This window comes from Neofelis nebulosa, chromosome 15, assembly GCF_028018385.1.
Source record: "Neofelis nebulosa isolate mNeoNeb1 chromosome 15, mNeoNeb1.pri, whole genome shotgun sequence".
Classification (NCBI taxonomy): domain Eukaryota; kingdom Metazoa; phylum Chordata; class Mammalia; order Carnivora; family Felidae; genus Neofelis; species Neofelis nebulosa.
The window spans coordinates 55,568,649-55,640,737 of NC_080796.1; positions in this window are offsets into that span (position 1 = coordinate 55,568,649).

A 72,089-nucleotide genomic window follows, 5' to 3' on the forward strand; every position below is an offset into this window, starting at 1 on the left:
AAGATATAGAGGTATGTTGGATTTGTAGATAGTTAAAATCTATGAAGAATTTCAGTTCCTAATGAGCCAAAAATGTACACTAGGAAAATAGATAGTAAAATCCACTTTAAATTTCATAATCCATCTGGTTTCCTGCCTCCCTAGACCTTTTCTTCTGAAGGCTGTGATCAGATGATTAATATACACCCTCCAAGCCCAATCTGATTACTGGATTTGAAAACAATCTTGACTTTACCAGGGATCATTTTTTAAGGGAGTTTTTGCAGTCGGCTATCCAGCATAGTTCTGTGTTAACTTGCTCTGCCCTTTAGTTCTTCTAGATAGAGGCTTCTGCTTTATTCCAAGGGCCAGAATTTATCCCACATTTCTCTTCCAGTTTTATTCCTTGATGCCTGAATGCCTTTTCTGATTATTACCTTAGTGCACAGGTTCCTATAGGTCCGAAGCTTTGTTGGTTTTTTTATTCCCCATCATCTAGTGTTTATTAGAACACAGCTATCTTAAAACAGACACTTTAGGGGCTCCTGGGTCGCTCAGTCGGTTGAGCATCTGACTTTGGCTCAGGTCATGATCTTAAGGTTTGTGAGTTTGAGCCTGCATCAGGCTCTGTGCTGACAGCCCAGAGCCTGGAGCCTGCTTTGGATTCTGTGTCTCCCTTTCTGTCTTCCCCTCCTTGACTTACACTTTCTCTCTCTCTCAAAAATAAACATTAAAAAAAATAAAAAACACAGACACTTTAAGAGTGGGGTTTAATTTTTCAGAACTGAAAGGTGTATTACTTATCACTTAATAAATGATGTGAGAGAGTAAATGTGATTTTTCAAATTTTTCTATGCTCAGTCCTAGATTTTTCAGAATAGACATTTCTGAAGCCTAATGTGAGTCTGTTTCTTTATATTTGGCTACACCTAGGTTTCCTATTTTTTGGCTCTGATATTTTGCCTGTTGTGAATCCTAGTTAATTGTTTTTAGACCTTCCTAACAACTGCTTATTTATCACTGATCCCTGTAATCTCCAGATTCAGAACCCATGATAGTTTCTCCTTTCTGTTGCACTCTCCCTTGCTGTTGGATTTTCTTGTTCCCCTTCCACACCCTGACACAAAGGGCTTAAAACAACCGAACAAACAGGCTTTTTTTACGTAGTCAAATTCTAGCATTTTCTGGTCACCCTCATCATTTTGTGTGTAATTTTTAAATGAATATCTGTGTCCTGAGATAGAATATAAATTTGATAACAAAGCAGGACTATCTATTGAAACAAGATTTCCTATTTTGTGTCTGAGAATATTTTCTTTTTTACCCTTAATGGCAAGTATGAGACTGCAGTGAAATCTAGTCCTAACTTAAACTGTAGCTGAAACACTCAAACTAGAAGAATATATATATATATATATTTAAATTTTTTATGTGTATTTTTGAGAAAGAGTGTTAGTGGGGGAGAGGCAGAGAGAGAGAGAGAGGGAGACAGAGAATCTCAAGCAGGCTATGCATTGTCAGCACAGAGCCCGATGCAGGACTCAAACCAACAAACAGATCATGACCTGAGCCAACATTGGACACTCACGTGACTGATACACCCAGACACCCCTAGAAGAATATTTTAAGCATTTGTTTAATTCCTTTAATCTCACTGGCCCAACCAAAAAGGTAAAAAAACAAACAAACATGCTAGCTCCAGAAACTGACATAGACTTTTCAATCCAGAATACAGTGATTTATATGAGAATGTTTATAATACTTAAAACCATTTCAGTATTATTTTATAAAATTCTAGTTTACTTTATTAATCCAAATATATTCTTGTGATTGAGATGAAATTTTACACATAATTCTGAGTAATTGAATATATAAGCCAATGGCTAGGTTTGAAATATTTTATATATTTAAACACACCCACACACAATTTAAATCACTACCAGTGACTTACTGATCTTCACACACACACACACACGATGGAAAAATAAAGCTTGACATAAACTCTAAGATCTTTAAAAGTGATATTTGGAATTGACCTTAACTGACTTATTCATAGCAGTTTGCTGTTCTCTATTCATCTTCTAAAATTTGCTCATTATATTTCAAGTTAACATCCATTATACAACCCCATGTTTTCAGATTACTATCAATTAAGTCATAGTAAATTAGAAGTAGGTATTTCAAAAACTTACTTTTAAAAAAGTCTTCATTTATTTATTTTGAGAAAGAGAGAGAAAGACTGTGGGCAGGGGAGGGGCAGAGAGAAAGGTAGAGAGAATCCAAAGCAGCCTCCATGCTGCCAGCCCAGAGCCCTACATGGTGCTTGATCCCATGACCATGAGATCATGAACTGAGCTGAAACCAAGAGTCACATGCTTAACCGACTGAACCACCGAGGCACCCTATATATTTCAAAAACTTCTAATTTGGTAATTGATATTTTCTTATCTCTTTAAACCTTTTAGGACTAGAAATTAGATTTCAGTAGCTTATTGAGAATAGGCCACTAACCCACTACTAAATTACTCTTAATAGCAAATAATTTGGGTAATCTTTTTCAAAAGAAAGTTGAAAGACAACAATCCAAAGTTTCTCTGTCCACAGATCACTCTCAAGAATAAATACTGTGAGGAGGGAGATTTACTTCCTCTCCATTCCTAAGTTCTGACTTGGGAACAAAAGCTTCACAAATGAGCATTGATTTGAATGAGTTAATTTTTCCTCAGAGCTGCTTGTTTATTGCCTGGCTTCTTATTCCTGGAAAAAGTTAACAACTGTCTTGTACTTCACACTTTGCTAAGATTGAAAAAAATTCTAAGAAAATTATATTTAGTAACCAGTTGTCCTAAGAAAATAACTGCAAAGAACCTGTTCTAGTGTGATAGATTATATGTAATTTTAATTATTTTCACAAACAGAAGACACTTCTTTCATGAGGTCACAAAGAGTGAAAAATAAGATGACCAGATCAAGCCCTATAAATGGACTTAATTCAGTAGGGAACCAAGTCTTTAATAGTAATGTATCATAACTGAAAGCATCATGGAATAAAATTAGGATACTATAACCTTCAAACTCCCACCATAAATATTTCATCTGAACAACAATATATAAAGAGACCCTAGTTTTTAAACATATGATTAAATGAACTTTTGAATAAATGAATGAAAAAAGAACTATGTAGGAATGATTTTGCTCCCAAATTCAACATGCATCTCCCTGTGATACTCTCTTGATGTTTACTTGATAAATCTCAGGGGTGTAGCCATAAAAAAAGAAAAGTTGATCTAATGTAAATCCAGATTTCCCACACCCACAGATACTTGAACATTTCAGGTGGGTTTGGATACCAATGCCTCGAGGCATTGGTATCTTATATAGTGAAACACCTGGCAATACTTTTCATCAAGCTAAAATAGAATAATCCCTCACATCATCTCAGTCTTTGATCTGGATTATTTAGTGATACACTCTTAAGGCTAAGGTACCCATTCTCCAAGGACCAAAGAGCAAGATATGTGTGAATGTTTTTCCATCGTTTAACATGTAGTTCTATTATGCTATTAATATCTCATTCCTCCCACCCCACCCCCCAAAGAAGTTAGGGTTTGGCTGCAGTCCCCAACAGAAGAGGAAATTTGAAAGTTTCTTATGATGTTGTTGACTTTCTGAATATATTTATGATACTAGTAAATCAGGGAATTACATGGGTACACCGATCCAGAGTTTGGCAAGGTATTTGATAGTATTTCATGCTCTCTTTGGGATAAATACAGGATGATAATGGAGTTAGGCTCTTGTGTAACTGAATTGCTATTCCCAAATTGTGAGATTTAGCATATGTGTATTATTCTAGTAAGAGCTCCCTACCAGTAAGTTGCTAACTTGCTTAATAATTCATTTTTTCTAAAGCATTGACTTAAAAAAGTTGAAGTACTAATCAATTGTTTGGAGAGTTGACAAACACTTCAGAAGTTGAAGTTAACGTCTGAGATGATCTCTGATTGGCAATTACAGTACTTCTTGATCTGTATTGAAATGAAAATTCATAACACACAGCTCTTAGGCTTCACAACAAAAAAACAAAATATATCAGTTGGGGAAGTACTAGTTAGGGCATTAAGAACTTTTAAGGATTTCATGTAGTTTTGTAAATAGAATAAGAGAGATGTTTTTGAAGCTTGACAAAGATCTGACATTGATGACCAACTGGTTTGTATGACCGAAAGTTTGTGGAAATTTTATGTTCCTCAGCTTTCTCTGAGATTCCTCTTTATGGGTTATTAACCTAGATCTTCAGCTGAGGGCCACTTTTGTAAGTTCTTAAGTGAGAAACGAGTTTTTAATTTTTTTATACTTGTCAGCTCTTTCAGGCTCTGGTGATATTTCTCTGAGGCTGAGACTTTGTTTTGTTGTTGTTGTTGGAAATGTTTTATATATCCTTTTACTGAGTGCATGCAAGATTACTTTTATTTATTTTTCTGTATTTTAGTTTTTATTTTTAAATGAGGTTTAGGGTATGGTAAATGAAAAGAAGTTATGAGAAAGTCCAAAGTCAGAACAGGCTGGATGCTTTCTTTTCATAGGTTATATCTCTAAAAAATTTTCATTTATTTCTAAGATTAAAAAAATTCTTTGATTCTAAGGTCATTCTGTAAAAGTATGGAGGTTCCACAGTATATCAGGCACTATGTACAGAAGAAATAGTAACTGTATGCTAAAACAACTCAAATTGAGAAATGCAAAGCTACATACCTATCACAAAACATGAGGAAGATTTTGAGGTTCAATACAATTTAATGGTGGTGTCGTGGGCCTGCCAAAATGTCTAGCGAAATTGTTGTCCAGATAAATAAATGTATGGTGTTCGTCACAAAGCAAGTGCTATATATGTTACCATACATGCTAGTCAGACATCACCTGTAGCTTTGGGTAGAAAATTAGAACCTATGCTTTGAAACACAGGTCAACAAATATCTATTCCATTTTGCACAGGCATTTTTCAAGTAAAATCACTGTGTTCCTTCCATCTAGAAATTGATAAACAAGTTTCACATACTTGTTATGTGAATGATGAGATAAGAATTTAGCAACTAGAGAGCAGAGTTTAAATCTACACAAGGGGGGAGAAGCATTTAAACTGTGTTAAATGAGATGCCTCGTGAATTATGTGAATGAAAGTTCATATGATTATCCATGTAGAATGTATATTAGTAATGTTACAGAGGACAATGAATATACATAGCACTTGATGTATGAGTTAAATAATCTTTATGTTCCTTCTTCTTCCAGGATTTTTTTACGAAAAATACATGAAGAAAATAATGTACTATAGGATTGAGGAAATGAAAGTAAGAAATGTAAAGGCATTACAGAGTAAAGTGAACTTCTGTTTATCCTAAGGATAGGAAACATTGAAATAGGGAAAAAAGGAAGGCATTCTATGAGGGCAAGGACCCTGTGCACCTGGGTATAGAGACAGAGGAGGCTAGAGAGAGAAGCGGTACACACTAGAGATGATTTTGAAACTTCAATATTTACTGCAAAGAAAAGATAGTTGTTTTTTGATAAAACAAACATAATTTATTATGTAGTTTGAGGTTTTAAATTTCATTTACCTTTCTAATATATCCATCCATGTGTTTTTTTTTCTTTAATTTTGCTTTTTTTTTTTTTTTAACATTTCAGGAATATATTGTTTCTCATAAATTAGAATGGTGGTTTGTCCATAAGAGACTCTTAAGTACAGAGAACAAACTGAGGGTTGATGGAATGTGGGCAAGAGGAGAGGGGAAAATGGATGATGGGTACTGAGGAGGGCACTTGTAGGGATGAGCGCTGGGTGTTGTATGTAAGCAGTGAATCATGGGAGTCTATCCCCGAAGCCAAGAGCACACTGTATACACTGTATGTTAGCTAACTTGACAATAAATTATATTTAAAAATTTTTTTATTAAAAAAACCCTAAATGTATGGACTTCAGTCCTTTAACAACAACAAAAGAATGGTGGTTTGTATGTGTAATACAATATCAGATTGATCTATTTCGTCAAAATCGGGTAAAAGTGCATAAGATAAGCCTACCTCTCCCACTTAATTAGCCTATTAAAAGTTCTAAATATGGTAATGTCTAGAAGAGTCTTAAAATATTCAATACAATAGTATTTTATTTCTAACAGTATGCATGAAAAACACATTCATAACCAGGGTGTGTGTATATATTCATAATATCTGTTGTCTTTCTCCAGTTTCCTTTGATTTTTGTCCCACTTTGACATTCTAATCATGGGATTGTATGATATTGCTTGTGGCAGTTAGACAAACCCCTATCAAAGCAGGTGCACATCTAAAAGTATACGGCCCACTAAAGCAGAAGCTAATAAATAACACCTTGACAGAGAAATTATTTGTTATTCGACAATTTTGATTAAGTGCCTAATCTGAAGAGGGGGCAGGAAGTCATTTTATACATTTAAGAACATTTAATGAAGTCCTTTAAGGTTTAGTAACACATGGGAAAAAAGAAAGATGAGCATATTGGCTTTATTTAAAATCTTGTACACGGTACTCTGAATGCTAAGATAGATGAGGTTGGAAGATACGTGTTATTCTTGTCTCTAGGGAAATTGTTTCACTTACAAGATGTATTGGTGTTTTCTACTTTTGTGTGTTTTTTTTTTTTTTTTAGTTTATTCCAACGCTCACAATCAAATATAATTGGATTTTAGACCCCGAAGCAAAATAGAAGTTTTGTGTTGTGGTGTTGTCATTTATACTAAGCTTTTATCATATTTAAAAGAGTAAAACCTCTAGCAAAACCTCCCCCCCAAAAAAAACCTCAGAGAAAAACATAAATATTTGTCCCAAACGAAGAGTTTCAAACAAGATATTTGATTATTAAAGATTTAGAACATGCATTAATTAACATAGTTTCGGAGTTTACAAATGGTCTGTTTGAAAAAAGTAGTTTAGACATACATTAGCATAATTTCACTATGCTTAGAGAAATAGTTTTAAGTTATTCTAGAAAATAATTTGACAACAAATGATTTAGATTTTAATCCTATTATTAACAGTAAGGAAAAAAAACGCTAACGGTCTAAATATTAGGAATTGTAAACAAAGATAAGATTTTCCACATGCATATTTGGAGGAGTGAGGAACAGTCTTTCATTCAACGTATTTATTGATCTTCAGCTATGTGCAAGGCATTGATCTAGTCAGTGGGGATGGAGTAGCAAATATTTACAGCAGGTACAGTTTTGCATTCATCTTAGTTCCAGATGCCTACAATTGCCCACTTACATCTCCACTAGGATGTTTAATAGACGTTTCAAACATGATGTATACTAAACATAATTCTTGAATTTTTCCCTAAAGGGGGTACTAAAATTCAGAGTTGCTCCAGCCTAAAAATTGAACATTTATTATTTATCTGCCTCTTTCCTTTATTCCCATACAATCCATCAGCAAGTACTGTAGACTCTACTTCTAAAATGTATCTCAAATGTATACGCTTTTCTTAGTTTCCACTACCACCACCTTAGTCTTCAAAACTGGCATCCATAGCCTTAAATAAGAGCATTGCCTCCTAGTCACCTTCCGGCTACCACTTCTGTTCTACTACAATTCATTTTCCATGAGACACACTGAATGAACTTTTAAAATATCCAAATTTATCACTTTCCTGCCTAAACCCTTTCTGCTTTTCCCTTGGTCCTGAAGGTCTTTTTACACTCAATTCCTTTGGTTCCTAGATCTATGCTGCCCTGCCCTGTGGTTCTATTTTGTTCTTGTGTTATCCTTGGTAAATAATGACATTTACACACCTTGCCTCGGCTGCCTCATTTATATCCTTTCAGTCTCCGTTTAAATACATTTCTTGAAGTAGTGAAGAGGCTATCTAACACAGCTTCTGATAGCCAAACCTCATTCTAACACAGAATTCTGTGTAATCTTTTTCATAGTAATTACTACCATTTGAACAGATTTAAGAAAACATTTACTTGTTGCCTTTTTGACCTTTTCTCTGACTAAATTGTAACCCCATGAAGAGCTTGGGCTTTGTCAGCTCCTACACTACTTTAGCTTTACAATGAATATATCACAGTGTAGGGGTTCAATACATACTTGTTGAATGAATAAACATATCGAAAATGTTTTTCTTTCCATTGTTACCTTTTGATTTCTTTCAACAAATATGTTAAGTATTATACTCTAATGAATATTTCAGTTGTTGTGATTGAACAGTATAAAGGAGATAAGCATGTTTGTGCCAATGGAGAGTACTTTCTAGTAGATGGAGACAGAATAAACAAGATAAATGAGCAAAAAAAAAAAAATACTACGTTAGTGATATGCGTTAAGAAAAATCAAAGAGAGATAAAAAGAGATTATTATTTTAGGATAGCAATTTATTAAAGAGTGGCCTGGGAAGATTTCATAAGGAAGAGATCAGCACAGACTTGAAGTAGGGGGGAGCAAGATGAGAGAGTAAGTATTTAAGTATTTTCAAAGGAAAAACAAGTGACAAGGTCCTGAGGCAGGGGTGTGCTTGGCATGTTTGAGGAAGGGCATGGAAGCCAGCCAGCATGGCTACAACCTAGAGGGAAAGGAGTTCAGTAGAAGGAGATGAGGTCATAGGGGAAAAGGACATAAAAAGTTGTTAAGATAATTAGGCTATTAAATTTTTCTTTTACCATTTATGAACTGTGAAGCCAGAGAAAACTTCTGAATAGAGGAGTAACACAATCTAACTTGTATTTTCACAACTCTAGCAACTGAATAGGAAAGAGAATAAAGGTTGTAAAAGTAAATGTAGGAAGATCAGGAGGTGACTATTTTAACAGCTCAAGTGATCTATGCTGGTAACTAGGAGCACAGAGATAGCAGTAGATGAAATGAGAACTGTTCTAATTTTGGATACATTCTGAAGATAGAGCTAACAGGATTACCCAATAGATTGATAAAATGTTTGAAAGAAAAATGAATAACAAAGATGAACCCAAGATTTTCATCGTGAACAACTGGAAGAATTTCCACTAGTAGTGATGGGAATAATTGTAACAAAAACAAAAACCTGTTTTTTACTTCCCTCATCTCCTTGTGACAATTTTATTTTTTTTAACGGTTATTTATTATTGAGAGACAGAGAGAGACAGAGCATGAGCATGGGAGGGGCAGAGAGAGGAGAGGACACAGAATCCGAAGCAGACTCCAGGCTCCGAGCTGTCAGCACAGAGCCCAATGCATGGCTCGAACTCACAAACCACGAGTTCATGACCTGAGCCGAAGTCGGATGCTTAACTAAGCCACCCAGGCGCCCCTCCTTGTGACAGTTTTAAATTTGACATGAGAAGTATACATCTCAGTGGTAATGTAGGTACTGGAATATGAGGCTGTGTTTCGTAGGAGTCCAGATTAGACACACAAGTTTAATTCATCATCATATTTAGGGAATTTAAATTTTTTTTTTAACGTTTATTTATTTTTGAGACAGAGAGAGACAGAGCATGAACCGGGGAGGGTCAGAGAGAGAGGGAGACACAGAAACTGAAACAGGCTCCAGGCTCTGAGCAGTCAGCACAGAGCCCGACATGGGGCTCGAACTCACGGACCGCGAGATCATGACCTGAGCGGAAGTCGGCCGCCCAACCGACTGAGCCACCCAGGTGCCCCAATATTTAGGGAATTTAATGAGACTGAATGAATTAGAAAGTGACTACAATTAGTGAAGAGAAAATGTACAAAGGCTGAGCCTTGAAGCAGGAAAAATTTTATGGAGGGGAAATAGCAAATAAAATGTTTAAGAGTGGACAGAGAGAAGAAAACAGTCTTAACTCTGAAAAGAATGTAGTAGCCTCAAAGGCAAGGGAAGAAAAAATGCCAAGCCAGGAGACTGAGCAGCTGCATCAGTGCAGCTCATAGCTCAAGTTTAGTGTGGATGGATGACTGAGCATGATATCTAGGATAAGCATAGATTCCCATTTGTTATTTAAAGACCTATGTATTTATATCTTTGAGACTAGGGAGAATGTAAATAGAAACAAGGCATTGATAATGCAATAAAATGTCCTCAATTGAAGGATATTCTCCTCTTCACTGGAAGGTAATACTTCTCAAGAAACCACTTTAGCTGAGGAAGTACCTCCATGGAGTATAGAAAAATGAGACACTTATATACCCTGTTAGATCAGGTGAATCAACTCCAGTGATCAATGTGAAGATACATTCCCATTCTTCCTCTTGTCTTGCTGTCTAAGAGTTGTCATAGCCATAATATATACTAGACGATAACCAGGAAGAACCCATAAGATATGTATATACATATATATGTGTGTATATATATGTATATATATATACACACACACACATATCTTTGCATATCTATGTATACATCTCTATGTATATATACATATACACATAAATATATACCTCATATACATATACATACATATATGATAAAGCACTGAATACACACATAAATGTATACCTCATATATATATATATACATACATATATGATAAAGCACTGAATACACACATAAATGTATACCTTATATACATATACATACATATATGATAAAACACTGAATTTCCCCCAAAATGTGGTTTAAACATAAAACAGAAGTTCTAAATGATTGAATTTTTTTTTATCGTTTATTTATTTTTGAGACAGAGACAGAGCATGAATGGGGGAGGGGCAGAGAGAGAGGGAGACACAGAATGGGAAGCAGGCTCCAGGCTCTGAGCCGTCAGTCCAGAGCCCGACGCGGGGCTCCAACTCACGGACCCTGAGATCGTGACCTGAGCTGAAGTCGGATGCTTAACCAACTGAGCCACCCAGGCGCCCCCTAAATGATTGAATTAGATTCACATAAAGCACCTCTAAACAGGTTACTTAGAGATTTTAGATTTTTTGAAAATTCTAATATTCTATGATACCAAAAAATACTTTAAAGAATTTGTAATAATATTACTTTATGGTTCCTGGATTTTAGCACCATTCTTGTATAGGTATATCCCATCCTTTATTTTCCTGTTTTTAACATATTTTCTCATTGCTTACACTTTTTAAATTTTTTTTAATGTTTATTTATTTTTGAGAGAGAGCACAAGCAGAGGAGGGGTGGAGAGAGGAAGACACAGAATCTGAAGCAGGCTCCAGGCTCTGAGCTGTCAGCACAGAGCCCAATGTGGGGCTCGAACTCACTAGCCGTGAGATCATGACCTGAAGCGAAGTCAGATGTTTAACTGACTGAGCCACCCAGGCACTCCTATTCTATATCTTTAATAAATTTTTATTTTTATTTATTTATTTTTAAACGTTTTTTATTTATTTTTGGGACAGAGAGAGACAGAGCATGAACGGGGGAGGGGCAGAGAGAGAGGGAGACACAGAATTGGAAACAGGCTCCAGGCTCCGAGCCGTCAGCCCAGAGCCTGACGCGGGGCTTGAACTCACAGACCGCGAGATCGTGACCTGGCTGAAGTCGGACGCTTAACCGACTGCGCCACCCAGGCGCCCCAATAAATTTTTAAAATATTAAGCTACATAGGGACACCTGGGTGGCTCAGTCGGTTGAGCATCCAACTTGGCTCAGGTCATGATCTAACAGCTCATGAGTTTGAGCCCCGAGTTGGGCTCTGAGCTGTCAGCACAGAGCCTGGAGCCTGCTTTGGATACTGTGTCTCCCACTCTCTCTGCCCCTAACCCACTTGCATTCTGTCTCTGTCTCTCTCAAAAATAAATAAACATTAAAAAAGATTAAGTTACATATGTTTTATATTAGTTTTTTGTTTTAAATTCATTTTCATTTTAAAATTAAATTTCCTACCTTTCTTTTTTCTTGTTTTTTAACACATTTTTTTAAAAGTTTATTTATTCATTTTGAGAGAGGGGAAGAGAGTGCAAGTGGAGGAGGACAGAGATTGAGAATCACAAGCAGGATCCACGCTGTCAGAGCAGACTCACAAAGCGTGAGATCATGACCTGAGCCAAAGTTGGAACCTTAACCAACTGGGCCACCCAGGTGCCCCAATTCTTTTCTTATATTTAATATCTAATTTTCCATTTCTGATTTTACATCTTCGCTGTATCTTTTTTGTGTGTTACTTAATCTCCCCCTGCCTCCTATATCAGTATGTTTAGCTCTAAAGTTTTGAGTGTAAGTAGGAGAAATTTAGTGTTGCTGCTGCAAATGTTTCTGCAACCACTACTTCCTGCCCCACTGTAGGTTAATTATACAAGTACTAGTTTTATTTTCTTGAAAACTCCAGGTGACTTAGGTGATCAGATCAACAATTAATACACATATTGTAAATTCCCAGTTGATTGCGGAAGTGGCATCCCTTCCTGACATTCCAAACGATTATTATGGAGACGAGGATCTTCTCTTCTTGGAATATATGGTATTGATCACATAGTTTGGAATTTCAGGAAATCATATCTAAAAATCAAGAACCTTTCTTCCTAGGGAGAGGCCTATCAGTCAATACCCTTGATACGACATTTGAGAAACCAAGTGGTGTGAAATCCACTGGCTGTTTATGGAAGAAGCCACTGTAGAGCTCATGGTTTGGTTCTTGAACTTCGTGTAAATAATCTTGTTTCTCACGTAATGTGTGTATTTCTGACTTATTTTATTTCCCTTCTTTGCATAGTTGGGGGAGAATAATTTGGTTGGGGGACCTTGTCAGCATATTTCTCACTGTGGTAATGAAAGAAAAGACTTCACTTAGCATTATACTTTCAATATAGTTGGATATTCCTATCAGTATGTAAACATAATTTATTTTTCCCACTTTATGAGTAAAAAAGTTCCCACGTAGCTTCACTTACCCCTGGAACTACTGCCTATCTTTCTCTACCCTCCCACCCCCACTTTATAACTGAATTCTTTGACATATTGGTATATGCTTGATGGTTGCTGTTTTTGTACTTTTTTTTTTTGCATCTTTTCTGTACTGAAACCAGTCACATCAGTTTGATCCCACCACTCTCCTGGAACAATTTTGTCAATGTATACAGTGACCTCTGGGTTGCAAAATCCATTGGCAATTTCTCAATTCTTCTGACTTCATCTCCTGGTAGTAATTCATGCAAGTGCTCACTCCCTCCTTTTGAGAACCCTTAACCCCTCCTTTTCAAATTGACTTCCAAAACACTGTGCTCTGTTTCTTTCCTGTCTCCCTCAGTCTCCTTTGCTGACACCTCCTCCTCTCACTTCCTAAAGTTACAATGTCATAACGTGATTGCTTGGGTCTAGATTTATTTTTCTGTCTAAATTTACTGTCTTGATGAACTCATCTAGTATCATGCTGATGATGAATCTATATGCTGAAAATAGCCAGACTTCTCCCCCTGAGCTTTGTATACAATTGCTTGTTCAAAATCACCTGTTAGGTTCCTAATGGGCATCTCAAACTTAACATATCCAACTGTGAGTCTGATTTTTATTTCCAACTTATTTCTCTACATTATTGCCCTGAATATTAAATGACTACCTTTCCTGTTGCTTAAATATTTTTTGGAGCCATCCTTGACTTTCCTTATTTTCTCACAGCCTATATCTCCTGTACCAAAAGATCTTTACATATTTATTTAAAAAAAATGATTTTCAAAAATTTTAATGCCAGTATAGTTAACATAGCAATGTTATATTAGTTCTAGGTGTGCAATATAGTGATTCACCAATTCTATACATTACTTGGAGCTCGTCATAAGTATACTCTTAATCTCCTTCACCTATTTCACCCATCCCCCACCCCCAATAACCATTACTTTGTTCTCTATAGTTAACAGTCTGTTTTCTGGTTTGTCTCCTTTTTCCTGTTCACTTGTTTTGTTTCTTAAACTTCCTGTGTGAGTGAGACCATATGGTATTTGTCTTTCTCTGTCTGATTTATTTCACTTACCTTATGCTCTCTAGATAGATCTACTCATATTGTTGTAAATGGCCAGATTTCATTTTCATGACTGAATAATATTCCATAGTGTATATGTACACACAAACATACATACTTCATCTCTTTTAGCCATTCATCTACATTTATCAATGAGCACTTGGGTTGCTTCCACAATTACGCCATTGTAAATAATGCTGTTATAAATGTTGGGGTGCATATCTTTTGGAATTAATGTTTCTGTATTCTTTGGGTAAATAGCCAGTAATGGAATCACTGAATCATATGGTAATTCTATTTTTAACTTTTTTGAGGAACTTCCAAACTGTTTTCCACAGTGGCTGCAACACTGTTTGCATTCCTTGAAAGTCTTATTTTTTGTGGGTGCCTGGGTGGCTCAGTTGGGTAAGCATCTGGCTTCAGCTTGGGTCATGATCTCACAGTTCATAGGTTCGAGCCCCGCGTTGGGCTCTGTGCTGACAGCTTGGAGCCTGGGCCTGCCTCAGATTCTGTCTCCCTCTCTCTCTCTCTCTGCCCCTCCCCCTTGTCATGCTTTGTCTCCCTCTCTCTCAAAAATAAATAAAAAATTTTAAAAACAAATTTGATTTTTATTTTCGTTACTCACTTTCTGCACTGCTTCAACTTTGTCCCAAGCACCTGTAATGTCTGGATTATTTTAATAGCTTTCTACCTGGTCTGCATACTTCCCATCTCCCCCCTTAGTATATTTTCTATATAGTAATTGGAATGACTTACTAAAATTTAGTCACTTACTTGCTACTATGGCTTCCTATCTCATAATTAAGAATTAATATATTTATAATGGTGCAACAGCTGAATCTAATCTGACCTTCTGCTTACCTTTTATCTCATTTCTGGCTGTTCTTCCCCTCATTTGTTACAGGTACCTGCTCAGCATGTTTCCCCCACTCAGGATCTTTGTTCTTGCGTTTTATTCTTCCTTGAATTATTCTTCCCCACATAATCCCTTGGTCATTCTACTACATACTTCCAGATATTCCCTTAAATACTACCTTTTCCATAAGGACTTCCTGGCTGTCTGCTTTTGGCTGAATTGTGTCCCTTTGAATATATTGAAATGCTAATCCTTATGTGACTGTGTAGAAGATAGGGTCTTTAAATAGGTGACTGAAGCTAAATGAGATCATAAAGGTGGAGCCCCAATCTGATAGAACTGGTGCCCTTAATAAGTAGAGGTAGTGACACCAGAAAGTGCTCTTCACCATGTGAAGACACAAGAAGGCAGACACCTACAAGCCAGAAAGAGAGCCCTCACCCAAACCTAACCATTGTAGCATCCTGAACCTGGACTTTGAGCTTCACAGTGTGAGAAAATCAATTTCTGTTGATCAAGCTACCTAGTCTATGGTATTATGTAAGAGCAGCCTGAGCTAACTAATATACACTCCTACCTTTTTAAAAATTCTGATTTCTTCCATCATTTCCTAATTTTAGTTCCTTATTTTACCCTATAGCATTTATCATGGTCTCACATGGTACATATTTTACTTATTGTTTATCTCCCAGTACAATATGATATGAATGAGAACATAAATTTGTGGGTGGAACTTCACTGTTACATCTCCAACATGTAGACCAGTACTTGAAAATATAGGTGCTTAATAAGTATTCATCAAATAAGAGACAAGTAAATATGTAAATTATATTTTGTTGAGCATATGATCTAATAGAAGTCATTTTATTAAACATTTACATGTATTAACTCATTTAATTTCACAAAATTCTGATGAGATGAATACTACCATTATTCCTTACTGGGAGATAGAATGTTGATACAGATGTTTAATAATTTGGTCAAAATTACTCACATAGGAGGTTCAAGAGCTTGTAAATCCAGCTGCCTTATAAACACAGTTGTTCACCAGGGTCTATGTTTCTATTCACTGAGTGACTGATTCCTTACTGATAAAAATTTTGCTTACAACTTAAGCTCTCTGCCATTGTATTTCTGCTTTTCAGGACTCAACAAAATGGGTGAATGCTACCCTTGAATGAACCTATGTGACTAGAACTATAGTAGCCCAAGCTCATAAATAATTCATATTTATGCCTTATTTAACTGAGTTATTGGATCCTTAGATACTGCTCATCCCTTGAGTGAATCTGTTTCCCTAAGGAAAACCTACCCATGTTTTCTCAAGACCCAGAGTGAAATACTGTGTCAGAGCTGGATTCTCTAATAGACCGGCTATGTTATATAGTCTATCAAGTCTGTCTACTTCATTGTCATTCTTAAGATGGTTATTTTTGACTTGTAATAAATTGATAATGCTGATTTATTTTAACTTTTGGAGTACAGTTGAAGCACTCGGTCTTCATGATTAGACTGGATAATTATGCTTGGTGAAGAGTACGTTACTTTAAAACAAACTTTCTATGGTGAATTTTTTTTAAACCTACCTCAAGTGTGTCAAGGCAGAGTTTCTTTTCTGTGGGCTTTACATCCTTGAAAAGCCTCTTTCATCTAGCTTTTGCCTCTGGAAATTTGATGTTAGGAATGGTCTTGTGGTTTTAGAAAACATTTAGGCAATAAAATAACCAAATCCTGAAAATGTTAATTTAAAAACATGAAAAACAAAAATCAGAAGAGGAACTCCGCATGCTATGATTTAATCATACTCTAAAATGTTTTTTGCTTCAAAATCTTGAAAAAAATAAAATTAGACCTCTTCAGTGTGAAGACCTGAGTTTGCTAATAGAGTGATAATAAGGAAAAAAGTCTAAGACCAATGTTTTAGAGGATGAATTTTGTGAATGCTATTGCAGTAACTCAGATTTTCAATGATATTTCTCTTTCTCAGCTTTACAATTCAAGGTTAAATATACTTCAACTGCTTTTTTGAGTAGTTCCAGGAAATTCTTTCACATAATGTAATTTACTTGAAAGATATACATACATATAATATTTGCCCTCATAGCTTTTCAAGGATTTTGAATGGTACATTTCAAATATCACAATATTTTATACTTTTTATAAACTTTTCTGGTATAATTATGATTTAACACTGAAATTGTCAGAATGAATAATACTAAGTGCTGCACTAAAGAAAATTTTTCACTGCCTAACAAAATAAAAATTTATTTTTCACCCATATCATGGTCCAATGCAGATTGTTGGGAGAGCTCTGCTGCATACAGTCAAGGTTATTTACTTTTCAACTTTGTGGTACTTCCTTCAATAAGTGACTCTTGGGGCACCCGGGTGGCTCAGTTTGTTGAGCCTCCGACTTCAGCTCTGGTCATTATCTCACAGTTCATGGGTTCGAGCCCCATGTCGGGCTCTGTGCTCATAGCTTGCTCAGAGCCTGGAGCCTGCTTCGGATTCTCTGTCTCCTTCTCTCTCTGCCCCTCCCCCACTCACGCTTCCTCTCTCTGTCTGTCTGTCTCTCTCTCTCTCTCAAAAATAAGTGTTAAAAAAAAAAAGTGACTCTCAAGGTCCCCTTGGGGTTGACATTAAATTAACAGATAGGAGTTAAGAAAATTCATAGAAGATTGCATGAGTCATTTTCAAGTTGGCCTGAGATGTGCATATATCACTTCTGCCAACATTCCATTGGCCAGAGCCCAGTGTTGGGGCTTCACTTAATAATGGTAGACTGAGAAATATATTTTACCTCCATGCCAACGAAAGAAAAAGAAGATAGGCAGAGGATGAGGAACGCTATTATTTATTTATTTATTTATTTATTTATTTATTTACCACAGATTACCCTTCTTTCAGTACTTACTTGTTTTCTTCTTCACAAAGTACATTCTCTTCTTCATCAAAAGAGGCATACCATAGGCTCATCCAGTTCTTGGATTCTGCTCAAAGGCTAAAAGCTCTGGCTATTGTGTTCTCATCTATATTAGGGATAGTTCTCACATTTATGAACTAATAATAACTTACCTCTATCAGACCCCAACCCTTTATACACACACACACACACACACACACACACAGCAAACAGAAGTGTAACATTCCAAAAATGGAAGAATGGAAGACCCAGAAGAATTACTTAACCAAAATTATTGGGAAGTGAAGGCTCCTATCTTGGTGGTACAGAACTTCCATGAGTAGACTCTGATTCTGGCCTCTGGGAGTTACTCTTTTTTCTTGGCCCCTGATTGTATTCTCTTCTTCCATCATCCCCCTTTTCCTTGTTTGAAAAGACTGTTAGACATTTGCCTTGCTTCATGGCTACTAAGTAATTGTAGCATGCTTCCGTCCTGAGTAATTTTAAAGATTTGGGATGGTTTTTATCAAATGTTGCATCTATGTGGCCATGTGATTTATCCATGTATCAGTACTTGTGTCAGTAGTTTGTTTCTTTTTGTTTCTGAGTGGTATGGGTAGACCAAGATTGGTTTACAGAAATTGTGGAATAGTATGAATAGACCAAAATTGATTTATGGAACTATGGATTGCTTCCAATTTGACTATAATGAATAAAACTCCTAGGTCTTTGTATAGGTCTTTGTATAAATATACATTTTCATAGGAAGAAATGTTTAAGATCTGAAGTGCTTGGTCATATGTTGTGTATATTTCATTTTATCAAAAAAAAAACACAATAGTTTCAATAGTTTTTTGAAGTTTCTTACCATTTTGAATTCCCTTCAGAACCAAGTAAGCTCCTAGTTACCACTCAACCTCAGCAATAATTGATCAGTGTTTTTAATTTGAAGTTTTCTAATAAAATGAATTCCATTGTGGTTTAAACTTAGGAAACTAATTATGTTGAGCATCTCTGTTTTCTTTTATCTATTTGACTATCATCTTTTGTGAAGTTTTTGTTCAAGTCTCATGTCCTTTAGGGCATGAGTTTATCTTTTACTGAGTTTTGAATTTTTTATATTACGACTATCATTCCTTCATCAGACATATGAATCACAAATATTTTCTCCCAATTGAGGCTTGCATTTTCATTTCTTAACAGTGTTTTTTAAAAGAGATGATGTTTTTAATGTCAGTGAAGTTGAAATTATCAGCATATAATTCTTTATCTACTTTTATGATTTATTTGGGAATATAATTCTCTTAAACTATTATTAGGCTTCTTATTTATTGAATTTTGGTTAGTCCCGTGTGCTATGTTAGCAAATCCAAAGTTTTTCTTACAAATTTTTTATTTACTTTTACACAACATGCTTCTTTCCCTTTCTCTGCCCTACCTTTCCTTCCTCTCCCCACTCCACTCTTCCTCCTCCTTCTCAATGATATTTATCTTAAGATTAATCTTAAAGCATTAGATTTAAAATTTGTAATTTAAACTATGTAAAGAATTTTTGTTCAGTTAAAACTCTGGTTTGGTTTTTGTAACTTAAAATCTTTTTCAGACTGTTAAATTGTTCATTGGAATTTAGAGGCAGCTGGTTTTTCCGACTGCCAAGCTCCCAGATTTCTAGAACCTTTCTATTTTTCTCTATTTCTTCTTGCTAATAACCAGTTTATTTTTATAAATATCTTGTCAACAAAAGCAATAATAGCAAGGAACACACACCAATAACATTGCTTCCCATCTCTTCATCTAGACTTAAATTCCCAGGAGATCTCAGGTTTGCTTTTGGGGTTATCTCAGGTAACCATTTAAGCAGTGTGCCACTTCAGCCATACAACTGCTTATGTACCCCCCTCCCCTTTTTATTTTTGCTCTTTTCCTGCCAAAAGACCCAAACTACAATATAATGGTCTTAGATTTTGGTTTTATTCAAAACACATATCCTAATGTGAACTTCTGTGTCCTGGCATTCTCTGCAATAAACCAACAGTGCTTTTTGTCTTGTTTTTAAAAGAGAGTAGGCTTTTTCTCCATTCTTAGATATATTTACACACTAGCTTTTTATGTAAAATGATTCATACCATTTAATCACTTGATCAGTTGCAAAGGTTATCAGGCAAAATTCTAAAAGCAATGAAGCTTTAGAGGCAACAATTCTGTAGAGAACTCTATTATGAGAACCATAATTGTTTTGAGCTTTCATTGAACTTTGACTTATTGTCAGGAATCAATTATGAACTGAATTGTATAAGCTCATTATAAATCATGCTTCCTCATTAAGATGGTTTTTCATTCAGAGGTGATATCATTAGGATAAATCTCTTAACATATGATATAGTGTCTAATGGCATGAAATAAGAATGGATTCTGGTCCTATTCCATTGAATTTATTTATTTCTTAATAATTTGATATCATCCAGGTTAATTGAAATATACAAGTAGCACAGTTTAGCTGTCTTTAACTATGAGTTGCCAGTATTTAGATAAATAATTGCAAACAAAGTAAATTTTGCCTGAGACATTCTAACGAGTGTGTACCTTTGTTGTTTCACAAGGCTCTTTTAAAAACTGTTCAGAGGAATTTTTCATCATGTGAATGTTCATGTACTCCATAAATGGAAGCTAGAAACTCTTTCTGAGCATCAGTGCATTTGAGCCCATACAGGCAAACTAAGTTCCACCAGCCAAATGAACTTACCCAGAACTGCAGTATAGAAGCTGGACGTAGGGGATAAAGAAGGAACTTCACTGAGTCCTCCTGGGAATCCCGCTTTCAGGGACATCTGGTTTTGGGGGGCTAAAGTGTCACAGTTAGAGACTGTGCCTAGTGAGAGTGTCACAGATGTTTCATCAAAAACCACTCCTGAAATGTACTTGATTCTGATGGAGTACTTCTGGAAGCTTCCTAGTAACAATGTTACTTTTTGTAAGTTATCTTGTCATACGATGTTATTATATTTTCTTATTAACAGAGTGGGTTTCTGTTTGCATTCAAATACTGGCTCATTTATAAGCCTAAATATTGTCTGAATTTGGACTATACCATTAACATTTAACATTTTCTAACAATTTATGTAGTTATATAAAATGTTAAGTTGCAAGCCATTTTTCCTTTGATATTCTTGGCTGGTTTGGTCTGGCACAACACGTGAAAACTATGAGAATAAGCATAATGATAACATTAGAAATGTACTGGAATCAGTATTGCTATAACAATTTAAAGGTAAACTAAAGTATGCATATGACATAAATATTTTAAACATTCATTTACATGTGACTAATTGCTGCTGTTGAATTCAGGTACACAGAATTGATTAATGACAATTCTTGTTTGTTACCTGCTATCAGTATTGGTCTATGTATAACCCTTTATATTTATTTTAATATAATATGTGTTTGCTTATTAAATGATACACATCCACAAATATAAACGAGTTCAAGTGTAAAAGAACTGAAAATCACGTACATGCGAGTATTTCCCTCCTCTTACATAACCAGCTTGCATCCTTATATCTGAGATGAACACTGTCCCAAAGTTGGGAATACCATTGTCTTGATAATTGTTATGTTTTTACATATGTCTAAAATATATATTTGGCTTTTAATTATTTCCACACTTTGTAAAAAGTTGTATTCTATCATTTTTTTTTTTCGTGAGTCGATTTCACATATTTGTTGAAAGAAGCTCTCATTCATTATTTTTCCTCTGCTTCATGGAATATTCCTTTGTGAGATTTGCGACAATATATTTACCCATTCTTTTATTAAGAAAACTCAAATTTTTACATAATTTATGAGAACAGTTTTCTATAAACAGAGAAATTGTGAAGATAGTACCGTTTCATATCTCCTCCCTACCATACAGTTTCCATTTTTATTAACATCTTACATTAGTGTAGTATATTTGTTACTGTTAATGTAACCAATATTGATACAATATTATTAATGAAAGAACATACTTTATTCAGAGTTCCTTAGTTTTTACCTAATAACCTTTATTTGTGAAAGGATCCTGTTCAAGATGCCTTGTTTTACATTTAATTGTCATGTCTTCTTAAGCTTCTCATGGCTGCAACAATTTCTCAGACTTAACTGTTGTATTTGATGACATTGACAGTTTTGAAGCATATTAGGTATTTTTAGAATGTCTCTCAACTGAGATTTGTCTTACTGATGTTTTTCTCCATAATTAGGTGGTGTTTATGAGTTTGGGAAAGGAGGACCACAGAGATGAAGTACCATTTTTTTTTTTATTTGACATTAAAAATTGTAATATTTTTTCCAAGTATTTATGTAAATCCAAGTTAGTTAACACACAGTGTAATATTAATTTCCAGTGGAGGGGTTGTGGGAGGGGTGATGGGCTAAATGGGTAAGGGGCATTAAGGAATCTACTCCTAAAATCATTGCTTCACTATATGCTAACTAATTTGGATGTAAATTTTAAAAAATAAAAAATAAAGTTAAAATATTTCAGGTGTAGAATTTAGAGATTCAACACTTACATACAACACCTGGTGCTCATCACAAGTGCCTTTCTTAATCCTCATCGTCTATTTAACCCTTCCCTCTCCCATGAAGCTCCCCTTTAGTAACCATCAGTTTGTTCTCTATAGGTAAGGGTCTGTTTCTTGGTTTTCCTCTCTTTCTCCCCTGCTCCATGTTCATTTGTTTGTTTCTTCAATTCCACATATGAGTGAAATCATATGATATTTGTGTTTCTGTGACTGATTTCACTTAGTGTGATACTCTCTGGCTCCATTACATCATTGCAAATGGCAAGATTTCATTCTTTTTTATGGCTGAGTAATAAATAATCCGTTGTATATAATACCACCTCCTCTTTATCCACTTATCAGTCAATGGACATTTGGGCTCTTTCCGTTAATTTCCATAAATGTTAAACGTCAGGGTGGATGTATTCTTTCCAGTTAGTGTTTTTGTATTCTTTGGCTAAATACCCAGTAGTGCGATAACTAGAATTTTTAACCTTTTTTGAGGAACCTCCACACTGTTTTCCCGAGTGGCTGCACCAGTTGGCATTCCCACCAGCACTTCAAACGGGTTCCCTTTTCTGTGCATCCTTTTTAATAGCTGTTGTTTCCTGTCTTGTTCATTTTAGCCATTCTGACTGGTGTGAGTAATATCTCATTGTAGTTTTGATTTCTTTTTCTCTGATGTTGCGTGATGTTGAGCATCTTCTCATGTGTCTATTGGCCTTCTGGATGTTTTCTTTGGAAAAATGTTCGCATCTTCTGCCCATTTTTAAAAGGATTACTTGTTTTTGGGGTGTTGAATTTTATAAATTATTTATATATTTTCGATACTAAACCTTCATCAGGCATGCCATTTGCAAATATCTTCTTCTATTCTGAACGTTGCTTTTTGGTTTCGATGATTCCTTCACTGTAGAGAAGCTTTTTATTTCGATGAAGTCCCAATAGTTTACTTTTGCTTTTGTTTCCCTGCCTCAGGAGACATATCAAGTAAGAAGTTGGTGCAGCCAGTGTCAACGAGATTACTGCCTGTGTTCTACTCTAGGATTTTAATGGTTTCCTAATGCACATTTAGCTCTAATTGATTTTTAACTTATTTTTATGTGTGGTATGAGAAAGTGGTCCACTATTATTCTTTGGCATGTTCCTGTCCAGTTTTCCCAACACCATTTGTTGAAGAGACTGTCTTTTTTCCATTGCATATTCTTCTCTGCTTTGTTAAGATTAGTTGATCAAACAGTTGTGGGTTCATTTCTGGATTTTCTATTGATCTATATGTCTGATTTTGTGCCAGTACCCTACTGTCTTGATCACTACAGCTTTGTAATAAAACTTCAAGTCCAGAATTGTTATGCCTCCGGCTTTGCATTTTCTTTTTCAGGATTGCTTTGGCTCTTTGGGGTCTTTTGTGGTTCCATACAAGTTTTAGGATTGATTGTTCTAGCTCTAGGAAAAATGCTGGTGGTATTTTGATACAGATTGCACTGAATGTGTAGATTGCTTTGGGTAGTATAGATGTTTTAACAATGTTTGTTCTTCCAACCCATGAGCATGGAATGCTTTTCCATTTCTTTGTGTCTTCTTCTATGTCTTTCATCAATGTTTTATGGTTTTCAGAGTATAGGTCTTTGACCTCTTTGGTTAGGTTCAGTCCTAAGCATTTTAGTTTTGGTGCAGTTGTAAATGGAATTATTCTCTTAATTCCTCTTCCTCCTGCTTCATGATTGGTGTATAGAAATGGTACAGATTTCTGTGCATTCAGTGAAGTTGCAGAATATAAAACTCAATTTGTTTATCAGTTTTCAGTCTTTTTGGTGTAACACTTTCACCACTTTCTATATAGAGTATCATGTCATCTGCAAATAGTGAAAGTTTAACTTCTTCCTTGCCAGTTAGGATACCTTTTATTTCTTTGTGCTGTCTTATTGGTGTGGCTACATCTTCCAATACTGTAAGTAACAGTGGTGAGCGTAGACATCCCTGTCTTGTTCCTGACCATAGAAGAACAGTGCTCAGTTTTCCCCATAGAAGATGATTTTAGCTGTGAGTTTTTCATATATGACCTTGATTATGTTAAGGTACATTCCCTCTAAACCTACTTTGTTGAGGGTTTATATCATGAATGGATGTTGTACTTCCTCACGTGCTTTTTCTGTATCTATTGAAAGGATCATGGGGTTTCAATCCTTTCTCTTATTAATGTGGTATATCACATTGATTAACTTCTGAGTACTAAACTGCCCTTGCAACCCAGGACTCAATCCCACTTGATTGTGGTAAATAATTCTGTACTGTTGGATTTGATTTGCTTGCATTTTGTGGAGAATTTTTGCATCCAGGTTCATCATGGATATTAGCCTGTAATTTTCTTTTCTTTCTTTTTTTTTTTTGTAGTGTCTTTGTGTCATTTTGGTATCAGTGTACCTTATGATTATTGCTTTAGATTCTCCATCAGACATATTAGTTATGTCTGTTTTGCTTAGACCTCTGGCTGTGACCTTTTCTTGTGGTTTCATCTGGGATGAATTCCTCCATCCTGGCATTTTGTCTAGGTCTCTGTCTTCTTCCCTGTATTTGGAAACCCTGTTATGTTCTCTGCCTGTCAGAGTAATGACTTTATGAAGAACAGGCCATATAGTGTCCAGGGCCTGATGCTTCAGGGAGTGTCTCTTGTGTGTGCTGTATGCATTGTGCTGCTGTGTTTTGGCTACTGTATCCTTCAGGCCAGTCCTCTGCAGAGGTTTCCTGCTGTGCACAGTGTTTGGACCTTGGCCAGAGTGTGGTGAGTTTTAACTAGGTATGCTTTAGTGCTTATTAAATGAGACCTGATACTGCTTCTCCTAAAACTGAAGCCTTTCAGAACTCTCTGGTGAGGGAGATGTGGTGTGGGCAGGGGTTTCTGCTGGTCTTCTGGGGAAGGGGCCCACCACACTGGAACTGAGGCAAACTTGACAGAGAAGGGCAATACCGCCAGAACACAGGGCTGTGGGACCTGGTACAAACAGGTTAGACATCTAGTTTCAGTGCTGTAGTGTTATCACAAGTGCTTCTGTGTTTATGCAGACGGATGGGGGAGGGAAATGATGCCAGCAAACTCCACTGTCCCTGGAGAGGGGTCTCCATGCTTGTTGTTCTCAGGGAAGCACTCTGAGAAGAGCAAATAATCTCCTCCCTGTGTGTCCCAGGCATTTTTCAGGTTGCTGTTTCCACACTGTCTGTCCAGGAGTTAGGGTTGCGCCCTCAGGGCTCTATCCCAGCCATCCCCACTGACCTTTAAACTGCAGTCTTCATTTTGGCCACTGACTGGCGTGAGGTGATATCTGAGTGTGGTTTTGATTTGTATTTCCCTGATAAAGAGCGACGTTGAACATCTTTTCATGTGCCTGTTGGCCATCCGGATGTCTTCTTTAGAGAAGTGTCTATTCATGTTTTCTGCCCATTTCTTCACTGGGTTATTTGTTTTTCAGGTGTGGAGTTTGGTGAGCTCTTTATAGATTTTGGATACTAGCCCTTTGTCCGATATGTCATTTGCAAATATCTTTTCCCATTCCGTTGGTTGCCTTTTAGTTTTGTTGGTTGTTTCCTTTGCTGTGCAGAAGCTTTTTATCTTCATAAGGTCCCAGTAATTCACTTTTGCTTTTAATTCCCTTGCCTTTGAGGATGTGTTGAGTAAGAGATTGCTACGGCTGAGGTCAGAGAGGTCTTTTCCTGATTTCTCCTCTAAGGTTTTGATGGTTTCCTGTCTCACATTCAGGTCCTTTATCTATTTTGAGTTTATTTTTGTGAATGGTGTGAGAAAGTGGTCTAGTTTCAACCTTCTGCATGTTGCTGTCCAGTTCTCCCAGCACCATTTGTTAAAGAGACTGTCTTTTTTCCATTGGATGTTCTTTTCTGCTTTGTCAAAGATGAGTTGGCCATACATTTGTGGGTCTAGGTCTGGTGTTTCTATTCTATTCCATTGGTCTATGTGTCTGTTTTTGTGCCAATACCATGCTGTCTTGATGATGACAGCTTTGTAATAGAGGCTAAAGTCTGGGATTGTGATGCCTCCTGCTTTGGTCTTCTTCTTCAAAATTACTTTGGCTATTCGGGGCCTTTTGTGCTTCCATATGAATTTTAGGATTGCTTGTTCTAGTTTCGAGAAGAATGCTGGTGCAATTTTGATTGGGATTGCATTGAATGTGTAGATAGCTTTGGGTAGTATTGACATTTTGACAATATTTATTCTTCCAATCCATGAGCACGGAATGTCTTTCCATTTCTTTATATCTTCTTCAATTACCTTCATAAGCTTTCTATAGATATCACCTCACGCCAGTCAGAGTGGCCAAAATGAACAAATCAGGAGACTATAGATGCTGGAGAGGATGTGGAGAAACGGGAACCCTCTTGCACTGTTGGTGGGAATGCAAATTGGTGCAGCCGCTCTGGAAAGCAGTGTGGAGGTTCCTCAGAAAATTAAAAATAGACCTACCCTATGACCCAGCAATAGCACTGCTAGGAATTTATCCAAGGGATACAGGAGTACTGATGCATAGGGGCACTTGTACCCCAATGTTTATAGCAGCACTCTCAACAATAGCCAAATTATGGAAAGAGCCTAAATGTCCATCAACTAATGAATGGATAAAGAAATTGTGGTTTATATACACAATGGAGTACTACAGGGCAATGAGAAAGAATGAAATATGGCCCTTTGTAGCAACGTGGATGGAACTGGAGAGTGTGATGCTAAGTGAAATAAGCCATACAGAGAAAGACAGATACCATATGGTTTCACTCTTATGTGGATCCTGAGAAACGTAACAGAAACCCATGGGGGAGGGGAAGAAAAAAAAAAAAAAAGAGGTTAGAGTGGGAGAGAGCCAAAGCATAAGAGACTGTTAAAAACTGAGAACAAACTGAGGGTTGATGGGGGGTGGGAGGGAGGGGAGGGTGGGCGATGGGTATTGAGGAGGGCACCTTTTGGGATGAGCACTGGATGTTGTATGGAAACCAATTTGACAATAAATTTCATATATTAAAGAAAAAAAATAAAAATAAACTGCAGTCTTTAAAGCCCAGCTGATTGCAAAAATTCACAAAAATCAACCCCTGTTGTTTTCCCAGCCAGTGGTTTTGGGAAAATGTTGTCCTTATGTGTTCCCCTGTGTGTTCTTCTCTCTCTGGCCTTGCTACACAGGTAGGGTTCCCTCTCCTCCACAGTCAGTACCTGTGATCTGTTTCTCCTCCACACCATGTCATTACTTCCTACCTTCCTCGACATGGCCATGTCTTTCCCTCTGGTTGTAGAGTTTGTTGTGTCAATCCTCAGGTTGATTTTTTGGGTATTCAGAATGATTTGATAGTTATCTAGTTGTGTTGGAGGGACAAGAGGACCCTAGAGTCTTCCTAATATGCTGCCATCTTAGCTCCCACTACTAAAGTGTGATTTTCATCACCTTATATTGAGGGTACATATTATCAGCATGATGTATCACCTTCATAAGCTGAATGAGGTTTTCCAGGTTTCTTGAATGTAACTTTACTCTTTACCTCTCCTTTGTATATTGTACTTTTGGAAAGGAGGTCACTACACATAGCTCACTCTTAAAGAATAAGAATGTGTGCTCTACCTGCTTGAAGGCAAAATATCTACATAAATTATTTGGAAATTTTTCCTCAGGAGAATTTTTGGTCTCCCACATTATTTATGTATTCAATCATTTATTTACAATAGTATGGACTCATGGTTATTTATTTTATACTTTGGGTTATAATCCAATACTACCTGCTTTTTTTGTTGTTGTTGTTGCTTAGGGTGTTCCAGCTTTGGACATTGGAAGTTCTTTCAATTGGCATCTGTGTTCCTTTGATTGTATTTTCCTATGATTGTATTTTTGTATATCCTATGTATATTCCTTAAGTACTTCCATACCTTCAGATACTATAATGACCTAACTCATTTTACCATTATTACCTTAAATAACCTATTATATTATATATTTTATATATAATAATATATATATATAATTTATCTTATATATATAATATGTATAATATATATAGTATATATTTTACATATAATGTGTATAATATCATATATAGTATATATTTTATATATTTTATAAATATATATAGTATATTTATATAATATATAAAGTATATATAGTATGTATTTTATTATTATTATTATTATTATTATTATTATTATTATTTTTAGGCAGAGTGTGTGAGCAGGGGAGAGGAACAGAGGGATAGAGAAAGAATTTTAAGGAAGATCTGTGATGAGCATGATCATGACCTTGAGATCATGACCTGAGCTGAAATCAAGAGTTAAATGCTCAACCTACCGAGCCACCAGGCACCCCAATAACCAATTATATTTTAGATCAATTGGAAATATTTTCCCTCCACTTATTGTTTCTCTTATTTTCTTTAAGCAGATTCAAGTTCCTGATCCATGTAATTTTCCTTCTTGAAGAACTTACCGCCTTTCCTTCAAGGGAAAATCAGCTGGTGATAACTGCTCAGTTTCTTCATGAAAGTAAGTTTTATTTTTCTTTTAAAGATAATTTCACTTGATGTAGGGTTGTAGGTTGGCATTTGTTTTTCTTTCAACATTTTAATATTAAACTGCACTCACTGCTTTTTTACGTGGTTTCTGACAGGAAGGTCATCGTAATTCTAATCTGGGTTTCATGTAATCTGGTTTTATTCTTCTCCCATCTATGCCTGGTTTCTTTCAAGATTTTCTGTCTTTGCTTCTATAGTTTTGTGTGGGCCACCCTGCAATGATGGGGAGGATCCACACTTAGAACTTGGTTCTACTATCAGAACTGGTGATGCCACATATACACGCACCAAGAAAGTATAAAAAGATTTGTTATTCACATAACGAGTTCCTGTGGAAAACAGTCGCCCTTCTACCTAGTCCAAAAATGGCTTGAGGAACCAGAGAAAGGAGATTGTTTTGGAATTTTTATAGCAGTTAATGAGCAGGAGTTGTGGCTAATGGGAAGAGATTTACATGGTTGAATCTCCCTTTGGCACCAAAGGAGGGAAAACGGCTTTCTCATCTTGCCTGGACCTGAGAACGAATGTGAAGAGGGGGGACACAGCTTAAGGGTTTTCAGCAAACATTTAAAAAATGTCAGAAGCTTTAGTACAAATGTGAATATAATATTTATAGTTGTAGCTTACTTGGTGTTTTTAAATTTATCCTATTTTATGTTCTTTGAGCTTCTTGTAAACATGGTTTGGCATCTGTCAAGAATTTTGGAAAGTAAGTCATTATTATAAATATTTCTTAGTTTCTTCTCCTTCTGGTATTCCAGTTACATGTATCTTACACCTTTTGAAAAGACCTTCATTCTTTTATGCTCTTTTCTTATTCCTTCCTTTTCTTGTATCTCAGCCTGGCATTTTCTATTATCTTCTAAAAATTTAAGTTTAGATTTTCACTAGTTTTTTCTAATTTTTATGTATTAACTAGTCTTGCCTGTCCTAAATGATGTTATACTACTCTTCTGTCATGAGTGAAATTCAGTGTGGATATTGGGCTGTTTCTTGGCTACTTTATACCACTGATCACATGATGCCAATAGGTACCAGTTCTATAACTTCTTAGTAAGTTCCAGTAGCTGCTATGGAATTTCTTTCCTGTTATTCCACTTCTTGAGAAATACCTTGTCTTCTCCCTATATTCTAGAATCTGACTCATATGTAAATGTTGAGATATCTATTAGATATTGAAATGGATACATTTAGCAAGCAATGGCTATATGAATTTTGACTTTGGGGGGAGGTCCCAGAGGTGTCCAAGAATTATTGGAGAAAGGACACTATAAGTTAGCTGAAGCCCTGAGAATTCACAGCCAGAAAATAAGATTCTGGATCATAATGCTTTGTAAAATGTTCAGCTAATTGAAGCATGAGTGAAGTATTATCATGGGAGAAAGTGAGATTAGGCAGAGAACAAGAACACAGAAGTGTGAGATGGTAAAGAACACGGAAGTTAACACTTTTATTTCAAAAAACGTCATTTAGGTCTCATGTCAGATATCACATCTGCAAAGACTTTGTCCTTGACCACCAGCCATCAGTGCTGATTTCTCCACAATTTCCAACTGAGTTTAAGTTGCCTATTATTTCTCATTGTACTTCTGAAAGTACTTATCACAATTTTTTTTTGTAATTACGTAGCATCTCTACTACTCACTAAAAATCCCAGTAGGACATGAATATATGATATATATTTCATTTGTTGTCTAACCAGGATCTCATACCAAATAAAGATCCAACAAGTATCTTTTTTTTTTTTCAAGTTTATTTACTTTGAGAGAGAGCTAGTGAGCACAAGTGGGGGAAGAGCAGAGAGAGGAAGAGAGAGAGAGAGAATCCCAAGCAGGCTCCACACTAAGTGTGGAGCCTGATGTAGGGCTCAAACTCATGAACCATGAGATCATGACCCGAGCTGAAGTTGGATGCTTAACCGACTGAGCCACGCAGGCACCCCTCAACAAGTATGTTTTATTGAAGTAATTATCAAAGTATATCAATTTATTCATGTGAGATAATAGGAAGCAATTTTTTCCAGGTTGAGTTCCTGGCTCTGTCATAAATTGGCTTCATGATCTTTTACTGCTTATTTGACCATCAGTGACTCAGTGATGTTATTTACATATTAGAAGGTTGGACTGAATAATCCTTAAGATCATATATTCTTAAAACATTGTATAATTCTTACAGTTTGCCTTTCTTGTATACTCCATGGTAGGAGTCAACTTTATAAATGCACATCTGCATTATTAAGCACATTCATCAGTGAAAAGGAGCATGAGGCACTTAAAGTTTACCTGTCATACAAATGTATCCAGCAAGTACAAGGGGAAGTTAAAATAAACTGGTGATAAACTACAGCCAAGTATGGAAAATTTATCATTTTCTAGCAGTCTCCTTGCCTAGGCTGATAAATGGCATTGTTTTTGCATTGCAGGCCCTTTTCAACATGATAAACTTTTTGAAGGGAACCCAATTCCATGATAAAGAGATTTGGGCAGAAATGAGGAGCAGTTGCCTAGTTAGAGTGTTCTGCTGCAGTGTTTGATGAATGAAAAGCAACTCGATTGTGGCGGGGTGCCAGAATGTAGGAGCATAAATGCACTTGGCTGAAGTAAAGTGTAGCTGATCTGACATTCTGAGAACACTGGGCGTTCTAATATGGCAAGCAGACCTTATGAAACCTTAACAAAGCTGTAGATTTGTTTGTTTTATACTTGCAAGGACATTTACCTTATACCAACATCATTTGGAATAGCTTCCTTAGAAAAGCAATCAGTAGATGCTGAGGCAAAGTAAGAGTAAAATTAACACATTCCTTCCCTTTCTTTCCTCCTTGAAATCTGCAGATTTTCCTGGAGTTCTCTGAACGAAGCTGATAAATTGGAAAGTGGTGTGGAGGGGATTGTAGTAGTGTACCTGGGAAGAAAGTTGGAGAAGCAATCATTCAGAAAAAGAGTGTAGTTTAGTTTTACATACATGCATGCATACGCACACACATGTGTATCTGGAAAAAGTTAAAAGTATCTTAGTTTTAAATACCTTCATGCAGTCCTGTAATCAGTTCCTTAGTTTCCATCCCCCATTTTTTAAATACATTATCTGTAGTCTCATAATCACAACTGACTTTTCTTTGCTAAGACAGCTCTGGGCATTTTTATTTGATTTCTGATGTGAGAAATGTGCCACAATCACGTCCCTAAGGAGAGTCACGAGTCCCATAACCCATCGTGACCTTGCTTAAAGTTAAGAGTAAAAACGAGGTGTTGGTTCTATAGTTATTTCTTTCCATTTATTTTCCATCATTTTATTTCCGTCTGGTGGGCCCACATAAGCTATCCATGATAGGGATCTCTGGGAAATGTAGGTTTGGTTTTTTTCTGAATAGAAAGCTAATGCTTAACCATGTACTTTACCACATATTGTGCCCTGAGATTATTGTCAATGCATTTAAGGAAGGAAGGAGCCCATCTAAAAGGTAATGACTTTTGAAAGCAACATACTGTGGCTCATTTTTTCAAATAGGAAACTCAGCCAATTTTGTCAACATATAATTTGTCTGGAATATTGAAGTTATGTGCTGCAGCATAAAGTATATGCTAATGAAAGCTATTATTTCTAAGCATGAAATGATATTTTTAAAATAATTTAGCAACAAATCATTATTTTACACATAACTATGATTTTCTCAAACTGGATGAATAGAAATGTTTCTTATTAAAAACAAACAACCTCAACACTTTCCTATTTCATTTTAAAATAATAGTTACTAGTAACCTTGAATAAATGAGATGATAAATCACTACTGGTAATATAAAGTAAAAAAAGTGAAAATAATAAAAAAAAATACAAGGAAAATGGGTAGCATAGAAACAAAGTGGGTATCTAATTATCAGTTCTATAATGAATGTTTAAACCCATGTTCCTTAAATATTGATATCCACACCAACATTTTTTTATTTCTCAAAATTCTTTTTTTTTAAAACAGTTCTCTTTGTTAAATATGCGCTCATTTTATTTTGTTATTTTTTTATTTGAGGGAGAGTGAGTGATTAGGGGAGAGGAGCAGAGGGAGAGAGAAACAATCCCAAGCAGGCTCAATGCTCAGTACAGAGCTGGATGTGAGGCTTAATCCCACGACCCTGGGATCATGACTTTAGCCGAAATCAAGAGTCGGAGGCTCAACCGACTGAGCCACTCAGGCGCCCCATTCAAAATTACCTTTTAAAGCATATGTTCCTTAAAACTAAATCTCACAGCTACCAAAACAATGCAAATTATGATACCTTGGATATGAGTTTTATCTTACTGCTTTATCTAATTTATTGAATAGATGAGTCAAATCATATCTAGATTGTTGACCCACTTTATATTTACTTACTTAGTTATTTGTGAAATTACATGATAATTTTTAATGTGCAGTTAAATCATTTTATAAAAACAAATTAAGAAAAAGCTTGAAGCAAAGTGGTATTCTACCATTGCTGCTATTCTGCCATGCCAGAAGTATTCCTGCCTTTGTCCATGCTGTTTCCTTATCAGGGTTCTTTCTAGTATTTTGATAGGTAAATGCTTCATTTCATTCAAAGCTTATCTTAATATACCCATTAGGAAAGTCTTCCCTATCCTTTCATTAAATATGATCGCTCTGTACCTTTAATATGCAATCATATAATTTTGTGTCACTTAAGTCTATTGTACTCTTCAAACATCAAGAAAATAGCATGTATTATTGTTAAAGAATTGACATATGCACTGACATATACATTTCTATTTACCATACCTATCGATGATATATCCTTGGCACTGTTTTAAGTACAGTTAATCCTCAAACCACATGGGTTTGTGTGTTTTTCCTGATAAATGCAATAAAGTACTGTAAATGTATTTTCTTTTAAAATTTTCTTAACATATTTAGGTTACCTTACTGTAAGAATACAGTTTATAATGTATATAACATACAAAATATATGTTAATTGGCTGTAATTGGTAAGACTTTTGGCTAACTGTAGGCTGTTAGTAAAGTTTGGGGGGGGTCAGATTATACACAGATTTTTTTTTGCCTATATAGGGGGTCAATGCTCTTCACCTTGCATTGTTCAAAAGTCAACTGTATATATATTCCATATAAAGCTTTAGAAGATACAAGATTTAATCAATACAACTTCTTTTAAATCTCAATTAAATTTCTTTGCCCCTTGGATAAAAACCAACTCACATTTATAATTAGAAGGAAGTAACCCATGTCCATTCATAGTTTTTACTCTTAATCCATTGTATTCTGGACCACTCATACATACCCCTATATCTTAAATTTTTGAATTAATGAAACCTTACTTTGTGATCATTATTGATGGTCCCCTTTTGAAATCTTCTAATATTTTCATAATTAATTTGTTACAGTTAAGGGCCACTGCAGTGGAACTGGCTTGAATAGTTAAAATATCAAAGCAAGAGCAGAATTCTGTAGAATAGCCTAAATGATGTTACTGTGTCCACTCAACTCAAGCCATTTATTGGACAGTTTCCACTTCTCCCTAGGAAATATACTTCTGTGTCGATGAGGAAACTGATTGGAAAGTGCTTTGTAAGAAATAAGCCCCTATATATATTTAACATCATTAGCATTGACATTAATTGGGGTTTTCTAAAGAAAACCATGGAGTTACTTTGTCAGCAATTTCAGTCCTGAAACAAGATAGTACTTCCCACTATTATTTTCCAAATATTTAAATATTAATGTGTTGTTGGACTCCATCCTCATTTTTACTTTATGTATCCAGAATAAATAGATGTTAATTTGCATGGCCACCTTAAACAATTGATATTGATAGACTGAAGAACTGTTGGGAAGAGTTTTGAGAGCTTATCCAAAGCCCACTTGAAGGAGTGCCATGATTAATTATAAATATGTGCTGTGTATGAAGAGCTGCTCTGGAGAGAAGAGCTGCTAGGTCTTGTGGGTTTTGACAACAAACCAAAACAAAAGTAACATTGAAACCTTTAATCACTGTACTAGTTTAAGGGAAAAGAGGAAGCACCAACTCCCTCAGTAATCCTTCCCCCACCAAAAGAATATGCCTAGAAGATTCAGATGTATTAGCATACAATGAGGATTGTCTTACTGATTAGGGAACATCTAACAAAAGGCTTCTGTTATTTTATAGACCCCTGGCCCTGGTGTAGAGAAAGTGGTAAGACTAGCAAAGGAGAAGTATTGAATACTAAGAGTATCTTTAAGGCCCCCCCCTCTTACTTCCAATAAGTCTCAGCAGAGGGGTCTGGGGAAGGCCAAAGCCCCTTGGTAAGGAAGTTTCTGAATGGAGCTTACACTAGGAATCCAGGCATCCATCAGGGCATGGTAAGGAGGCCCCTTGGTAATGGAGGCTCCTTCTGAATGGAAATGTTTGCATTAGTATTTCAGAAATGCATCAAAGTATGGCTGGCCAAGGTGGCCTGAGCCCTTGACTGCAACCTCCCTCAAAGACATCAAGTCTAGCGTGGCAAGGGCAGCATTCTGCCACAAGGCTTGCCAGATTATTTAAAGCCTTTTAAATAAACTATAGTGGTAGTGTAAAGATTATACATAGGATTTTTACTAGGAATTGGACTTATTCTAGACAGGTACATTTGGGGAATGGCTATATATTTCACCTCTGCTTAACACAATTTGGGAAGGGACATGCATTCATTTCCATACCTTCAACTGCAGTACCCATTCTGTTTGTTTTGTTTTGTTTTGTGCATATGTGTGTGTGTGTGTGTGTTTTATATATATTATATTATATATATATTATAATATTATAATATTTATATATATTATATATTATAATATATATATAATATATTATATATTATAATATATATATATAATATATTATATAATATATTATTATATATATTCATATATATATATATGTATATATATAAAATTTATTATCAAGTTTGTTTACATACAACACCCAGTGCTCATCCCAACAGGTGCCCTCCTCAATGCCCATCACCCACTTTCCCCTCTCCCCCACCCCCATCAACCTTCAGTTTGTTCTCAGTATTTAAGAGTCTCTTATGGTTTGCCTTCTTCCCTCTCTGTAACTTTCCCCCCCCCTTCCCCTCCCCCCTGGTCTTCTCTTAAGTTTCTCAGGATCCGCATATGAGTGAAAACATATGGTATCTGTCTTTCTCTGCCTGACTTACTTTACTTAGAGTAACACTTTCCAGTTCCATCCATGTTGCTACAAATGGCCAGATTTCATTCTTTCTCATTGCCAAGTAGTATTCCATTGTATATATAAACCATATCTTCTTTATCCATTTGTCAGTTGATGGACATTTAGGCTCTTTCCATAATTTGGCTATTGTTGAGAGTGCTGCTATAAACATTGGGGTACAAGTGCCCCTATGCATCAGAACTCCTGTATCCCTTGGGTAAATTCCTAGTAGTGCTGTTGCTGGGTCATTAGGGTAGATCTATTTTTAATTTTTTGAGGAACCTCCACACTGTTTTCCATAGCGGCTGCACCAATTTGCATTCCCACCAACAGTGCAAGAGGGTTCCCGTTTCTCCACATCCTTGCCAACATCTATAGTCTCCTGACTTGTTCATTTTAGCCACTCTGACTGGCGTGAGGTGGTATCTCAGTGTGGTTTTGATTGTATTTCCCTGATGAGGAGTGACGTTGAGCATCTTTTCATGTGCCTTTTGGCCATTCTGAACTGTAAGTTTAGCTCTAAACTTTCTTGCTAACCCAAGAACTGAATTCGCAACTGCTTATTTTACTGACCATATATAATTGACACTTCCAGCGTTAACACCCTTACATTTTCCTGTTTGTTTCCCATGCTATACTCTGAAGTCTATAAATTCAGGGATCATTTCCTCCACATTTAGCAGCATTCTTGGCTCTTCAGGAATTTAATAGATCTTTAATGAAAGAAAACAGAAGGGGAACTATCAGATTGTCCAGTGGAGAAATTCTCAAATTCAGTCGTGTAACAGAGTGTTGAACTTGTGAAATTCAGTTTCCAATTAAATTGACTGAAAATGTTTAGTCTTTATAAAAGTTCTTTATTTTATTAATCTCCAATTAATTTTTTAAAGCAGTAAATTTTGAAAAATATCAGTGATACCTATTTGATAATGCCTTTTCCCAGGTTAAAACATAATTTTCTTTATCACTTTATTTCTGTAGCTACTGCCTACCTATCCTTACTTTTCAGTTTGATCACTACTATCTCCATGAGCTATTTCCTTTTGCGGAATATAAGTCAGGAATTCATATTATATTTTTGCCTATACTTTTCTGTATGATGCTTTCCCCATTGTACGAATGTAAATGTGTTTGTATTATCAATGCACTTGTATCTTTCCAAGGAGACTGAAAAAGGCAGAAATGGTGTTGTATTGCTCATAACCTAGACCATGTGCATATGAAGAAATACTTGTTGAAGGTATGAGTCACTGTTTATTTTAAAATTGTTATAGCCACTAGTGTTTGACTTTTCTCTAGCTTGAGTGCATTCCCTTTAATATCCTCATATGTATTTATATTTACATAAGAATCTAAGTATTTCAACTTGTCTGTTACTCTAATCCCCTTTGAAAGTCTCCTGCCCAAATCAAAATTGAGTTGAATGTTTGATTCTCAAACTGTTTTATAGAGATAGCAGTCATGAATACTGAATTGTGACTACCCAGAACTCCTTATGCTCAGGCTGCTGCGCACATTGTAACTCTCAGTCCTCCCTTCCATTTCCAGTGGTTATGCTGGAGTACTGCAGAGGTAGTTAAGGGTCAGTGCTTTTAGGAATGCTCTCTGCCTCCTGTGTCCATGTCTGAAGACTCTCTACTCTCTTCCTTCAGTTAGTGATAACTTTCTTCATAATACCCTTATATACATGTAACATATATGAATATATACACAGAGACACATATATATATGCTAGACCTTTTTTTTTTTTACATGTTTTGGATTTGTTTGTCAGCCATCTTGACTAGAGAGGAAAATATAGAACATATTAATATTGGGCATATAATAGGTTCTCAATAAACATCTTGTTGAATGAATACATGAATGGAATCATTCTAAATTTATATACTATGTCTGGTTTTTATCCAAAGTTAAATAAACTTGTTAATAATTATGAAAGCCCCATTCAGGAAAATGTAAAACTATTTTCAGTCCAATATTTTTAAAGGGCAATATAAACTTGATATGGAAATAAACTGCAGATAATATGATTTTGTTTTATTTTGAAAAATAATTTGCAAACTGAAGACATTCTATGTTGACCAATATTATGGAAACCTAATAAAAACCATGCCCTGAAAGAATTTAACATATTTAAATATAGTGTCTTACTAAATGTTATTTCTATATCTGTAGATCTATCAAAAGCACAGATACTTTATTTCACCATATTGGAGCTAGGAAGACATTAGACGATTGATTATACAAGTATTGGCTCTTTTCCAGACTTAGAAGTGCAGGGACTGGGCATGGAAGGCTGCACAATTCAGATAATTATCAGAATAGTTATAGCTTGATCTTAATAATGATTTTATTACATAACCCAACATTACACTCAACCCTGTTAAAGTTTCATATAGTTGCAGAAACCACATTTTGAAATTTAATGGACTTTTCATTCATCATCCTAGTATACTTAGAGCTATAGAACTTCAGCCAAAACCAATATGGGTGGACTATCTCCCTTGATTCAACATTCATGAAGAATACCAGGAGCAGTTTTGTGTTCTTTGTCTCAAAGTCCTGACCACTGGTCTATGATCTGGAATGAATCAAGAGTCGCTCCCTGCCATCATTTGATTATATGCCCAGCACCAGTACAACTGACAAAGTGAAAATGCCCTAGCCTGAATAATTAAAATCGTTTGGAATATTTATTCAAAAGACACATAAAAGTAGAATGTAAATCATGTTCTTGAAGACAACACAGAGATCTCTTTCATAAAGTCATCACGTTGTTTAATGTTATCTACTCCAAAATGTTATTTGGCAAACCTCTCAAATTAATGGTACTTTTGGTTGATGTCCTTGCTCTTTATAAGAATCCTTGTAGAGAACTCTGTATTTATACAGTGCTGTTGGGTGAAAATCAGTAACTTAATAGGCAGGGGTAGTTTGTGATCCAATTTGTCAAGAAGGAGCAGTGAAGAATAAAATTGCACCAATCACTTCTGTTGTTTTTGAATGTGTTTATCTGACATATTCTTAAGGGATTCCTTTGAAGAAACAGTTTATTTTCAAACAAATATACAATTATTCATATTTTCATTTAAAATTTAATTATTATACATTATAATCACATAACTCATAAAACCGCCAAAATAACATACATGCTTTAAGTTTTAAAAAATTCTCATTCTTTGCATTAAAAAAAAAAAAAACAAAAAAAAAAGGGGGTGGCGCGCCTGGGTGGCTCAGTCAGTTAAGCGTCCGACTTCGGCTCAGGTCATGATCTCGCAATTTGTGGATCGAGCCCAGCGTCAGGCTCTGTGCTGATGACCTTGGAGCCAGCTTCAGATTCTTTCTCCCTGTCTCTCTGCCCCTCCCCCACTGGTGCTATGTGTCCCTCTTTCCCCTGCTCCTCAAAAATAAATAAACATTAAAAAATAAAAAAAACCTTAAAAATTCTCATTCTTTGTATAATTTGCAGTCATTTTGCAAACATTATTCCATTGTCCCCTGATATCATTTCATATATGAAATGTCTTATCCTAGTGACTGACATCACACACATACCCCCTTTAAGATAACATCAATTCACTGATATTTTAAGTAAGAGTATAGAAAGTAATGGAATCAAGGTGGCCACACTGAGCAAGAACAGACTTGGTATGTCATGGCCCCCCATATTTCCAGAGTTCCAAATGAAGGCATGCTGCTGCTGTTACATTAATCTGGAAAGTGACCTGCTGGATAGGAGGGGCTCAGTTGTCAATGCACTTTCATCACTGAGGTTTAAAAAAATCTATATGCGTCCATTAAAGAAATATTTATAGTCACTTGACTCTCCTGTTTCCTAAAACAACCTCAACCTTAGCAAAGAGACACATCTTCACTTTAAATTAGAAATTAAATAAAATCAGTGGCTAAGAACCCTTCAAAAATATCTTTGACCCTCAGATTTCTAGTGTTCTCAAAAGCCCATTTCCTTAGAATTTTTTTTCATAAACAGGTTTTCATGTTACTTTTCAAACTTTATAAGTTGTCTTTTTAATGTTAATAGTTGGGCTAAACAAGAACTTCCTATGTTTCAAGAACTGTGAGCTTTGCTTTACCACCATTTTATCATCTCAGGAATCCACAAGGCAGGATTTATTCACATCAAACAACAAGAAAATTTAGGAAAAATGACGAACATTTCAGGTTTTAGGTCTCCAAAGTCTATGTTCTATGTTTGCACTGTGGCATCATTGTGTACTTTATTATTCCTATAAAGTGGGATTTTCATGTTTGGCCTTTTAAAAATATCTCAGAATTAAGCTTCAGAATTTTTCACAGAGAATATTGTCTCCTTTGTTAGATTTATTCTTAGATACACTACTTGGCTTTTTATGCTATTTTAAGTTGTATCCTCTTACATATTTTCTAGTGCTTTGTTTTGGTAAAATGGATTTTATGTTTGCAGGTTAATAGTTCAGGTTTTTCTTTCTACATTGCAATAAGAAATTCTGTAACTTCTTGGGCACCTTGGTGGCACGGTTGAGTGTCTGACTTTGGCTCAGGTCATGATCTCATGGTTAGTGAGTTTGAGCCCTGCATCAGGCTCTCTGCTGTGAGCACAGAACCTGCTTCATATCCTCTGTCCCTCTCTCTCTCTGCCCCTCCCCTACTTGCACTCTCCCTTTTTCTCTCAAAAATAAATAAGCAGTAAAAAAAAATTCTTTAATTTCTTACTCTGCCTTCTTAGGCTGGCACCAACAAAGGTAAATGAGGTTGTGTCCCTATCTTGTTTGATTTTAAGAAATGCTTTTTAACCCAGCTTGGATGGTGTGCACAAGTGTTTTCTAATGACATAATTGGACAAGACAAAATATCCTTTGTTCCCATTTTACTTAATTTTACCATAAATCCATAATGATTTCTGTAAATTTTATGTCTGTCGAGAGGTTCAAATTTTGTACCTTAACATTTTATTGTCATAAATTGGCTTTAGGTCTTAAATTTTGTATTCTCAGTGCTTCATTTTATCTTTAACATTTTGTAATGTTGCCTTTTATGCTAATACTTTGTGTAGGATTTTTAAATGTTTAATAAATGAAATAGATATAAATATTTTTCTATTTTATTGCCATTGACAAAACTGTGCTGGCCTCCTAGAATGTATTATGAAGTAGGCTTTTTTTCCTATTTTCTATAAGATTGAGATGATTTGTTGCTTGAAGCTAGTAAAGCCATCTTTGTAGAAATATTTTAAATTGTTTGCATATGTTTTGCTTATTGCTTTTTTAGTAAATTATAGGATTACTTGGGCATGTCTGGCTTCCCCCAGTTAGAAAGACTACACTGGTACTCTGGTATCATCAACTGCACTTAGCCTCTGGCTAAGAGCTGCAAAGAAAACAAAAACAAAACAAAAAACAGCAACTAGTTATTGTCTTCTCTGTGCCTTCATCTGCTAACTTTTCTGGTATTATGTCAAGGTATTTATACCTGTTGGTGTAATTCAGTGTTTATGCCTGTTTTCTGCAGGGGGTTAATCAAGTAAGGACTTTATTGTTAAATCTATCATTGGTTGAAACACTAGCTCCTGTTTTCTGTTTCACTGATTTGAATCTGGTGGTATGGCTTCCTTTCTCCGTTTCCTGTTGTTTTCTAACTTCTTACTAATTGATTTTTAACCGTTCATATTTCCAGGTATAATTATGTAGGTATAAAACTATATGGAAACATCACAGCTTCACTGTGAACATTTGTCTACATAAGTTTCCATTTGTTTTTAAAAATGTTATTCAGAACTAAGTATTTAAAAATTTCACCTATGATTTTTCCTTGACCAATAGATAGTTTAGAAACATACTTTAAAATTTAATAGGAATATTTATATACTTACTGTTGTCATTAACTTCTAACTCAGTATGCTCTTTAGACATTTAATCTTTAAAATTCTATTCTTTAAATCGTTTTTTTCTTCTAACTGTACCCTCTTTCATAAAATTTGGAGGGGCTTGCTTTATGGCTATTATGTGACAATTTTTGTGAATATTATTATTTTTTTAATGTTTACTTATTTTTTGAGAGAGAGAGAGACAGAGCACAAGCAGGGGAGGGGCAGAGAGAGAGGGAGACACAGAATCTGAAGCAGGTTCCAGGCTGTGAGCTGTCAGCACAGAGCTGGACCTGGGGCTCAAACCCACAGGCTGTGAGATCATGACCTGAGCCGAAGTCAGATGCTTAACTGACTGGGCCACCCAGGCGCCCCAGTAAATATTATATTTTTAAGCTAATTTTGTTTAAGGTATACAATGTGGTATATACTTACATATACAAGATGATTGCCACTGTTAATTTCCATTTATGATGAAAGAGAACTTATAATCTCTAAGTGTCGAATGTAAAAAAAAAAATCCCCTATGTGTCCATTTATTAGGTTTTTTGTTTTTGATATTCAAATATTCTCTATCTTTGTGTAATTTTTATCAGGCACTATTTTTTTATATTTTTTTACATTTTTAAAAGTGTTTTTATTTATTTTTGAGACAGAGACAGAGCATGAGCAGGGGAGGGGCAGAGAGAAAGGGAGACACAGAATCTGAAGCAGGCTTCAGGCTCCAAGCCGTCATCACAGAGCCCGACACAGGGCTTGAACTCACAGACTGTGAGATCATGACTTGAGCTGAAGTTGGACACCCAACCCACTGTGCCACCCAGGCGCCCCCCCTCACCTTTTTTTTTTTTTTTCTGTGGGGTGGAGGGGCAGAGGGAGAGGAGGAGAGAACCACAGGCAGTTTCCATGCCCAGTGTGAAGCCCATCAGGGCTTGATCTTAAGATAGTGAGATCATGACCTGAGCCAAAATCAAGAGTCAGCAGCTTAACCACCCAGGTGCCCCCAGATGCTATTTTTTACATTTAGAAGATCTGTGTTAAAATATACTGATACTGGTTTGTCATTTTCTTATTGTTGGTCATTAAATTTTTCTGTACAAACTCTTAATGCATACATGTTCACAACTGCTAATTCCTTTTGGTGAAATAAATCTGTTATCACTTTGTTACAACATTCCTTACTAAAGATATTTGCTGCAATAAAATCCTTTACCACAAATTTAGACATTCTAGATTTCTTTTGCCTAGAATAGGTAAAATACAGTGTTTTTTTTCTTAATTTTATTTTTAGACCTATGTTTGTGTGTCTTAAAACTGAATATTACTGGATTATTTGAAGCCAATTTGACAGTCTTTAAATGAAAAATGCAATTTATTCATGTTTGTTAGATGAATGAAACATTTATAATTGTTTAAGTTAATTTGTATTTTAATGTCTACTCGTTTTTCCACATTTTCTTTTCTGTTTTGCTTACGATAAGCTTTTTCTTTCAGAATAGCTTTATATTTACAGAAAAAAGTACAAAAATAGTAGTTGCCCCATATATTCCATATCTAGTTTCCCCTAATATTAATCTTATATGAATATGCTACATTATCACAATTAGTAAACCACTATTGTTAATGCATTATTATTTAAACATTCAGATCTTATCTGAGGACACCTTTAGATTGAGAGTGAGGGGATGGAGAACTATTTATCATGCTACTGGAAGCCAAAAGAAAGCTGGAGTAGCCATACTTATATCAGACAAACTAGACTTTAAATTAAAGGCTGTAACAAGAGATGAAGAAGGGCATTATATAATAATTACAGGGTCTATCCATCAGGAAGAGCTAACAATTATAAATGTCTGTGTGCCAAATACCGGAGCCCCCAAATATATAAAACAATTACTCATAAACATAAGCAACCTTATTGATAAGAATGTGGTCATTGCAGGGAACTTTAACACCCCACTTTCAGAAATGGATAGATCATCTAGACACACAGTCAATAAAGAAACAAGGGCCCTGAATGATACATTGGATCAGATGGACTTGACAGATATATTTAGAACTCTGCATCCCAAAGCAACAGAATATACTTTCTTCTCGAGTGCACACGGAACATTCTCTAAGATAGATCATATACTGGGTCACAAAACAGCCCTTCATAAGTTTACAAGAATCGAAATTATACCATGCATACTTTCAGACCACAATGCTATGAAGCTTGAAATCAACCACAGGAAAAAGTCTGGAAAACCTCCAAAAGCATGGAGGTTAAAGAACACCCTACTAAAGAATGAGTGGGTCAACCAGGCAATTAGAGAAGAAATTAAAAAATATATGGAAACAAACGAAAATGAAAATACAACAATCCAAACGCTTTGGGACGCAGCGAAGGCAGTCCTGAGAGGAAAATACATTGCAATCCGGGCCTATCTCAAGAAACAAGAAAAATCCCAAATACAAAATCTAACAGCACACCTAAAGGAAATAGAAGCAGAACAGCAAAGGCAGCCTAAACCCAGCAGAAGAAGAGAAATCATAAAGATCAGAGCAGAAATAAACAATATAGAATCTAAAAAAACTGTAGAGCAGATCAACGAAACCAAGAGTTGGTTTTTTGAAAAAATAAACAAAATTGACAAACCTCTAGCCAGGCTTCTCAAAAAGAAAAGGGAGATGACCCAAATAGATAAAATCATGAGTGAAAATGGAATTATTACAACCAATCCCTCAGAGATACAAACAATTATCAGGGAATACTGTGAAAAATTATATGCCAACAAACTGGACAACCTGGAAGAAATGAACAAATTCCTAAACACCCACACTCTTCCAAAACTCAATCAGGAGGAAATAGAAAGCTTGAACAGACCCATAACCAGCGAAGAAATTGAATCGGTTATCAAAAGTCTCCCAACAAATAAGAGTCCAGGACCAGATGGCTTCCCAGGGGAGTTCTACCAGACGTTTAAAGCAGAGATAATACCTATCCTTCTCAAGCTATTCCAAGAAATAGAAAGGGAAGGAAAACTTCCAGACTCATTCTATGAAGCCAGTATTACTTTGATTCCTAAACCAGACAGAGACCCAGTAAAAAAAGAGAACTACAGGCCAATATCCCTGATGAATATGGATGCAAAAATTCTCAATAAGATACTAGCAAATCGAATTCAGCAGCATATAAAAAGAATTCTTCACCGTGATCAAGTGGGATTCATTCCTGGGATGCAGGGCTGGTTCAACATTCGCAAATCGATCAACGTGATACATCACATTAACAAAAAAAAAAGAGAAGAACCATATGATCCTGTCAATCGATACAGAAAAGGCCTTTGACAAAATCCAGCACCCTTTCTTAATAAAAACCCTGGAGAAAGTCGGGATAGAAGGAACATACTTAAAGATCATAAAAGCCATTTATGAAAAGCCCACAGCTAACATCATCCTCAACAGGGAAAAACTGAGAGCTTTTTCCCTGAGATCAGGAACACGACAGGGATGCCCACTCTCACCGCTGTTGTTTAACATAGTGCTGGAAGTTCTAGCATCAGCAATCAGACAACAAAAGGAAATCAAAGGCATCAAAATTGGCAAAGATGAAGTCAAGCTTTCGCTTTTTGCAGATGACATGATATTATACATGGAAAATCCGATAGACTCCACCAAAAGTCTGTTAGAACTGATACATGAATTCAGCAAACTTGCAGGATACAAAATCAATGTACAGAAATCAGTTGCATTCTTATACACTAACAATGCAGCAACAGAAAGACAAATAAAGAAACTGATCCCATTCACAATTGCACCAAGAAGCATAAAATACCTAGGGATAAATCTAACCAAAGATGTAAAAGATCTGTATGCTGAAAACTATAGAAAGCTTATGAAGGTAATTGAAGAAGATATAAAGAAATGGAAAGACATTCCCTGCTCATGGATTGGAAGAATAAATATTGTCAAAATGTCAATACTACCCAAAGCTATCTACACATTCAATGCAATCCCAATCAAAATTGCACCAGCATTCTTCTCGAAACTAGAACAAGCAATCCTAAAATTCATATGGAACCACAAAAGGCCCCGAATAACCAAAGTAATTTTGAAGAAGAAGACCAAAGCAGGAGGCATCACAATCCCAGACTTTAGCCTCTACTACAAAGCTGTAATCATCAAGACAGCATGGTATTGGCACAAAAACAGACACATAGACCAATGGAATAGAATAGAAACACCAGAACTAGACCCACAAATGTATGGCCAACTCATCTTTGACAAAGCAGAAAAGAACATCCAATGGAAAAAAGACAGTCTCTTTAACAAATGGTGCTGGGAGAACTGGACAGCAACATGCAGAAGGTTGAAACTAGACCACTTTCTCACACCATTCACAAAAATAAACTCAAAATGGATAAAGGACCTGAATGTGAGACAGGAAACCATCAAAACCTTAGAGGAGAAATCAGGAAAAGACCTCTCTGACCTCAGCCCTCAGCCGTAGCAATCTCTTACTCGACACATCCCCAAAGGCAAGGGAATTAAAAGCAAAAGTGAATTACTGGGACCTTATGAAGATAAAAAGCTTCTGCACAGCAAAGGAAACAACCAACAAAACTAAAAGGCAACCAATGGAATGGGAAAAGATATTTGCAAATGACATATCAGACAAGGGGCTAGTATCCAAAATCTATAAAGAGCTCACCAAACTCCACACCCGAAAAACAAATAACCCAGTGAAGAAATGGGCAGAAAACATGAATAGACACTTCTCTAAAGAAGACATCCGGATGGCCAACAGGCACATGAAAAGATGTTCAACGTCACTCCTTATCAGGGAAATACAAATCAAAACCACACTCAGATATCACCTCACGCCAGTCAGAGTGGCCAAAATGAACAAATCAGGAGACTATAGATGCTGGAGAGGATGTGGAGAAACGGGAACCCTCTTGCACTGTTGGTGGGAATGCAAATTGGTGCAGCCGCTCTGGAAAGCAGTGTGGAGGTTCCTCAGAAAATTAAAAATAGACCTACCCTATGACCCAGCAATAGCACTGCTAGGAATTTATCCAAGGGATACAGGAGTACTGATGCATAGGGGCACTTGTACCCCAATGTTTATAGCAGCACTCTCAACAATAGCCAAATTATGGAAAGAGCCTAAATGTCCATCAATTGATGAATGGATAAAGAAATTGTGGTTTATATACACAATGGAATACTACGTGGCAATGAGAAAGAATGAAATATGGCCTTTTGTAGCAACGTGGATGGAACTGGAGAGTGTGATGCTAAGTGAAATAAGCCATACAGAGAAAGACAGATACCATATGGTTTCACTCTTATGTGGATCTTATGAGAAACTTAACAGAAACCCATGGGGGAGGGGAAGGAAAAAAAAAAAAAAAGAGGTTAGAGTGGGAGAAAGCCAAAGCATAAGAGACTGTTAAAAACTGAGAACAAACTGAGGGTTGATGGGGGGTGGGAGGGAGGGGAGGGTGGGTGATGGGTATTGAGGAGGGCAACTTTTGGGATGAGCACTGGGTGTTGTATGGAAACCAATTTGACAATAAATTTTATATATTAAAAAAAAATTCAGATCTTAGTTTTTACCTAATTTCCTTTTTTCTGTTTCAGGATTTCGTTCAGGGTATCGTATTACATTTAGCCTACTTAGGCTCTTCCTGACTGTGACCATTTCTTAGACTTTCTTTGTATTTGATGAAGTTGGCTGTTTTGAGGAACACTTGTCAGGCATTTATGAGATGTCCTTCTGTGGGCATTTGTGTGTTTTCTCATAGATTGGGGTTATGGGTTTTTGGGAGGAAGCAGGGGTGATGTGCCATTTTCCATCATTTAATATACAGGGTACATACTCTTGAGGTGATTTATAGCTTGATTTTGACCTTGATCTCCTGGCTGAGGTGGTGTTTGTCAGATTTCTCCTAAAAAGTTATACTCTTTTACCCCTTTTGGAAGAAAGTCACTTGGGAAGTAGTCTACACTGAAGGTGTGGAGAGTTATGTTCTATCTACATTAAAATTTTTAATATAATTTTGAAACAACAAAATAGGATGCCAACAATTTCCTTCTATCAGGGCAAGAAATTTAGGACATGCTGATGTTCCTTGGTCTCACTCATGCTACCCACACCCAATGCAGATATTTTCTAAAATCTCTTTTGGTGTTTGCTGTTTGGTTTGCTTTCTTATTTAAATATATTTTATATTTTTTAAGACACAATATTTCAGTATTAAAGATTTTAAAGTCAATGTCATTATCTAACTTTGAAATGTTAGTATGTTATTCTATTTCAGGATCATCCTTGTAGGATAGACAGGAACAGTTAATATCTGCTACTTCTAAGCTATATGTTTTAGAACCAACAGATCCGCAATCTCAGTAAATTATTCTAACATAATCTGTTGTGTTACTTTTTGTTTTTCCATTCCAGAGATATAACAATGGTCTGCCTCTAGAAATAATGGATATATTACTCATTCAGCACCTATGTGATGCACACATTATACAGACAAAAAATATATCTGGTTTTCATTTTCTCTCATTTGTTCTCTTTTGCTTTTGTTGTTAAAATACTGGCAATGACTAAGAATGGTTATTGCTTTCTCTGCTTTTTATCATAGTTCTTTATTTGTGTTTCATATTAAACGTGGCAAATATTGTCATTGGATAATGTCTTATTTTGCTTAGTTGTCTCAAATATAAATGTCTTATGAACTGATTTATGGAAAGGTATAGATTATCTCTTGTTGAAGAGAAAAAATATTTTCTGACCTATTCTATATCTACACTTGATTTAAAATTTTAAGACCATGTTTATAAACAGAAAACAATTGTCATACTTGCGTATTAGGGAAATATTATTGGTACTAAACTGCCAGTTCAGCATGTTTATAAACATGTGAGATTTCTGATCTAAAGAAATATTATTTTAAAATACATTAAAAATATAAATAGATAAAAATAAACTTTAAAGTAATAAGTGCCTTTGCCATGGGAGAATCAGCATTAAAACAAAACATAAACTTAGATGTCATGGAGTTAAACATTTTCAAAAATTATATAAAATCAGTTCCTTTTTTGTGTCCATATTGAATATTGGAAACCCTGAATTATGTATGACTCAGTGTAAGACCATTTTCTAGAGTTGGTAATTAAGGTTATCTGAGTACTTTAAAAAGTGTATAATTTTCTGAAAACAGGATCAATTCCTTCTCCTATTTGTGTCTGAAGCTCACAGACTGCTTGCCACTAAATGAATAGCAGCATAAACACATATAAGTAAAGAATAAAAGCAAATACACAGCAGAAGTCCAGAACCAGTAGGAAAATATTAACACCATGTTAAGATGAACTGAACATCTTAAACTCTAGCAGAAACTGATAACACAAAAACCAGACACAAGTTTGAAAAACAAAGAATGGTTGCATTTAACTTTTTAAGGTTTTTTTTGTTTTGTTTTTGTTTTTTGTTTTTGTTTTTTTTTTTTTGTCCCCATTATATAGGTGATAACTTGAGGCATCAAGAGTAACTTGCCTAACTTCACACAGCTAGTAACTTATAGAAATGGAATTAAGCGTCAGCATCCCAGATCGTGAACCTATGCTTAGGATCATCAGTACATAATATTGCCTCCATCGTGTACGCCAATATCTGGGGCAGCCCGTTCAACAGATATTATTTGAGTATCAACTGTGTGACAAGTACTGTGCTTAAATTATATGGGGATGAATAAAACACTAAATCATATAAAATACAGTCTACTTGTAATGGTACAAAGGAATGGATGAGTACATGACATTGATTGCCTGTAGTTGTTGGTAAAGCTTAGAGTTTATTATCAAATGAGGCTTTTATGTTATTTTCTCATGTCTCCATGTTGCCATTGGCAGGATTGGTAGCCTGGTCTATGGGGAAGTGGGCATAGTTTGGAGCCAAGCCTTCTGGGTTTGAACCTTAGTTATGTCATTTACTAGGCAGGTAATTTTGAATCTGTTTTGTAGCCTCTCTGTGGCTCAGGATCATCATTAATAAAGTGGTAAAAACAAGCAGGAAGGAAATAATGTAAGTGCATCCCCCCACCCGCAGTCCATCCAAAGGTGGATGATTGAGGGGTGTCTCCTGGGCAGCAGCCACAAAAACTGTAGCTAGGGACATAAAACAGCAACAACAACAACAACTCAGGTCACCAATCATGTTTAGAGCTCCCTTCCAGGAGACACTGGCATACTGACATGGGGACATGGCACAAAGCACAAAGATACTTCCCTTCCCAGTTTTCTGCAAAGGATTATAGTCAGGTCCCAGATGTTGGTTTGTGGAGAAGGCTGCCCTTCAGGCCACAGTCATGATGATTCATTAATAGGGCTCTTTCACACAACGTGGGAGTTTCTTTTGGGAGTTTGTTTCGTGGGTCTGTAGTCTCTTGCTTGTATCCCGGGGGTGGTAGCTGTTTAAGAACTTTCCCTCTATTTGTTAAAGTTCTGGGAGACACAAGCTTAAGCTCCACTGGCTACAAGGGCCAGATGATGTAATGCTAATCCAACAGGAGTCACAAAAACTGGAACACCAACTTTTGAGTAACATTATAGTCCCATCAGACTGAGAATGGAACCTCCCCTGTTCTCTAGAGCCAGAGGCATATCCTAGAGGGCAGCCACAGAAATCTGGGTGTTAAATGCCTGAAAGATAGGTATTAGGTGCATGCCTCTCAAGCCAACACTTTACTGTAAGTGTGTTAGCCTCCCTCATTTAAGTCTGAGTGCCTTGGGCTGCCTCAGTGCTGGGTCCCCAGGGTGGGTGAGATCAAGAGTGCCAGCCCTTTTAAGAGTGGTTTCTCAAGATGGCTACAACCTGTGGGTCTCTGTTTTCCAACTGTTTGTCAAAGGAGGCCTGTTCTCTATTGTATGTCCTAAAAGTAGGCATTCCTCATGGTGGCTTTAAATCCTTCCTTCTTCAGACAAAGCTCTGGGTTTTGAGTTTCCTCTCACTTGTGGGTTGCTGCAGCTGGGGTGAGATTTGTGACAAGATAGTGTCCCAGTCTCTCCTACTTGTTTTTGTGTGGTTTTCTCTCATTTGCTTAATGTGTAGTTGCCATTCAGCCAGCCTTTAGTTTTTTTTGTTTTTTTGGTTTTAATTTATTTTTTTTAAGAAGAGATGATTCCATATGTAGCTGTAGACTGTATCTGTGGGAGGAGCTGAGTTTGGGATCCTCCTGGGTCACCATCTTGAACTTCCATAATTTCTAGCTTTGTTTAAATCTCTATTGGCTAAAGTTTATTTTCATGTTCATTATTTATTTGAATGGTGAATTGAGATAAAGGAACTTCAAGTTACTTAAAACATTTTTTAAAATTCGTATTCATAGGAACTCTTGAAATTTTGAAGGTGTAAAACTGTTCTATATCAATTCCAAGATGTCTGAGTTCTGTATACTAGCTGAAGACTAGAGTGAAAAATGAGTGGTATGGTCATCCACAGCTGTGGGTCCTTGTAACAGATTTCTAGACATTAGAAAGAAGTTTTGCTAATAAACTATGAAGTGGATTGATATAGAAATTTTTGAGTAAAAGAAATATCAAATTACTCTAAAATACATAGGATTTTCATGCATTTTTTTGGTCTATTTTTGTTTGTGAAACTTGTGTCTAAATCAGTCCCATCATCCTCCAACCACTATGATTTCTTGCTCCACAAATAATTGGATCTGACCTTAGAATAGTGATTGAGTTGTTTCTTACAGTTTTGGTTTGAAAATGTCTTCCTAATCTTTTATACTCTTCAGTTTGATGAAAATTTTTTTCGTTTCTACTTGTCCCCTAATTAAAATCAAAATGTTTCTGACCACAGCTTGGAAAGCTGATTCTAACTCTTGATTTCTCCTGGTGTGTGAAGATTAATTACTTTTAACTAATTTTAACCGATTGAATTTCCTAATTACTCATACCAATGAACTAAGTTTGAGCTATTAATAAGCCATAAGGAAAATATTTACAGTATTAGGCTGTTTTTATTCTTGATTTTAAGATAAAATTATGTTACAATTTGATCACAGTGGTAGAAATTTGAGCTTCAGATTATCTAGGGAAAATTTGCTCCAGTTGTCTCACAATCAGAGGATCTGCTTATATTATTAGAAGCATATTTGTATGTGAAGTTATCCTTTGATTCTCAAATTGCAGTTAGGCTCCCCAGATTTCAATGAGACAACAGTGTAATTTATTATAAATAGGACAGTGGAACAATTTGTGATTTTGCATTTATTGCCTGAACTAAGTGCATGTTTACTGTTAAAAATGCATCATTTGTAGGGGCACCTGGGCAGCTCACTCGGTTAAGCGTCCAACTTTGACTCAGTTTATGATCTCACAGTTTGTGGGTTCAAGCCCCATGTCAGGCTCTGTGCTGACAGCTCAGAGTCTGGAGCCTGCTTTGGATTCTGTCTCCCTCTCTCTCTGCCCCTCCATGCTCATGTTCTGTCTCTCTCAAAAATAAACATTAAAAAAAAATTTTAGGGCCCCTGGGTGGCTCAGTCAGTTAAGCATCCAACTTCGGCTCAGGTCATGATCTCACAGTTTGTGAGTTTGAGCCCCCTGTCGGGCTCTGTGCTGACAGCTGGGAGCCTGGAGCCTGCTTCAGATTCTGTGTCTCCCAATCTCTCTCTCTCTACCTCTCTCTCTCTACCCCTCCCCCACTTGTGTGCATTCTCTCTCTCTCACTCTTTCTCAAAAAGAAATTTTAAAAATGTAAAAAAAAAATTTTTTAAATTTTAATGCATCATTTGTTTTACTAGTATAATTGAAAATTTGGGGTTCAAGTTTGAAATAAAGACACATGTAAAAATTTTAGCATAATTTTATATCTTAAAGGCCAAATTGGATTTTTCTAGTGTTATATAGGTGGTGCCATTTTGCTACACTTAGCCCAGTGTATGCCAATTTGTAACAACCTAGATACTCTAAAATGGATATTCACATGGATGGAACATATTTATATGGGCACTGCTAAAAAAGGCAAGGGAACAGATCTTGACTTTGGCCCTTTTATCCCCCTTGACAGTCAATTTTATCCTTACAAACAATGTTTTCCCCAGCCTTTTAAAATATATTTGTAAAGAGTATTACTGTTGGAACAAAATAAAATTAGTGCATGCTTCTACAATCAGGGAAGTCTTGTTTGGCTACAGTCAGTACCCCAAAGTACCGCAGGTGGAAAACAGAGGTATAGGAGAAATCAGGGAAGACAAGGTCAACTCTTGGAGGTAAGGTCAAGCCTGGATAAGAGCGACTGCTCCCAGCACCTCACAAGACTGACAAAGCTTTTGTCTGCCACTCAAATAGTCAGCCAAAACAAGGGGCCAGGAGATATGGCTTCTCCTGGCCAACTATGGAAAATTAAGATAAGAGACACCTCTTCCTCCTTTTTCCTATAGAAGGGCAATTCCCCAACCAAGGCCAGTACTCCTTTGGGATGCATTCTGAAAAGCTGGGATGATTTTGATCCATAAACTCTGAAAAACAAACAAACGAACAAACAAAAAACTCCTTAATTATGATGGGGCTGGAGGCCCTATAGGGAACTTACGTTTGTCTATTAGTGCCCAGGTAATTCCATCCCAAGATCCTAATTGGGACTATGACCATCCCCTTAAGAAATGGTATTGCAACCACTTCCAAGCTTGGGCTGTAAAGAAATTAAGGAGGTCTAAGGTTAAGTTCTTAAATTATACTAAGTTAGCCACTATTTTATAAACACAGAATGAGTCCTATGGCCTTTCTGGAGAGATTGAGGGAGGCTCTCCTTAAATATATGGCTATCTCCCCAGACACCTCTAAGGCTGAGATGATTTTAAAGGACAAATTTGTCACTTAATCAGCCTTAGATATTCAGAGGAAATGCAAAAATTTGGGTGTTGGCCTGGAAGGGATCCTGGAGGAGCTCTTATGAACTGCCATTCGGGTATATACAACTGAGGTCAAAATACATACATATATACATTCATACACACACATACGTACATACACAAATACATACACATACATACATACATACATACATACATACATACATACATACATAAGGAAAGGAGGCTTAAGAAATATCTGAGGCCTTAGTCGTGGTCTTACACACTATGTCAGACCAGACTTCTGGAGGTCCTGGCACCGAATGCCACTTATGTGGCCAGTGAGGGCACTGGAAATGAGACTACCTTCAGAAGCGACAACAGAAGTCAAGGCCCCACCAGCCATGCCCTTGTGTGGAGACAGTCACTGGAAGCATGAATGCCCTTGGGGACCTCTATCTGCTAGGGCTTAGATAACCAGTGTTCTGGAAAGGGACTGATGGGGCCTGGGGCTCTTTGGGGTGGCTCCCTGGAACCAACTGTCTATTGGAGCCTCAGGTAACTCTGGAAAACTCAGATAACTAGAAAGCCGGTTCATTTCCTTATTGATACCGGGAGCCACCTTTTCTGTCCTCCTTTCTACTCCACACCAACTACCCAAATGCAGCATAACCATTAGAGGCATCTCTGGAAAACTTATAACTAAATTTTTCTCTCAGCCCCTGGGATGCATATGGGAAAACTAATTTTTTCTCGTTCTTTCCTGATAACACCAGAGTGCCTTACTCCCTTGCTAGGAAGGGACATTATAACTGAATTAGCGACTATAGTGCTACTAACTCTAGGACACATAAACAATTGTGTGAGTTTTGGGGAATTACTGGATATTGTAAACTGTAGATAACAGGGTTCAGGAAAATAGCTTTCCTGCCATATCAATTATCAAAGAAATCTCAATCCCACCTATTCTCCCAAGGAAATAAACTGGGGTCTGACTCGTGGACAATGTCTCCGGCCCTTGGGATGGTTACAAACAGAGCAGGGTGCAGACCTAGCTCACAGAGCTAAAAGATCATTAAAGTACTGCATCAGGCCTTTCATTTAGGGAGGGTAAAACTTACAAATGGCCCAAAAGATGTTTATTGGAAAAATTTGTCAAGAGCAGTTCAGCAAGTAGTATCAGCCTGTGAAATATGTCTTAGGAACAATCCTCTCAACCACAAACTTGCTCTCCCAGGCAATCAAGGAACTGGAGGTTATCCAGGGGAGACTGACAGTTAGGTTTCACTCATATGCCAGCGTCAAAGGAATTACAACATCTCTTGGTATGGGTTGATACTTTTACTAATTGGGAAGAGGCACAAAAAATGCCTCTAAGGGGGGGAAAAATAGAAAAGGTATAAGAAATAATAAAAGCTCTACTTTATAAAATAATACCCAGGTTCAGCTTACCTAAAAATTTGCAAATTAATAATGGTAAATGGCTGCCTTGACTCTTTCTCTGTTAGGACTTCCAGCTCTTAAAAAATTTTTACACTTGAAATAAAGCAAACTACCTGCTTATACTCCGCAAAACTCTAAATAACCCCTCACAAGCATTAGATGGTTTAAATAAAAAATTCAAGTTAGGACTGGGCTCTTGAAGAATAGAGCCACCATTGATTACTCACTGCTCCTCCATCACCTAGGTTATGAGAGATTCTGACATGCGTTATTTCAACATAACCAGTAATTCTCACAGAGTCTTAGAACTGATAGATGACATTCAGGCATAATTGGACAAAGTCAGGGTCTCTCCTGGATTGTTTGACTGGTTTGGGAACTGGGGACATTATCTCAAGCTGCCATCTTGGTCAGTATAATCTTTAGTTTGTGTTTTTCTCTTTGTTTCTGCCAATGTTTGTGCTGCCTCATGCCTGCCAGCCTTCCGTAGAACCATACCGTGGGCCACTAGACTGACCTTTGGGTAGACCCTAACTGCTGTACTCCCACACCATCCCTTATCAGCTTGAAGAAGCCAGAACAGTCATTGTCCCTGTTCCCTTAAGGGTCCCTTATGGCAGTTAGGGGCCCTGTTCCAGGGGGAGAAATGAATAGGGAAAGGGTTAACATCAGGCAGAGAGAGATAAGGGACCTTCAGGTAGGCAGACTGCAGCTGCAAGTGGGAGGCTGAAGAAGCAGATAGGGTTCTCCTCTTATGAAATCTTATGCCCTCCCCCCATTATCAAGGGCATAAGAGGGAATCTAAATGAGATATTCAATCTAACTCAAAGGCAACAGATGTGGGCCCTTGACTCTACCCTAACCACCTTATACCTGGGTTAGGGAGTGATTACTTGTGAGTCTGATCACAGACGCTCACCCCTTTAAAGCAGGAGATGCTGTATGGGTGAAGGAATGGAATATCCAACCCCTAAGACCCTTCTGGAGGGGCCCATTCACTGTCATTTGTCCACTCCTACTGCAGTAAAGGTAGCCAAAGGGGGTCCCTGGATTTACCACAGCAGAATGAAATCGGCATCTGGAAACTGGGAGTGCATTCCTGATCCATCAACGCGGTGCAAACTGACCATATGGATGAAGCAATATACAACTCCAGAGGTTCTGGGAGACTGCAGCCTTGCTTTAGTCACGCCAGAAGCTAACTAATGTAGGCACAACAGAAGCTTGAGGAATCGATGGTTCAGTGGAACAAATAGACTGTCCTTATTTTCCATATCTGTTTCCTTACTGTGATAACACTGTCACTCCTTGTTTCTTGCTGTTATTGTGATTCTTGATCTACTATTCGCCATAGGATTGGCAGAGGCCGCCCTGGCAGACTGAGAGTTTGGTGAGAGGTTTCTGTTAGCACTCACCTTCCTTTTGTGGATAGGATGCTTCATTGGTGTTGGTTGCTTCTAATCTGCATCCCTTCTGTAGACCTAGATTCCTAATCAGGTGACCTATGTATTCTCATAACCAGGTCAGGCCAGGGAGTCGCTTGGACCTTACTATACATACCCACTTCTCATTGCCAGGGCAAGATCCTGGGGACCTGCATACACAATAAGACCACCTATTCTGTCTGCCAACGGGAGAGTCAATACACTTGTTTTGACCCACAGTACCCCCCACCTAAGGAATGGTTAGAGGCCTGGAGTCACCCCAAGACAGGCACTGCTGGTGTGGGTCAATGCATTGACCAAACTCAAATTACCAATCCAAACTGGCCAGTGTCTATATTCTTTGATGTATGTACAGCCATAGGTGACATATTGCCATATGGTTTGTCACGTGAAGGTCTGGCATGGGAACAAGAGTACCGACTCAATGATAAATACATGTGTGAGGGGTCTGGTATGTGAATTCTTCTGTCCTTATTGGAGCTGTATCACATAGGCCACCTGGAAGACTAAAGACAAAACAGCACTCATCCAAAAGGGCGTGGCTGAGTCAGATTGCCAGTCGGGAACCTGTATACTCGTTGATGTTACCGTCCTTGACCCAGGAGACTCAAAATGGAAAATGGACCTCCAGGTTGGTATACCTATCTATGGGCAGGGCACAGACCCAGGAACTGTGTTGTATTTTAAGAGAGTTACTGTCACACAAGGCCATGACCCACCAGGTCTTTCATTCCTTTTATGAAGAAATGGAGAAGAGTCCTCCTCCTGTCTCCATCACAAAGAAAAATCGTTTCTAGTCCTAACAGAGACTATAGCCCAGAGTCTAAAACTTTCTTCTTGTTATGTGTGTGGGGGAGTCAATGTGGGAGATCAATGGTCATGGGAGGCTAGAGAATTAGACCCCCACGAACCTTATAGTGGAACAGAATACTCCAGTCCTACTACCAGAGTTTGGCTCCTCAAAACATCAATTATTGGGAAAAAGAAAAAAACAAAAACCTGCCTTGCCCGGTGGGGAAAGAGGTTAACCATCTCTGTTGGAAGCTCAACATGCCTAGGCCAAAGGTTTTATAACTCAACTGCCTGGAAAACCCAATGGTGGGTGTCCCCAGAGCACCTTGAGCCAGATCCCCACCCTTGTCTTCTCTCATCTCCAAGAGGCCTGGGAAAATGTGGATGCAGCCATCGAATGGCGGGCCTCAGGTGGACTATACTGGATATGTGGGAGGACAGCCTATACAGTACTTCCCTCAGGCTGGTTTGGGTTATGTGCGTGCTGGGAACTGTTCATCCATCTTTCTTCCTGCTCCCACTTGCCAGAGAGGAACATTTGGGAGTCCAAGTGTACGGGGACAGGGAGACTTGAAGGAAATGATGTGCCCTACAAATTGGCAATTGGAAAAATGATGAATCGCCTCTCAAGTGTATAATCCAATATTATGGCCCTGCCACCTGGGCAGAGGATAGGTCCTGGGGCTACCACACTCCCATTTACATGCTAAATCACATAATCGTACTGCAAGCAGTTGCAGAAATTATAACCAACGAAACTGCCAGAGTTCCAAACCAAAATGTGCAAAGCTATCTAGCCAAGCCACAAACCAAAATGTGCAAAGCTATCTATCAAAAAGCGCTTGGCCTTACATTACTTGCTTACTTTTGAGGGAGGAGTTTGTGGAAAGTTTAACCTAAGCAACTGCTGCCTACAGATAGATGATGAAGGAAAAGTGATAGAGAAGATCACAGATTGAATGAGAAAGGTTGCTCATGGCCCAGTTCAGACCTGGAAAGGTTGGAACCCTGAGGAGTTACTAGGAGGATGGTTTGCAACTCTCGAGGGATTCAAAACCCCCAGAGGTGTTATTCTCTTGATTTGGGGAGCTTGCCTAGCTCCCCTGGTTATACAGTCTGTCTCCAGCCTCATTGAGGCAACGGTCGAAAGGAAAACGGCCATGCGTGTTATGGAAGTATAAACCTCTAAACCAAGATGAAGCTCTTTGACCCAAAATAGGGGGTCCAAGCATCAAAGGGGGGAATGTGGTATAGCCCATCCCTAAGGAATGTGGTGGAGGCCTCCTCAGAACAGAAGGCAACGTGGCCCAATCAACTCCTATACACATATGCGTAGCCCTGACACGACTCTATAACTTGGACCGTGTCTAGTCAGGCTATATGTCACCATATGTGGGAGACAAAGAAGTAGAAATTACAGAAAAGGCTCCACCCCATGCTCAGGACTCAGTTTTTCAGGTATGAACCACTGAATCCGCGCTGATGGGACAAATAAAGTTGCTTCCTGGACGGAAAAGCCTAGGTGTCCCGTCTCACTGTGTGAGAATCCTGCTACACAGTCATCATGCACACTGCTATAAAGTGATTTGTTGCCCGGTTTTTAGGTTTGGTTTAATTACAAACTGAACAGTGACATTCCCCTATTGTAAAAGCCAATAATAATCACAACAACAAAACAGCATGAAAAATGCATTTTTTCCACCTTATTTCCACCGTCAAAATCTCTTCAAGTAATCACTTTTCTAGCAAATATGTCTGTATACTGAATATACTGTACTTCCTGACACCCATGTTTTAAAGTCATTTTCTAAACTTAAGATGCACTTGGGGCACCTGGGTGGCTCAGTCGGGCGTCCAACTATGGCTCAGGTCATGATCTCGCGGTTCGTGGGTTTGAGCCCCAGGTCAGGTTCTGTGCTGACAGCTCAGAGCCTGGAGCCTGCTTCAGATTCTGTGTCTCCCTCTCTCTCTCTGTCCCTTCCCCGCTCGCACTCTGCCTCTCTCTCTCTCAAAAATAAATAAGCATTCAAAAAAAAAAAAATTAAACAAGATGCACTTAACTTTGGCTCTACTAACTGAAATTCTATTCAGAATTTCAGAACCTACTCAAAAGGTATATCTATGGGAAGAAAATTTTATAATGAAAGGCTTCTTGAATATTTACTTTTATTAATATGAAACACTCTTACAACAAAGAAAAATGTTTGAATAAACTGGGGCACAATTGTTTTAAAAGCACGATAGAACAGATAAGAGAAGAAAAGGGAATATCCAGTTTCCCTAAGCAAAAAATGAGTTGGAAGGAAGAACTCTAGAATCTTTCCTCATGGCAGCACCTGGGACTATTGGCATAGTAACTGCCCACAGCTTGGGTTTTATCCCAAAGCGGATAGAGACCTCAGACCAGAACAAGATGGGAAGTGAACAATAATAAATCTCAGTAAATCCAGAACACTTTTTAAATATAATTCCAGGGGCGCCTGGGTGGCTCAGTCGGTTGAGCGTCCGACTTCAGCTCAGGTCACGATCTCACGGTCCGTGAGTTCGAGCCCTGCGTCGGGCTCTGTGCTGACAGCTCAGAGCCTGGAGCCTGCTTCCGATTCTGTGTCTCCCTCTCTCTCTGCCCCTCCCCCGTTCATGCTCTGTCTCTCTCTGTCTCAAAAATAAATAAACGTTAAAAAAAAAAATTAAATATAATTCCAAGGTAAACTAGACTGATAAATGCAGATGTGGCCAGAGAGAGAGGATGAAACTTAAATAGTTTTGGATGGAAAAACTATAGTTTTGGGTATTAAAAAAAACAAAAACAACACAAGATATAAAATACAAAATGTCACTGTAATTGTAATGTCCTGTTAATTTAGTGTGAAATAGAAATCACCTTGTCGAATTACTATAAAATTGGTCTCAGGTGGTAATTGCTTTGAATTGCTATGGGCAAATAAATGTAAAACAAATCCTTTAATTAATGCTTCAGTGGGTAAAGCCACAGGTTCACAACTCTTGAGGTGATATCAAAATAAAAAACACAGCACAATCCACAAATAATTTCTCAGTGAAACTTAGCAAACATTAAAAACATTGGGAATACATGACTATATATTTAGATAATTAAAAAAAATTAACAAAATGTTCAAATACAGATTAAATCTCTAAAACGAACACATTGGTTGAAAATCATGAGCAGCTTTGGAAATGAAATTTTTAAAGAGAAAAATAATCATGGAAGTTAAGTTTTTATATGTTAAAATGAGATTGAAGCAAAAAACTGAATTATGAATTGAAATATTTGAAGAAATTATCCAAGAATGGCAAATAATAATAAAGTGATCAGGGGAATTGAATATGAAAGGATAATTCTTTTGAAAATGTGAAAAACTCAATTTTTATTTAATAGAAGACCCAGAAATAAATTGATAAAAGCCATGAATCTTTATACTTAAAAATATGAGATCTGGTAAAGATAAATTGTTTTACATGAAGTAAAATCTGGTTTAATTGAAAAGAGACATGAATAAATCCAGAATTATAGTTGCAGATCTAAATTCTCAGTAAGGATAGACTATTTGAATAACATTATCAAAAACATCACCTAGTAGTCAATACAGGGCACACTTCCCAATATCAACAGAATAATAATTATTTTCGAGTGCCAATGAAATATTTAATAAGATATACCATTTGGTCTATCATATATAAACTCTCAATAAATTGAAAAATAGTAAAATATAAAAGCATTTTTCTCTTACAAACAAAACGTAAGAAAATAATAAAACACATAATTTCTAAGAAAATATAAAAGTAGGTAAGAAAGTCAGAAAATTGGGGCACCTGGGTGGCTCAGTAGGTTGAGCATCTGACTTCGGCTCGGGTCATGATCTCGCGGGCTGTGAGTTCAAGCCCTGTGTCGGGCTCTGTGCTGACAGCTCAGAGCCTGGAGCCTGCTTCAGATTCTGTGTCTCCTTCTCTCTCTGCCCCTCCTCTGCTCATGCTCTCTCTTTCTCTGTCAAAAATAAATAAACATTGGGGCGCCTGGGTGGCTTGGTCGGTTAAGCGTCCGACTTCGGCTCAGGTCATGATCTCACGGTCTGTGAGTTCGAGCCCCGCGTGGGGCTCTGTGCTGACAGCTCAGAGCCTGGAGCCTGTTTCAGATTCTGTGTCTCCCTCTCTCTCTGCCCCTCCCCTGTTCATGCTCTGTCTCTCTCTGTCTCAAAAATAAATAAATGTTAAAAAAAATTTTTTTTTAAAAATAATAAATAAACATTAAAAAAGTTTAAAAAAAGAAAGAAAATATTTTAAACTAAATGAAAATGAATATACAGTGGATTAATGTTGATAGTGTGGCTGTTTTGACAAAAATTTATAGCATCAAATTATTAAAAGAAAATATAAAATTATAAATAAAATTAATTAAATCAGATTATAAAATGGAGAAATTATTTGTGACCTTGGACTAGGGCACAAAAAGATTAATCCCAAAAATTATATAGCTTAGAATTTATAAAAATTAAAATTTGTTTTTAATATTTACTAGTAAGAAAAAAATAAGGGAAAACACCCATATCTGACATAAATATTTGACAAAGGACTTGTGTCTAGAATATAAAACTTTTACAACTCAGTAATAATCCAGACATCACATTAATAGACATAATATTTTAATACATACTTCACTGAGCTATTTAAATTCTAGTATACACATGAAAATATGTTCATAATATTATTCAGGGAAACACAACTTTATGACTATGCACTATTATACATCCACTAGAATGACTAAAAAATGGATTTACAATTCTAAATGTTGGGTAGGATGTGGCACAAATTTGACACTTCTCTTACAACTCTTTGTTAGCCAATTGCTAATAATAGCAATCATTTTTCCCATATGTTAATAAGCATTTCTTAAAATAGAAAGTAATCATGATAGATTTTGGATATATTTTTCCTTTCTATTGTGTGTGAAATGCCAATTCAAATGTAACTTTGATCTTATTGTTTAGAACTGTGTGGTTTCCCAATGTCCTATATTAGAGACAAATTGCTCAACATTTCCATTGAATTTGAAGAAGGAAATAGATGGGGTACCTGGGTGGCTCAGTCAATTAAGTGTTGGACTTGGGCTCAGGTCATGATCTCTCAGTTTCATGAGTCAGAGCCCCACGTCAGGCTCTGTGCTGATAGCTCAGAGCCTGGAGCCTGCTTCAGAGTCTGTGTCTCCCTCTCTCTGCCGCTCCCCCCCTCACGATCTGTCTCTCAACAATGAATAAACATTAAAAATACTTTTTTTAATCAAGAAGGAAACAGAATTCCATAGACTTTTTGGACCTGGAAGACTATTCTAAGCAAAGGAAATTAACTATTATTTCATGTCAGTCCTGACTGCTGATTATCCTGGGTGACAAGGAGAGGCCCTTGACCATCTTCCTTTACATCCTACCTTGGAAAATATTCATGCATTACTCAGTATATATCATGAGCTTCAGAAATTTCTATATTTTAAAGATCTTTATAATCTGAGTGGAATATTATTCAAAATATTAGGTCAGATGTACTTGTGTGGGGTTTTCTCTGTGGTTATTGTGGTGTTGTGGTCCTTCTCTTTAGCAAAATTTATTATTACCTCCTGCATACATATTTCCTTTGTTTCTAGGTTACTTTTTACTTTAAAAATCCATATATACATCTAAATATATCATTTTTAATATAAATGCTTTGTTTCTGTGCAAAGGACAAATGACTACAGGGTAGTAATTTCACATGCTTTATATTCAGCTCTGAGAAAACAGTTATGTGAAATTATCAGTGATTTTACTTCAACTTGTTATTTCAAAGAAATAGTTTAACTGATACCTAGGGTCTGAAATGTTTCACAGTCAAGAGTTTGGTCATATGAATGATGCATAACATAGTTCTCTATATATTTTCTTGATAATTCATGCTATATTAGAATTTTTAAGTGAAATCAAACTTGTACAAGCAAAGTTTGAGTCTTCAAAAGGAGTTTTGTCATTTTTTTTTTAAAGTTTATTTATTTTGAGAGAGAGCACACATGCACCAGGGAGGATGAGAGAGAGAGAGAAAGAAAATACAAGCAGGCTCTGTGCTTCAGTGTAGAGCCCAACATGGGGCTGGATCCCATGAACCATGAGCTGGAAGGTCAGCTGACTGAGCCACCCAGGCGCCCCAGTTTTGTCATTTAATAAAGAATTAAAACTTCACTCTTAGTTAAATCCCTGTCTGATGTGTACTTAACTGGTATTTCAGGGGCCGTGCACTCTCATTAAATAAAATCCAATTATCGGTGTGTACCTAAGTTACTTCCTCCTACTTTGGAGACTATCATGGCTATCATCACTTTTCTAAAATCAAATGATAAGTAAAAAATTGTCTTTATATAATTGGTTACGTTACAAACTTTCAGTTCTAACACTAAATGATGTATTTTTCCCCCCCGTAACATGTTAAAACATTTTGTCTTCCTCAAACATACGTATTGTTTTCTGTAGTAACAATGGCAAAGGCCATTATGGTTTAAGTGCATTGAATAACAATGTTACATGGAGTTATTTTATGATATCGTTTTATTTTTATTAAGTGTCTTCTAAAGCTCAAACATACTATCACATACTATCAAAAGTGTCATGAGGGTGACTGGGTGGTTCAGTGGGTTATGCATTGGACTTTGGCTTAAGTCATGATCATGAGGTTTGTGAATTAGAGCCCCGCATCGGGCTCTTTGCTGTAAGTGCAGTGCCCACTTCAGATCCTTTGTACCCCACCCCTCACGGCCCTTCCCCTGCTCATGCTTTCAATCTCTCTCTCTCTCTCTCTCTCTCAAAAATAAACATTTAAAAATTAAAATTAAATTTAAAAAAAAGTGCTGGATGTATGAAAGGAAAGGGCATCCTATTTTGGCCCATTCTATGGAAAAATCACTACTTTGCAATTCAATAAATCTAAAAGTTTATTCATTAAAAAAACTCATTGTGGGTGCTATGTCTTACAACTGTGCTAGGTGCAGGAACAGTGATGAATTAGGTAGATAAGGCTTGGACCTCATGAATCTTATGATTGGAATATACTCTTCATGGTGGTCAAGGCAGTGAAGCTGGATGATGTTGACAGATGCTTTGTGATCATTTTGTCACAGAAGAATGGTGAATCAGAATATGAGGATCTTCTAGGAGTTAAGATCACCGAATCACCAAGCATATGACTTGACGGTATGAGTTCATACTACCACGTTTATGAGATTTGTGCAAATGCTTCCAAAATCCAAGTATATACATTACTCATTACTATAAATAAGAATTTAAAGGATTTCTAAAAGATTTACATGATTTGTGTTAATATCTACTTCTTCTTTGCTCTTCTATTGTTACTTTAAACTTGAGAAATGACAATGAATCTGTATCCTAATGACTGCTTTATTTTATACAAAAGAAAACAGAGATAGTATTATATAGAAGAAATGTACAGAAATATATTTAGATTCTTTATGTTAAATCTTACCATTTATAAAAACACTTTAGTGAATACTTTAAGATTAAGGTTTATTATTAAACACTTTGGTGAATACATTTTTGATAACCATATGTATTTTAATATAATTTATAAAGAAGAATATTCATTACTTAAGTTATCCAACACATACTAATTTATTGCCAATATGCATCTGGCGTATTTTTAGGCCAGTGGTTCTCCAAACATTATCCAGGGAACTTTGCAGATTTCTGAACTATTTGGAGGGTTTGCAATGTCAAAGTTATGTTTGTAGTAAGACCTTATTTGCTTTTTTAAATTTCCTTCTATCATAAATATACAGAGGATTTTTCCAGAGGCTGCATGATCTATGGTGATGTCCTAGAAGCAGAATCTCTGGATCATGTGGTAATTCTATTTTTAATTTTTTGAGGAGCTTCCAGTACTGTTTTCCATAGTGGCTTCACTATTTTATGTTTCCAACGACAGTGCACAAGGGTTCCAATTTCTATACATCTTCACCAATATTAGTTATTTTATTATTTTTTTGGTAATAGCTATCCTACTGAGTGAGGTGGTATTTGATAGTTTTGATTATAGTATTGATTTGTATTTCCCTTATGATTAGTGACATTGAACTGTGTTGGTCATTCATATATCTTTGGAGAATGTCTTATCCAAGTCCTTTGCCCATTTTTAGACTTTTTGTGTTTTGTTGAATTTTTGATTAGTGACATTGAACTATGTTGGTCATTTGTATATCTTTGGAGAATGTCTATTCAAGTACTTTCCCATTTTTGAATTGGGTTGTTTGTGTTTTGCTGAATTTTAGGAGTTCTCCATATATTCTGGATATCGTTCCTTTAGCGGATAACTGATTTGAAAATATTTTCTTCCATTTTGTGTGTGTTCTCCTGTTACTTTGTTTATAGTGCCCTTCATGCAAATTATTTTTTAAAGTTTTAACGTTCAATTTAATTCTTCTTTTGTTGCTTGTACCTTGGGTGTCACATTCAAGAAAATTAAATTGCCAAAATTAATATCATGAGCTCTTCCCCTACGTTCTCTTTTAAGAGTCTTCAAATTTTATGCCTTAAATTTAGGCCTTTGATCCGTTTTGAGTTAATTTTTATATATGGTAGAAGATAAGGGTTCCACTTCATTCTTTTACATGTGGATGTCTCGTTTTGCCAGTATCATTTTTTGAAGGGTTTCTACAGTGTTTTTATCTGCTTTCATTTCATTTGTTATTTGTTCCTTCTTTCTCTCTGTGTCTTCTCTGGTTTGACTATTCATAAAATGACCTTTTTGTGTCCTCTCTTAGCATATTATTTATACTTCTCTTTAAAAAATCATTAGAGGTTGCCCTAGACTTTGAAGCATATTTATTTTAATAATTTATCTTTAAATAACCTATTTTTCTTCAAGTGTAGTGTGGACATTTTATGACTGTTTTCCCAGTATCTCCCTCATGCCTCATTTGACATTGCAGTCATTTATTTTACTTATCTACATACTCTCTAATCATCTAATACATTGTCACTACAAACAGTTATCTTTTTGATTAATAATAACAATTCTGGGGAACTTAAAAAAATAGTTTTTGCAGGGCAGGTCTGCTAACTGTATGTTTCCGTAATGCCTTACTTTTCATTAAGATTAAAGATAGAAAATTGAAATGAGAGCTTCCCTCTGGTATCTTTCTACCAATTCCATTTCTTTTATAAAATATCATCTGTATGATTTAGCTTATTGTATAACTGCATAAGGTAGTAATGAAGAATTTTGGATTAAAAAAAAATAAATGAATTCACTATAGAAAAAACAAAAATCCCAATATGTAAAGCTGAAAGTCCCTGAAAAATACCAGTGGAGAAATACTGTCCTATTAATTTATTATATTTTCCCAAAGATTTTGTTGCCTTGTGAATAGGGTAATGAAAGTCCTCTATAGAGTCAAATAAAAAAGGATAATAAAAATTTTCCTTCCTACCTTAGGTAGAAGCCATTACTATAACTATTCTCAAATGCCTATATTTTGTTCTGTTCATTTTACAATAAGCAAAAGATTTAAAAAATACCTTTAACATGAGTAAATATATAATTAGAACTATAAGATACAAAAATGAAATTGGTTTAGAAGAAAAGATTAGAAGAACAAATTAATATAGTAATATAAAATAAATATAAGCCACAGACTTAAAAGGGGGGAAGGAATGCCACATACAAAGGAATAAAGAAAAAAGTGAATTTTATTCAAAATGACATATGGAAAATATACAAATAGGAATAAAATGTCTGGTGCCTTACTTATCTAATCTTAACCAAGATAGAAAATTTTAAAAATACAAAATGAAGACGAAATGATGGAAAATGAAAATTTTAAGTTTTGATAAGACAAAAAACACAAAATTAAAGTACTTTTAAGAAACAGGATAGGTGAAAGTGTTTAAAGTATAACAGAATAGGGGTGCCTGGTTGGCTCAGTAGGTTAAGCTTCTGACTTCAGCTCAGGTCATGATCTCGCAGTCTGTGAGTTCAAGCCCCACGTCACGCTCTGTTCTGGCAGCTCAGAGCCTGGAGCCTGCTTTGGATTCTGTGTCTCCCTCTCTCTCTGCCCCTCCCCTGCTCATTCTCTGTCTCTCTCTCAGAATAATAAACATCAAAAAACTTCTTAAAAATTTAAAGTATAACAGAATAGTGTTTATTATCAGCTGAAATTTTTACTGGGAAGATGAGATGCTAACCACAGACGCCAGTTCAAAATCTAAAAGTTGCTAAACTGAGAAATGAAAAAGAAGTTGGTAATCCACAGGTGCTCTTGCTTCTTGTCCTTAGTGGGTTTGAAGTCACTACAAGGTCCTTAGGAGTGAATTCTTCAGTGGAGAGCCAAGAAAAATGAAAAGTACTGGCCCTGGGAAGCCTGGTATATCTGCTTACCCAGAGGAATCCCACACGTTAAGGCTTCCAATGAGAATGTGGGATTGTTGAAGTATGTGAAGAATTTGATTGTCATGTATTCCAGACTGTTAATCAATGCAGATTCTATATATTTAGTGGTTTTTCATTTTCATTTGTGTTCAAAATATAATGTAGCCTTTATTTTAAGGAAGCAAAAAGGAAATAAAAATTGTTAAAATAAGTAAGTTGTGCTTACAATGATTTGTAAGAACCAAGCAAATGTCATAAAATGGTGACAATATGCTAGTTTTAATTACATTTCTTTCCTTCAGAGAAATATTTTTATTTCACAAATTGACAAATATATTTTTTCAATGAAGAAAATTATATATAAATCACTGTTTCCTTCCAGTGCATTCCACTTTGGTTCTTTTGGAGCACTAGGGTCCTATTTCGTAAGCTCTTAATATTCATGCATTAAGTAGCCATGATGACCCAAAGAGTTAATGGTACTCCAGAAGTGCTGACTTAGTTCCAGTGATCAGTGATTGCTCTGAAGGAGTTTAGCTGAATGTGGCTGCAATTATAAACTAAATGGTTCTTAAAGGAATAACTCTTCCATGACAAATGTGTGACAAATAAGTATTCCCATACCTCTTCCCCAACACATTATGAACCTCCAAACTTCAGCTTGATTTCTCTACTAGTTCATCCATGGGAGAAGAAAGAGCCATACTGCACCATTTAATAGGCTTTCCTTACTGGCCTTATGGCTAATGAGGAGATGTGAGATGAGACATTCCAGTAACAATTGAAGGTTTTCCATCCTTTGATTGCTATTTTATGATCCCTTAGTTGAATGATTCGTGAGGTTAATCCCTCTGTTGAAATGTAGCTGTTGTTCAAGAAATTACACTTTACATACTTTCAGTGGCTGAGTCAAGTAAGGGACCAGGACAAGGCCTTTGGAGTCAAAGCATGTCTATCTCCAAAAGTCTTCACCCATCAGTGCACCTGCCCTTAAGTTATTCTTTCACTGAGCAACTTTCTGTACCTTTCTCAATTGACAGTCACCCTACATTGTAGTGAAGCACACATTTATGTAATAAAAGATAGAATATACTGTTAGTTTTCTCAGTAAAACTTATCTTTCTACTTTCAGGATTTGTGAGAAGTATCCACAAGAAATCATGACAAAGAGTGCATAGATTTTAGTTTCTGGTCCCTTCTTTTCCATCACATTATACCTAAATCAACCTGATCAGTAGCAGGTTAAGCATAAGGCACTATTTCATTAACATCAGCTGTATAGTATTACATTTAAATTCATCTATCTCAAGAAGAAACATGTTTAATTTTTTAATATTTAGCAAATATTCATCTGAGTTATTTAAAAAGTTTTTATTTCTCACACCAAAAATAATGTATGTGCCTAAATTATACCAAATATATTTTTAATATATGTAACTATAATTTAAAATTTTGTTTTTATTCAGTGATTTTTGTTAATTCTAGAAAAGCAAATGGTTTTTAAAATAAGGTACCTCTATGACATAAAATCTCATGCTATTGTTGTATAGGTGTAAATAGTCAATTGTAAGATCTTTTCTTTTCACTCAAAATCACTATGTCCCCATTCCCAACAAAAATAATAATCTGTGATTGCCATTTCTGATCTCATCCCAGATTTCCTCTCCTCTAGCTACTTATGTTGTTCTTCTCTATATAACTTAAGTTTCTTCTCACGGAATATCATTTTCACCAGAGTACTCTTACTATTTTATTACATGTGAATTGTTTCTTGCCTGGATAGTTAAGTCTTTTTTTCTGTTACAGTGGAAACAATAAATAATCAAAATCATGATGAAATTTATTATATACTTTAAAACAGTTTTTCACTCAAGTGTATACAACGTATGCAGAAAAAATGTGCAAAATACAAATTTAGAACTCGATGGCTAATAGTGATCGCTACTCAGGTAAATGCACCACATAAGACATTTTGGTGACCTCTCTCAGTTACTAGCCTCCCTTTTACCAAGCTAAACATCTCATACCATGGTTTTACCTTTCAAAACTTTTTACAAACAGGCTTATATAAAATGTGTTTTTTGTTTTGCTTCTTTGATTTGATATTTTGAGATTCATCTGTAAACACAATCTTTTGTGTTATAGTAGGTCATTAATTTTTATTACTGTCAAACATTCCACTGCAGGACTATAATTTATGCATCCCACTATTAATAAATATCTACTTTGTTTTTTTGTTTGTTTGTTTTTTGTTTTTTACATTTTGAGCCATTTTGAATAATGCTGCCGTAAATGTTGATTGCCTATGTTTGATGCACAAGTGCACATGGTTCTGTGACACACCAGAAGGTGATTTGTTACTACAGGCTGTGCTTTTGTTCAACCCTAGTAAATAGTGTCAGTTTTCTAAAAATGGTGAATATGTATATTCCCACCAGCAGTGTATGGGTTTCTGTTGCTGTATGTTCTTATCAACACTTAGTATTGTCATTCTTTTTAAAAATATATTTTTGAAATACATCACACATTAGGAAAACTGAAAATCTCTGGTGTCACCATGGGTGATGTCATGAGACTATAACAATGGCATGAGGAGTTTGGCTCCTGGTTAAAATCCTCTGTGTGATTTTTCAGGTCGAACCATACACAATTATAAAGGCTTTACCTGACAGGCCTCATGGGGGAAAGCCACACTTCCCACATCAGATATGCTGCACAGCCAGCGTATTGTGGTCTCTGAACGGAGTTGTAGTCCAAAGTCTCTGTCCCCTCTGACCGGTCATGCATTTGCGTACTTGCATTCCTAGTCCAGGTGCCTTTATTTCTAAGCCTTTTTTGTCAGGCCTTGGGCACAGGACTTTTTCGGAGGTTTCCATGTTACAGTGGGTGAGCAGGAAGGGGGAAGCTGAAGGCACTTTTCCCTACTCATGACCAGTACTTTTCCACACCTGCCCCTTCTCCATCACACTCTCCATGACCTCATAGTGCATAAAACTCACAGAGACTTGTTTGGGGATCCTTCAACAGTAGGACAAAACCCACATCTTCCCTAATCCACCTGACATTTGACCAGTGTTCCATTTCTTGGGGAAAAAATGAAACAAAGGGAATCAATGCTTTCTCCAGTTGAAACTTGCTTATACTCTCTTAGTAAGTGATTAAAAGCTTAATTAACTCTTTCATTTTTACCTTGTTGCCTTAATCAGCTACTGTAATACTTGACAGCTTAGCAATTTCTCCCAGCTCAGCTGATCTCCTGGTACAATATTTTACTGGAGGATAAAGGGCTGTAATTTAAAAGTTGCATATAACTTAATCAGATAAACCAACTACATGTGGTGCTCAATCAAAGGGCCTAAGAATATAAATATGGATAACAACCTGTGCTCTTATAGAGAAACATAATAAAACAGCCATCATGCATGAAAGTTAGGCCTGAGGTAACAGAATTGCCCACAATCTGTTGGTCTGGCAGCAGATGGTTCTCCTTTTGATGAATCCTCAGGTTAGTCGTAGCCGAACCTATGTGACGATACCCATTTCATCTCCCTCACTTCATCTTATCACATAGACATGTTATCATCCCCCATCATCCAAGAAGGGTGAGTACAGTACAATAAGGTAGTGTGAGAGGGATCATACTCATATAACTTTTATTATAGTATATTGCTATAAATGATCTATCTTATTGTTAATTTCTTACTGTCCTTAACTTATAAATTAAACTTTATCATGGGCATGTTTGTGTGGAGAAGGAAAACATATATGTAGGGTTCAGTACTATCCATGGTTTCAGGTATTCAGTCAAGGTCTTAGATCATATTATCTGAGGAGAAGGGGGGACTACTATAGTGAAAATTTTATCATGAAGTTTTAAAACTTGATATTTTGAATACAGGGCATCCGAGCTAGGCTTTGTAAGGTATAACTAAGATTTTTTAGATTATGGAGAAGATTGGATATTTTTTAATTTAAATTTTAGTGAACATACACTGCAATATTGGTCTAAGAGTAGAACTCAGTGATCCATCAGTTATATACAATACCCAGTGCTCATCCCAACAAGTGCCCTCCTTGGTAGCCATCTAGCCCATCTCCCACCGACCTCCCTCTGTCAATCCACAGTTTGTTAACCGTCATTAGGAGTCGCTCATGGTTTGTTTCCCTTTCATCTCTACCCCCACCCCTTCCCAAGTGTTCATCTGTTTTGTTTCTGAAATTCCGCATATGAGTGGGATCATGTGGTATGTCTTTATCTGACTGACTTATTTCACTTAGCATAATGTATTCTGGCATGCTGTTGCAAATGGCAAGATTCATTATTTTTGATGGCTGAGTAATA